Source organism: Triplophysa dalaica, chromosome 6 (assembly GCF_015846415.1).
Source record: "Triplophysa dalaica isolate WHDGS20190420 chromosome 6, ASM1584641v1, whole genome shotgun sequence".
In the NCBI taxonomy this organism is placed as follows: Eukaryota; Metazoa; Chordata; class Actinopteri; order Cypriniformes; family Nemacheilidae; genus Triplophysa; species Triplophysa dalaica.
In genome coordinates this window covers 3,990,165-4,049,155 of record NC_079547.1, presented here as the reverse complement: position 1 = coordinate 4,049,155, position 58,991 = coordinate 3,990,165, and the positions used below count along the sequence as shown (strand labels likewise).

General features: G+C 37.7%; 6 protein-coding genes across 12 annotated transcripts in view; 4 read left to right on the top strand and 2 right to left on the bottom strand.

Moving 5' to 3' along the window:
• st3gal3a (ST3 beta-galactoside alpha-2,3-sialyltransferase 3a) overlaps positions 1-3,747 on the top strand; it is a 22,613-nt gene extending 18,866 nt beyond the window's left edge. For 4 of the 5 annotated variants that reach the window (XM_056750460.1, XM_056750461.1, XM_056750463.1 and 1 more), the window contains 3 exons: positions 331-477; positions 1,042-1,188; positions 3,133-3,747. In XM_056750460.1, the coding sequence (XP_056606438.1) occupies positions 331-477; positions 1,042-1,188; positions 3,133-3,222 (384 nt within the window). In that variant the 3' untranslated portion in view covers positions 3,223-3,747. The remainder of the gene's footprint in view (positions 1-330; positions 478-1,041; positions 1,189-3,132) is intronic. The other variant, XR_008906964.1, reaches the window with a different exon arrangement.
• A 7,359-nt stretch (positions 3,748-11,106) lies between these two features.
• LOC130424836 (neurturin) lies at positions 11,107-27,638 on the top strand. Its single transcript, XM_056750794.1, has 4 exons — positions 11,107-11,377; positions 19,327-19,397; positions 19,882-20,059; positions 24,535-27,638. The coding sequence occupies exons 1-4, from the start codon at positions 11,347-11,349 to the stop codon at positions 24,957-24,959; spliced, it is 705 nt and encodes a 234-aa protein (XP_056606772.1). The 5' UTR covers positions 11,107-11,346; the 3' UTR covers positions 24,960-27,638.
• A 2,398-nt stretch (positions 27,639-30,036) lies between these two features.
• rad54l (RAD54 like) lies at positions 30,037-35,145 on the top strand. The gene is given in 19 exon segments (XM_056750961.1): positions 30,037-30,288; positions 30,369-30,449; positions 30,548-30,652; positions 30,842-30,902; positions 30,992-31,127; positions 31,231-31,300; positions 31,454-31,549; positions 31,551-31,743; positions 31,884-32,008; positions 32,322-32,472; positions 32,555-32,681; positions 32,824-32,898; positions 33,025-33,155; positions 33,480-33,590; positions 33,977-34,100; positions 34,215-34,293; positions 34,369-34,548; positions 34,639-34,802; positions 34,932-35,145. Coding segments are annotated over 19 exon segments (2,214 nt in total). The 5' UTR covers positions 30,037-30,285; the 3' UTR covers positions 35,134-35,145.
• Positions 35,146-35,256: 111 nt separating this feature from the next.
• On the bottom strand, positions 35,257-39,417 carry lrrc41 (leucine rich repeat containing 41). Its single transcript, XM_056750962.1, has 10 exons — positions 39,271-39,417; positions 39,035-39,121; positions 38,851-38,921; positions 37,924-38,638; positions 37,353-37,577; positions 37,062-37,211; positions 36,707-36,805; positions 36,504-36,632; positions 36,170-36,242; positions 35,257-35,949 (listed from the first exon to the last, which is right to left on the bottom strand). The coding sequence occupies exons 1-10, from the start codon at positions 39,359-39,361 to the stop codon at positions 35,730-35,732; spliced, it is 1,860 nt and encodes a 619-aa protein (XP_056606940.1). The 5' UTR covers positions 39,362-39,417; the 3' UTR covers positions 35,257-35,729.
• Positions 39,418-40,347: 930 nt separating this feature from the next.
• On the bottom strand, positions 40,348-41,971 carry LOC130424953 (cytochrome b-c1 complex subunit 6, mitochondrial). Its single transcript, XM_056750963.1, has 4 exons — positions 41,831-41,971; positions 41,480-41,515; positions 40,756-40,917; positions 40,348-40,593 (listed from the first exon to the last, which is right to left on the bottom strand). Exons 1-4 carry the CDS (start codon positions 41,873-41,875, stop codon positions 40,561-40,563), a joined length of 276 nt encoding a protein of 91 aa, XP_056606941.1. The 5' UTR covers positions 41,876-41,971; the 3' UTR covers positions 40,348-40,560.
• Positions 41,972-42,864: 893 nt separating this feature from the next.
• On the top strand, positions 42,865-56,508 carry LOC130425061 (vitamin D3 hydroxylase-associated protein). Of its 3 annotated transcripts, XM_056751108.1 has the most exons (15): positions 42,873-43,678; positions 44,059-44,172; positions 46,066-46,206; positions 46,282-46,415; positions 48,507-48,713; positions 48,831-48,871; positions 48,955-49,079; positions 49,175-49,300; positions 49,939-50,036; positions 51,859-51,958; positions 52,062-52,105; positions 52,462-52,501; positions 53,318-53,426; positions 54,812-54,961; positions 55,620-56,508. In XM_056751108.1, the coding sequence occupies exons 1-15, from the start codon at positions 43,466-43,468 to the stop codon at positions 55,748-55,750; spliced, it is 1,773 nt and encodes a 590-aa protein (XP_056607086.1). In that variant the 5' UTR covers positions 42,873-43,465; the 3' UTR covers positions 55,751-56,508. The 3 variants fall into 3 exon arrangements, 2 of the variants coding, with proteins under 2 accessions (XP_056607087.1, XP_056607086.1); XR_008907026.1 differs by lacking the exons at positions 52,462-52,501; positions 55,620-56,508 and having other exon boundaries at positions 42,865-43,678; positions 54,812-54,950; XM_056751109.1 differs by lacking the exons at positions 52,462-52,501; positions 54,812-54,961; positions 55,620-56,508 and having other exon boundaries at positions 42,865-43,678; positions 53,318-53,482.
• Positions 56,509-58,991: the final 2,483 nt, after the last annotated feature.

The window sequence follows — 58,991 nt, the reverse complement described above, 5'->3', positions numbered from 1 at the left end:
ACACCAAGAGCCCTGTGTTTAGGTATGCTGCTGGCTGTGTGCCAAATGACTGCATTGCTAGTGTCCCCCTTTTTATTCTGAATATCAAAGTGCGTGGCTTATTTACTCAGCTGAATGCGTTATTGAGCGCCTGTGATGTTTCTGTTTCATATACGCCTTTTTTTGTAGTTGTAATGATTTATTTACAGAGCAGGGAGAGTTTGTAAAGAAAAGCAATTTCTGTTCATGGTAGAGAGCGTCAGCAGTCACGCAGGTTTCATTTGTTTCATCTATTATTCAGTATGTGACTTCTTATGTACATTTTGCTGATGTCTACTCTCTACTTTTCAGCGTAGAATGGAGGGATTCTGGAAGTCTGTGGCACGTCGCGTTCCCAGAAAAGCCGAGGACATGCGCATCCTAAACCCGTATTTCATCCAAGAAGCAGCTTTCAAATTCATCGGCCTTCCGCACAACAAGGGCCTCATGGGACGAGGGGTGAGAAGCAACCAAACACGAAAATCACACCAGCATTTTAATTCAGACAGAAACCATTTGAGGGAATCGCATGGGTTATAGGTTAGGAGTGTTTGACCCCTGCTGCTATGGAAACAGAAGTTAAAGAGGGTGTGGATTCCAGCTGTGATGCGTTTCCTGGGTTATTATCAGTGTGCTGGTAAAGTGTCTGGGGCAGAATTAGCCAGAGGGGGACGCTCTGTGATGATAAGACTTTCACCATCAGACTCGTCTTTCCATCCACAGTGGATCAGACAGTGACTGTATGAGATATACACATCTCTCTCTGTATGTCTGATAAAGTCAGTCACACTCTGTATGTTATCTGTACTGGAGTGTTTGAGCAGGACACTCAACTAGTCTGAGAGTTCAGCGTGTCCTACACCAAAGATTTCACCCTTCATCTTTAATCAAGGTGAATCGTATGGTATCGATGCTACTGTGCAAACAGTACAGTAGTAAATGTGAGCTGCATCAACTCGGGGATGCCACACAAATCTTTTTTAGTTTTGCATATAAGTGATTAACTGATTATTTATCTTTTAGAATATTCCTACGTTGGGAACAGTTGCGATCACCATGGCCCTTCATAGCTGTGATGAGGTCGCGGTTGCGGGATTTGGGTATGACATGAATACACCCAGAGCTCCTCTACACTATTATGAGAAGCTCATGATGTCAGCAATCAAAGAGGTAACTGCATCACACTCACCTGAGCTCTGTTATTCATCTCCAGCTCTGTTTAAACCCTAGCCAATGTCAACAACCTGTTGTTGGATAAATTAGCTTGACATGATTCAGAATTAGAAATAGCTTTATTGCCAAGGAATCTTTTTTGGGGCCACTTGAAGCTTCCAGTGCAGACATCCAAATATAACAACAGACACATAATAATAAACATTCATGTATGGGCCATTCTACAGAATTGGTGCAAAGTCAGAGTTTGAAACATCTTGCAAAAAATCCCAGATTTTTTTTAATGCAAATTTTATAAAATGAAAGGTACATTTTTGGAGTTCAATTTCATATTGTCATTTCAGAAAGTTTTAGAATTTTCTTCCTCTCCCCAAATTTTGTCACTAACGAAACACAATAATATATAATTTAATAAGAATTATTATATTTTGTTTACATCAACATACAAATATATTTATAGATATTGCTATTTTTAAAAATTCAAGAAGATATAACCGTTACAATTTTAACCATATTTCAAATGTTATTAATGAGATTTGTTGTATTCTGAATGCAATCTTTCTGTGTAAAAGTCATAAAATTTATCATACTGATTTCAAAGTTAAGAATTAATTCGTTCATATGTACATTGAACCAAACACTATCAAAGCGTCTTAGTTGATCATTTAGTATATTTTATTTTTGATGAAACAACCCATGTTTTGGTGTCATGACGAACACATTTTCAGCAGTGTTGGTAATGTTTTAGTAGTGACCACAATATTTAATATGCACAGCTGAGTCAGACTATTAACATTTTATGTTAATTCAAATAACTAACTATGTTGCACATGTCGCAGCCAGCACATATAGCAGACACACATCTGACGAGTAAAAATCTAATAGAAAACCTACAGCTCGCATACTATATCACTACTAAAGCACACTAAAATACTAGCGATTTGCATAACTCTTCTGACTTTTGTTTATTTACCCAAATAAAAGATTTAGTGTTTCTTTTAGTCACTGTCGAATGTGATGATGTGAATGATACCCAGTGATACATTTTGGTCGTGACTGTTTTGGTAGTGGTAGGACCAATCTACTCACCATGTAGCTATATGATAGAGGAACACAAATTATTGTTGATAAAAAATGTAGGGGTGTGGCTAAAATCCTTGTCAGCCAATGGACTAAAAGTCTGTTTCGGTATTAACGTGAAAACGTGGGACACATTTTTTAACATAGTTTAATCATTAAAATAAATAAAAAAATATTTAATAAAAAAAAAATATTTGAATATAATTTACATAAGTTTAAATTTAGTGTTTGGGTTCGGGACAGACATCTCCCAGATGAAAGTTACCAAAAAATTATGATTTTAAATATATTAAAGCTAAAAATGATTGTGGGTTTCTATAGAAGAATCTTGAATCTCAATTATACATAATAAATCCTGTATGTTTGAGTGTACACATTTATATACTTGTACACCGATGCAGTGATGTTGATTGAAATAAAATTATGTTCACAGCCACTGTTTAGACTTTCTGCTGTCTCGATTTGAGAGCTCATCTATGTGGTTTAGGTTGGGTGTTCTCATCAGATCAGCAGCTGTGTGACATTATATGAAATGTAAGTCTCACAGTTTAGACGGACATGATTCATAGGAGAGTCACATCTTTCTCTCATTCTTTCATTAACTCTTTGGGTTTGAGGTAACATTTTTTTGTGTGTGTTTTGAAGTGTATATGATTGTCATTTTCTCTCATGTTCGTGGTTGAAAGATGTTTAATGCAGAAGACATGCTTTTGTTGTTGTACATGTTTGCTGTAGGTTTCTGCTTTTTTGCTCTGAAAATCAAGAGCAAATCTGTACTATCAGACGTCAGGACTGACAGCAGTTTGTTTTTTGGTTTGTTTCTGACCTGATCTCTTTTTCTACTCCCTTTCTCACACACAGTCATGGACACACAACATATCAAAAGAAAAGGAATTTCTTCGCAAGCTTGTTAAGGGCGGAGTCATTCAGGACCTAACCAATGGAATCTGACATTCTCACCCGGCAGACTCCGCAGAGATATTTGAGCCAATCACGTGATAACGCTAGAAGAAAGAGACCTCACTGTATATGCTTACAGTATACATGGCAACCTCAGACTGTCGTGCTTTTTTAAGACGCAGGAGAGAACAAGTCCGTCCTTGAGGAGAGCAGCGACGCAACGTCCTTTGAGAACTTCTGAACTGCTGCTTTCCCCTGTTTTTTACTCGACAGCAGAGACATGAACAGTGTTTGTATTTGTCCTCAGTATTTATTAGACAGGATTTTTATCCGTCATTAAGAAGCTTTATTTTTTAAGCCACGTGAACTTTGATGCTTTAATACTTTTGTCTTCGATCTCAGGCTATGCACAACAGCACCGAACCAATGATTGTCCCCCATGACTTTCTGCTGCTCTTTCTGAACAAATCTGTGCCGTAAACTGGTTCAACACACACTTTTTCCTGCACTTCGCATATGTATATCCCTGTCCGTGGGTTACCTGAGACAAGGTCTATTAAAGTATTATGTACATTCTTTAGTCTGAAGTTTTTCTAACTAGAATCGTAGATTGATGCGTTCTAGCAAAAAAACGTATTGATATGCTTTAATGGAGCTGTCATGGGTGCCATGTACTACCAAAGTTCGTTGATATCATTAGCATCAATTCACTAGGTTAAAACTGGTGCAAGTTTTAAAATATTCATTCAGGTAAACTATCAGCAATAAAGTCAGAAGAAAATTACAAGCAATCATCATTCTAATGTCAATGTCATTGGGGAACATCAGTGCTCCGATCAATGTTTCCTGTGTAAATGACATTTAAACTCCCACCTGATCAATGCACCATCTTCTCAAACAAACAGTCTGATGTTTATGTGTTGCGGAAGAAAACACTCTCTGGCTGCTCATCTCGTGAGTCACCGCCGCGCGGAGGGGGTTTTCTGAATCCTCGGGCTGAAAGGTTAATGGGAAGTTTAAGGAATTTTTCAAGGGTCTGCTTCAAAGGCTTGAGTGAGGCAGCTTTCCTGGAAATCCTTCCGTTTAGTTTCCAAAACCAGTACCGCTGCTGTCTGTCTCTTGACAACCGTACAGAGGACCTAATAACACAATCCACCATTTTTGTAAATGTCTTCCGCGGACATGATGTTCAGGACTCTGTCAGATTATATGATCATATTCGTGTTATTATAGTTACAAGATTCATATTTGGTAGCTTTGGGTCTACAGAATGTTCTGCTATTTCAGTCTTTTGAGATCTACAGGAACATTTAGACCCGTAAAATATGCTGAGACTTGAAATAAAATTTGTGAGAGATTTCGTAACATCTTCAGATGGATCCACGTTGTAAGGTGTTATGCTTGGTTCACATCAAACGTGAACAAAGCGCTCTTTGTTACTCGTGAGAAGATAATTTCAACCTTCGCGGCAGATGAGATTGACACGAGTTCGCATCTGTAACTCTGCATTGACTTTGTATGTAATTTACTCACACAAATTGCTTGGGGATAGTTCGCGTTTGGTGTGAACCCAGCATATGAGCTGTGGCTTAGTGGTTAAAGCACATTGTGCAGTGGAGCTTATGTGGGAACTTGCGTTCAAACATACTTAATTGGTTAACTTTTCTGTCCTCTTTCAGCTTTTTCAATTAACATTTTGCAATGCCTCTATCACTTCTTGAACGCCATTCAGGTGTAGATTTTATTGTTTAACCCAGACCCAAGCCTTCCATCTATAAAATATAGAATTCCATCATAAATCCATTCTGTGAAAATATTTATTTTTCGAAAACATGAAATGCAAAAATGTATTTAAAAAGTTTAAAATGTCATTTCCGCCACAGTAAATAATTTAACTTCTGTGATGTGTCATACAATCTGCCATATGACAAACGGGTTCAAATCTGCCCATACTGGAGGAACACATGAGGAAATGTTCACTTTGCCTGAATAATGTGGGAGTGAAGACTCCTCCTCTCGGGGTAAAAGCGGCAAAGTAATATAATCTGTTTTTTTAAGTTTTAAATCACATCCTGAAATGATTTGTCGTGGTCAGTATGAATCATGTTCTGTTGTCATATGTTGCTGTTGTCGGATGTATTTGTAATGAGTGATTTATAGCATAATATATGAAGACATTTTCGGTAACGCTTTCACAGAGGGAATGTCCTCAATGTTCAAAACAAGTTCCATCAATAGTGTTAGGGATACATTACTCAACCGGTCGACCCTGAGTTTATAAAAGCTAACAAATGTTATGTTTACAATAATATACTTCTTATTATTGAAAGTCAATGAGCAAAGACATTCTGGAACGTTTAAAAGGAGGACAAATGGCACTCATATTTATGATAAAGTGATTTATAAATGTTATAACCATTATTTTCATAAAGTGTATTAGCCTATCCAATTATAAATTAAGCATGGTAATTTTGTAATTATTTTTTATTTTGTATTAATTTAATATCAATTCCCTGATGCGTATTAAACCAACCAGCTGTTAAGTGTGAAATCCGGACTGTAAATCTTTAAAACACGAGGATTAAATTCGATGGCTTTCTTGGCCTCGCTTTCAACCCAATCTCGCCTCCCTCTGCGACGCTGCACTGAGCGCTAAAACATTTAATGAGCTCGGAGTGCGGTAAATAGCAAACAGATTTAGAAAGTAGTTTGAGATCACAGACAGTTGAGCTATGGACACAACAGGCAGGTGTCTCCTATTTAAAGATAATCCTTGACCTGGTCATACGCCACGCTTGAGTTAGAGCCAGTGTGTGCAGTGAGAGGAGAAGCGGCTTTTAGATCTCAACAAGTGAACAGACGAGTGGAATTTGCTCTGACAGGTGTTTTTCTCCATGTAGGTGGGCCTTCGTGACACTGTTGGGATGGAGGTCGTATCCTGGCAGTTTCAGCCGAGTGTTTTGAGCGGAGTTTGGTTACATGAGGTTTTTTACAAGTTGAGTCAGTCTTAAGACAAACCTGTGCTGTGTTTTCCATCAATCTAATGCCTGTGAAGGGTCACTTTTCATTGACTTTATTCCTTTTGAGTGTGATCTCTGATAGAAGACTGAGTGGCATATCTATCTGGCTGGGACATTCGCGGGCAATCTTTTTATTTCTCACAGAACTAAGAAAGTAAAACAGAGATGGAGCAACCTGAGGGTTGAACTGTTGCTTTATCCTTCCATACATTCAGTTTCCTGGATGTTATACATCCTAATAGTTTTTCATTGAATATTCTCTGTCTATCTACACCATGCCACTCCTTTCCAGACTAGAAGGGATCTGGTGTGGAAGATGTGAGAAGTTAAAGGTAAAGTTTGAGGCCCTTCTGGGAGGCCAAGCGTTCCGATACATTCAAGTGTTTACCTCGCTGTCAAGCATCCTGTCTATGTGTTGGTACATTCTCTGGCTGAACACGCTAAATATAAACTCCAGCTTTGTTTGCTATAATGTGTTAGTTTACATTCTGGTTTAAAGAGAACTGCATGTACTTCCCTCCATGCCTTGAATTTTTCACTTCCAAGAGTGCTTTACATTTGATTGGACGGTTTTGTATCTCGACGACAGTCGCGTTTCCTTCAGAACCTGAAGGCCTATTATAACTACATCGTTGCTTGTGGTTTTGGTAGCATGATGATCCGAAGACAATCGTTACAATTAATATTGTCTATTAGAGCACAATTTCCAATTTTTAGGATACAATTATCGTGGCCAGAATCATTTATAATAATTTCATATAAAAACAATGCCAGCAGTCAAATTTGTTTTTTGTTTTTTTTAGCCAATGAATCGCACTCGAAATACATAAGTTTATTGTCAATACCGGTACCCTGTGATACCCCTATAGTCCGAATTAGTATATGGATGCTGTTGTTTATAATAAAAGGCAATGCATTAGAATTATCATAAGTGCTTGTACTTTTTATTGACCTATGAAAGTCCAAGGCCACCTGAAATTTCTTCACCAGCTTGACCTGAACCCCAGGAGTTTGTTCATAAAGCCTAGAGAATAGATGCAGACCTGCCGTGACCACCCGCCCTGCTGTCAAGGTGGTACATCCACGGCTCAAGAGGTCAGCGTCTGATGAACGCAGTCTTGTGTAAATAGTTCTACTTATGTTGTTCCTCACAATAGTTGTAGAGTAGATCTCAGTGGGACATCTGGACACACACAAGGGTCTCACCAGGAGAGAAGGACTTAGGCTAAAGGTCGTGCTCTTGGGTCACGATCGTACGCCCTATCCCAAATGCCACCCTAATACCTCCGTAGAGTCTTACAGGAAGCAGTACAGTGTGAACACTTGAGTTCGCAAACGCTGGTGCTCGCGGGTGCATCGTAAAATAACAAATGCAACACCCGACAACCTCGCCGACTTCGAGATTGATGATGTTGTTCATCAAATCCAATTTCACACTGGCTCAAGCGCGGCATATCTCATATGTTATTTATTTCCCTCTCCCATTTATTAATGTTAATTAGTTTCTCATTGCCCTGATTACATATCAAGTCACAGGGGTGTAAAATTCTGGCTCTGAATGTTGGCACACTTCATCCGAGGCTAAACAAAATATACCGAATTCGAGCACTTTCTCGTGGAAAAACAGCAAGCCCTTTGTTTTAATTAGTTTGACGTTATCCAGACGTGATGTTTTTTTTTCTCCAGGAGAGCTTTGTGTAGCCGGTACTCGAAGCATGCGGTCTGGCTTCCTGAGTGAACTTCATCACATCTGTAAGAACGCAGGTCAGCCTCGACTCTCTGATCACACTACAGGGACCGGGTTTCACTCACACTGTGAGATGTTACAAGCTAAGGGCTTTGTTTTCGCAGCTGAACGACGTATCCCTGAATATATATCACTCTGACAGAAGCTGACTGGAGTCTAAATGAGCACTGAAATAAAATCATATTTACCATTAGTCCATTTTTAAAGGTCACGATCTGTTACATGGCCAAAGACGGCTTCCAAAACGATTTCGGAAGCTTTTTAGAGTTGCTGCGTTATACTTTACTATTCAAAATAAATAAATAAAATGAGATCAGACCACAATTAAAGATATAATACTGCTTACTGGGGTGTGTTTGGTGGGGTGGCAGGTTTACTGCTTGTTTATCTAAAGCTCTGTGCGTGTGTATTGTGTGCGAAGAATGCCTACTGTGTGAGACGCTCTTTGTTGGCTCCATCTTTAGATCCTGTCTGTCTGTCTGTCTGTGTTCAGGCTCCTCGCCGTCTCCACCGGCTTCGATACCATTGCCAAAGTCGGAAGTCCAGGACAAATTAGTCATTAGTGATTCTTCAGTCTGACTGTCAGTCATTAATGATTTTCTTCCGTTCATTTTGCTTTGCATCTATATGCCATTAGTTTTTTTTAGAACTGTTTACTCCACCATCTATTTTGGGATCTTGCAGGGCTTTGAAGAAAGAAACATCTGGCTGGGATACTCTTGTCCTGAGGTGATGTAGTATACAGTACATGTCTTTAAGGCAAAGTTTGTGCATCTGTACAAGCTGACTGTGTTAAAGCGGCCATGCAATGGCGTTTCATGCATTCTGACTTCTTTAAAATGTTAAACGTGCTGTCTTCTCATGCTTAACATGGTCAAGGAGGAGAGAGAGCATGCGTTCGTGAAGCTCGGGTGTTTGTTTGTTCTCTGCATTTGGGTGATGAATGTTATATAAACTGTGGATATAACGCTGGATTTGGACATCGTTTGAAACTGACATATTCAGACGTTCCAGCGCTATAATATGGCGGACATGAACCGCATGCGGTGAGTAAAACTGATGTCTGTGTTTTGTTGGCATTGGGTGCGCAAGTGCTTTGGTTCAGCCTACCCCTCCCCCTGCACAAGCAGTATTGTTTGAGAAATAATCGAACAGCTGTATCTATCTTTTATAAATGTGATCAAACTAATTACTCTTCGAAGATACAAAGTATGCAATACTACTCTATAGGTACTCAAGATTAATGAGAGTGGCAGAATCCGCTTGATATGGCCGCTTTAAGAATGATTCTGTCTTTAAAGGGACAGTTCACCCAAAAATAAATATTCTGTCATCAATTACTCACCAATAGTCAAAAGTGCATCAGAACTGTTTGCTTTCCTACATTCATCAAAATAAACAGAACAGAGACATTTATGAAGAATTGTTCCTACTACGATGGCCATTGCTATGCATTCTTACAAATATCTTTCTCAGTGTTCATCAGAACATAGAGATTCATACAGATTTGGAAGAATTTAAGAGTGAGTAATTCATGACAGAATCTTCAATTTTGGATGAACTGTTCCTTTAACAAACCTTTTTTTCTTTTGTTTCTCTTTTACATTTACATTTAGTCATTTGGCAGACGCTTTTATCCAAAGCGACTTACAGTGCACTTATTACAGGGACAATCCCCCTGGAGCAACGTGGAGTAAAGTGTTTTGCTTAAGGACACACTGGTGGTGGATGCTGGGATCGAACCAGCAACTTTTGATTTACCTGTTCAGTGGTTTAACCCACTAGACCACCATCTCGCAGAGATTGACCACCACTAGACCACCATCTTTTCCAGCACTGGAGCATACTTAAGATTTTACGTATGAATTATGAAGCTCATCATTTACTTATCATCATACTCATCATTCCAAATCTGTATGACTTCTTTCCTCTAAAGAACACAAAAGAAGATATTTTTCTAGAACCTTGGTAACCAAGCAACATATTTTGAAAATGTGAAAATCTAGTGATTATTACCACGCTTTCTTATCAAAGAATGTGTATTTTTATTACAGGGACACTTGCCCAGTTCTTGGCACAGATTGTGGTTGTTCTCCCTTTCTAGGTTGTGAACCTTTGGACGGTGGCTGAGATATTTTAGCCATGCCACCCTTTAAAAAAAATTCAATTCATCAGGTCAAGCACCACCATTATGTCTTAAAGTAGCATTGTCCAAAAACACATATTATTCTTCTTGTTTCAGGTGGCTAAAAACAGCCCAGTAAGTGAAATCCCACAAGAACATTTTGCCAACAAGAATGTGTTGTGTGTTTACCTGTCAGTTATTTCATTAGTCAGAAATCCAGTGCTGCTATCTTTAATGCTGATTTCTCAGGGGGAAATTAAATGTTGTTTTACTCATTCCTGGTTGTGCCAGAACATAAACCTTTCAGACACACTATGTTGCCTCTTGACCTTGGCATCAACACATTTCATTTTGTTGATTTAATCCATTGCTGATTCTCATTTTCTCTCGTGCGGTCTTTAAATAGAGAAACTTAAATAGAGAACACATACCGATAACATGTTTTCCTTTAATGCACTGTGTATGAAAGTGTCTGTCCAATGCATAAATGTAGTGTTTATTTGTCTACACTAATGAACTGATTTATATTTGCTGAATGATTTATTAAACATTGTAATCCATGTAATCATGTAATTAAGGCTAAATATGAATGATTTTGTTTGTCTTATAAATGTAGTTTACTACGCATTTTCATAATAACTTTTATATTTAATGAACTGATTTGTGAGGTTTTTTGTTGAACATGCCGCAGTCAACCAGGTGCGCGCGTTACCTGATCTCGTGCCTTTCACCGCATCCACATTGTCACGAGCGAGCGCGACGCAGTTATTCAGAGACGCAACGCGTCCAAACTACTGTACATATCAAACCTATTAAAATCAAGGACAAAACAGTCCAAACAGTAGATTGAATTTTAACGTCGGAGATCATAGTCTCGTCCAATAAAACCGCTTCATTTTAATCAACCAACACTCGCTTGCGTAGTGGATTATAAAGTGAAGTGAAGCGTCGCGTCGCTCTCGTGTATCATGTGATATGGGCTGGAATTTGACGCCTCGGGCTTTCAAAACTCTTGTGTGTTTGTGGGTCTTGATGTTGGCGAACAGGCTCCTGTGTCTCTAGAGGAAACGCGTCTGATCTCGCGTTGAGACGCGTCTGTGTCAGTTACGCTTCTGATCGCTCCGGACGCGCGTTTAATGCGATGAAACGTGGATGTTCAGAATTATGAATTATCATTACAGGATAGAGAAGAAAGGAAACGTTTTTAGGAATACTTTTTCATTATCTGTGGATTATTTTCACTTGTCAGTTTGACAAATTCCTAATTTATTCCACTCAAGTCCATGACAGGAGAGGTCGACCAGGACAGAAAAGGTGAGGTTAATCCTTATTTCTTTAGTAATATTTATTGCATTTATTTTCTTAGGGTAATCGAATATGTATGACTTAATAGTACATTTATGTCTGCAAAAGTTTGTGCATTCGAGCAATTTTATCATATGTATATATTTATGTGCGTGGAAGTGCCAAAGTTGCACTTAATGAAATCATATCAACAATGTTTTTTTCAAAATGTTATTTTACTGTATGTTTTAAAACATCATGTTCCTAAATATACAAGCACCAATAATTATTGATTTGTTTAATGTTGTTTAAAGGCTTTAATATTCACATGTATTTCAAATATAATGATTATTTTACAATTGTAGGAGTTGTACATCCAAAACATGCTAAACTACATGTTTCTTTTATTCGTATTTAAATAACCTCACATTACAAACGTGTCCTCAGAAGGCTTTTGATTTTGTATAAAACTTTAAACATGATCCCTAATGATCCCTAGAACTATAACTACTTATGCATTTATCCAAACATGGGCTGATTATGAAATTAAATATAGCCTATCACATGTCTTCTTTAAATTTATTGTAATACTGATGGTATCTAGAAAGAACTGTTTTCATTATGAAGTGAATGAGGTCTGGAAACAGTTACATATAACAGCAGCCTGGGACTGTTTTGTCCAGTTTGGAGACTTATGGTCATTTGTCAGGTCTCATATCTCTTCTTATTCTGTGCATTAACCGTAGTGCGTGAAGAACAATTTGTATAGAAGTAGAAAATTCACTGGTTTTAAGTGTGTCTTTAAGATGTGAAAGATGTTTACTCCGGTTTTGAGTATCTTTTGTAGAGATTTTATCATACATTTATAGATTCACATACAGGAACAATCCCATATATGTCTGTAGTTTTCCCACCTTGTGCTTTTGTAAGTTATTTAGCTATTTAATTTGATTTAATTTTATCATTATTATTATTATATATTTTATCATTAGATTGCATTTCAATGTCATGTTTCCAACACTTCCAGCCAGACTGCAGACTAATCCCTTATTTAAACCGGGGATCAATATTATCAATGGCATGGTTTAGTTTGACTATAATGGCGTGGATGGACTAGCGTGTGAAATTGTTTTCTCTCCAGTTATTTGTTATATCATATTAATGCTGAGTCCATGCTTTGTTCTGTGTAAGGTGAATATGGTGTATTATTTAATATAGTCATGTGATGTGGTGTACGGGTACATGTCATTAAAGGTTTGATAGAGTTTCGGGTGTCTAATCACAGACAGTTTGTGTTCTCACTGTAGTTTATGATTTGGCATGTTTTATTGTGAAGAGGCTTTAATGTTGTGCGTTTTACTGCTGTTATGATAGATTGAGTGTTCTGGCAAATGCTGGATCACACCTCCTTTAAGAGACACTAATGTAAGGTGCCCAAGCCTTTACAGTTTTACTCAACTGTTCAAACAAAACTTTTAATCACTTCTGAACGGCACGTATGTTTTTAGGTGCTGGCATTGGAGTTTCCACCAGCTAGCTGTCTTCTTTAATATTTTAAATGTGGATCTCACCTGTCAGGTGGATTTCAGATGGTTGAGAATGCAGAAGGCAGCACCAGAATTGTTTATCATAAAGTTAAGGAAAGAAAATTCTTATGCTCACACTTTGCACTGTATTATGAAAGTCAGGCCAACAATGCATTATAATTTTTTTTAATGATAAACACTACAGTGTGCTTTATGACGCTACATAATGGAAACACTGCCAAATATTGTAACAATGTTTAAAAAACATGATTGACTTTGTAACCTTAAAAAAATCAAGTCATGTTTTGGTAAAATTTCCCTTTTTTATTTCTCTAAATTTGTTCATTTACTTTGCTATTCTGATGCATCCAGACTTGCAGAACATTTATGGTATCCTCAACCCACTTTATAAAGCTTCGGTTTACAGATTCACCCAAAAATGAAAATTCTGTCATAATTTACTCACTTTCTTGTCATTTCAAACCTGTATAACTTTCTTCAGCATTAACACGAAGGAAGATACTTTGAAGAATGTTGTTGACAAATCAATGGCAGGATACCCATTCACTTCTATTGTATGGAACAAAACCAATGCAAGTCAGCGGGAACTGCAATTGTTCAGTTACCAAGATTCTTTAAAATATCTTCTTTAAAAATAAATAATAATTCTGATGAAGCACAAGTGTTGCGTTCATGAATCTGTGTGCAGTTCCTTGAGTAAGGGGCAGTCACACGGGACACAGCAGCTCTTTGGTGTTGGTAAGAATTATGAGCCGCAGTCACCGCGTGGCAGTCTAACCGCTGGATAATTTATTACACACTCCACTAATGAACAGCCTAGTTTTGCGATAATGAGAAACACCTTCTCCGGGGTCAGAGCGGGGCAGAGGGACACTAGAGCTCACGCAAACAATCTAATTCCTAGTGCTAAAGTTAAATACTTTAGTCTTTTATAACGGGACGTTTGACTAGACAATGTCTCTGGCCAAAAACACAAGACAAAGAGGCACATCGGAGCTTTTACATTTGGATGAGTCTAAAGATGTTGACCACCATCCTGTTGTGTAAAAGTTTTATGTGGCATTGATAATTCATCAGCTGGACGGATAAACACACAAGAAGCTTCAGTCAGAGACAAACAAACAGATCTGTTCTTTTGCAAGGCATTAAATAAGCAAAATAATAGAGGAATGATTTCGGAGCTTTGAGGAATCATGTTGTTTTGCTTAGCGAATGTAAATGCATGTGGGTCATGAGTTGCAAAGACAGAAATTTGGAATGTACATGAATGGCATCAGAGTAAACAAATACAAGTTTTCACAATAACACGTCTATTTCTTTCTGTCCTCACTTTTTTCAATTTACGTCTTTTCTATTCCTAATAACCAAGCGCACGCACCCGGCGCACCCACCCAACCAAGCGCACCCACCCCATGCTGTGAGTGTGAGGGGGGGACACGTCTTGCCCCCATTTTACCAACCAACAGACCACACGGACAAAGACACATGCGCTTAAGTGATTCATTTCAAACACAAACACCCACTGGATTTTATAAGCTGTTATTGATTCATCATATCAACGAGACTATTAATTTATCTTAATGGACCTGACAGATGTGTGTATCTATGTGTGCCGCAGAGAAACTAGATGAACGATGGATGCTTGTGTGTGTGTGTTTGAGGGGGGTTCACAGCTGGACATCTGGTTCTGCACTGTCACGCTACACAGAAGTCTCTCGGTGCTGAATCCAAACAGACGCCTCTTCATTTTGCAGAAACAGAGAAACTGTTTAAAGACTGTCAAAATGCTCCTCCAAAGCAGCTCATCATTCTTAGACCTGTAAGGAAATGTGTCCACCTCTGATCACCTCTCCGTTTCGCTCATTCTTAACAGTAGGTGGATATTATGCACAAAATAGTAAACATGTTTGGTTACGTAAACCAATTTGGTTAAATGCTGCGCAACACAAACCTAAAAATAAGAACAATTGTTCGATCACAAACTGACATCAGCGAACAAATGATGATCACTGGGCTGACTTCCCTTTTCAGAGATGCAATGATTTTTTTATTAAACAGCGGAAATCGAGGTGATTTTTTTGGTGGATGTATGAACTTAGTTCAAACACTAGCAGCGTAAAAACAGGTGTATTTCATCTCATTGAGTCTCAGTAACTCAAAATGAAGAAAGTCAAATGCTGAGTCTTCATTTGTATTCAAAGAGTCTACATTCTATCTAGGCATGTTTAGAGTTCTAGTTTTTGTTCTCACGTGTTAAAATTCAAGGTGAGTGCTTTAATGCTGTGGGATTTATACTACAGACACATTCATTTAAAAAATCTTATGGTTTGCGAGTGTGATACAGGAGTGGTGTCTGTATTTTACAGTCAGAAGCGATCGTATCAGTTTCACACTTTCATGTAAATGTATTCCCTAATCTGTGTCTTAAGGATGCTATTTTAGGCTTCTTATCATTTGATTTCCATGATTTGCTTTTTAAATATTCTTGAGTCACAAACATATTTGGCTTATAACACATTTTGACAAATTTGCAGACATTGCTCAACTTTAAAGTCCCGTGAACCGGAAGTTGCGATCGTTTTTATTTCTGTATTCTGACGCATTTAGGTTATAGAATTAGGTCAGAATTAGGTTATATATATATATATTTTTTTTTTCATTAGTCTGTCAAGTATACACAGAACATGCCTACTGGCTTGCGCCAAAAAGCTCCGAAATCATTCCTCTATTATTTTGCTTATTTAAAGGCTTGCGTTTTTTAATGCGAATTGATTGAATGTATAAAAACAGTTGTTGCATTTTGTAATGAAACTAGCTGTCGAAGGGGAGGATTTAACAGATGCTCCACCCAAGCTGTCTAATTTACAATATTTAAGATGGATTTCAGGGCGGAATTGCATTTTCCACAATTTAACTGAAGGTTATGAGGGTACATGAATTTTAGAAAGATAATGACCCACATTGTTAAGCTATCTACTATAAACGCAGCAATATTTCATGAAAAAATAAGAATTGTAATTTTTATTTCATTAGGACTTTAAATGATCTGACGCTTATTTACTTCTTTTGATCTCCTGTAGGTGTGTGTGTCATTTGCTGCTTGTCAGTTTTGGGTCTACTTGTACAAATCAACCCCCCTCTATTTGCTCACCAGCGATAATTTTGGATTAAAATATAATAGTGTTGTGTGGGAAAATCTTTAGGCTCTTATATTACACTTATAAATGTCATAAAGTTAATAAAACGTCAAAGCAAACCCAAGAACTTTCCTCAGAATTCACTTTAGGCTACTTTTCCGAGAAATTTTGCAGTGACACTTTGTCTCAGATTAGTCCCAGAGTTATCTTTAGTGGATACATGAGTTCCCAAATGTTCTATTGTTTCATCATTTAAACTACACTTTTCTTGTAGTTTTCCCAAAACACCGTGGGAGATTATTCATAGATTTATTTATAATATTTAAATATTGTATATTATTAATAGCATACAGTGCTGTAAGGTTGATATTTATGGCTGAAGATAAAACATCACTCTGTGTCAGTTTGTGGTTTTCATAGGGAATCAATCAATCTTAGTCATTAGATTAGTCAGTGAATTTTACAAGGCCCACAAGAATGCATATTTCAACTTTTTGTTTTGATTTTGACAGAGTTGCTAAGTGTTCTGGGCAGTTGCTAAGATTTTGTTAAAGGTTGCAAGGGTGTTTTAGGCATTTATTCAATGTTCCTTTAATGTTTGTTTTGAGGTGTTTGTCAGGGTGTTGCTATGCAGTTGATGAGGTGTTTTTGGTGTGTTTTAGTCCATTCTAATGTGATAGCAATTCAATTCAAATTATGGGTGTCACAACAGACTGTTTTTTGTCAATAACCGTGATGTTAAAAACATGAATAGCGCTGTTGCGTTAAAGGCCCAGAGTGTACGTTTTTGGAGGATCTATTGACAGATATGCAACATAATATAGGCCTTCATAACTGTCTTCAGATGTGTATAAAGACCTTACATAATAAAGTGTGATGTTTTTATTACCTTAGAATGAGCTATTTCTATCTACATACACCAAGGGTCCGCTTGCATGAAATTCACCATGTTGTTTCTACAGTAGCCCTAAAGGGACAAACTGCTCTACACAGCGATTTTTCGAAATAGGTTATCTGTTTGGTAAAAAAGCGAAAACCCAATGACATCTTTGTCCTGTGAGAGCTGCCGTAGTGCTTCGAAAATGAGGGTTGGAGTGATTTGCATCCTGCTATGTGCAGGGACGGATTAAGAGTTTGTTTATACACAAAAAAATGGAAAAGTGTTCCCAGAAACGATAAAGAACTTGCACTTTGCGACCTGTTTTCAAAAGTTAGCATTTTCAGTCCCCCAAAACGCAGTTTTTGCGCAAAGAACAGCCAAAACGCATAAAAACTTTAAGTTTTTAGTTGGAAAGTGTCTTGTGTAGACACGGCCTCTAAGAACTCATTGGACCCTGGGGCTATATGAAACATTTTATTGCCACGCCACAGTTTCTTCTACAGTGTTTATTATATTTTAATGCTATTTTAATTATTATATAAAAATTTATACTATTTGAATTTCATTTCATATTTATGTTTTATAATTCATTTTCTAATTATTTTACCGAATTTTATTTTATTGTAATTTAATTTTTTTAATTTCTATTTTATGTTATTACAAGTTTGCATAATAAACTTTCCATGGTATTATAAAAACATTAACATTAACTCCAGATATGAACTTCCAACAAACAGGTTTCCAAAATCAGCAAAAACATTTGCAATCATACTTCCTTAACAGTATTTTACAATGAACACTTTAGGGTCTTACTGTTAAAGTCTTCTTTCGAACTTTATCTAAACAGAAAACCCTAATGATATTGTTCAAATCCATGCTTCTAACCATCTCGCATTCCAGGGACATGTCTTTCTTGTCCCTATGAAAACCGCAAACGAGATTTAATAAAAGATTACTTTGAGAGGGAGCGCTCTCCTAATGCATTTGATAATGATCAGATGTGTGGTGTGATGTAAGAGCCGGCGCCAATAATTCACTTTGCACCGGACTATTTCTGTCATTTTCATCTAAAGGGGCAAAGCAAACATTCGTAAAACCCTTCATTTCTAACTGGTTGGTTATAAGAACAATAACCTACTGCTGCTGACTCACCTTCAACATGTAAAGCACATTGATCTGCGACGGTGGGTGATGCTAAATGTGTATTGCTCCTTCACCTGGGAATTTCCTCGGGCACAGATGTTTTATACAAAAGTGAACTGAAGTAGTTAGTTAGTTTTGGAATTTTAGCTGTAAGAATAGCCTCACATGTTTCATTTCAACTTTGTTTCTCCCTTTTTCGAACACCAGCGAGCCAAGTGGAATACTTCAAATTCTCGACATGCAAAGCATAACGCAAAGAGGCGTTTTCCAATGTGATGGCACAAATTGTAAAGTGATTTTGAGTGGACGGTGAATTATATCAGTCAGGAACATTTTCCAATAGTTTCTTGTTATTTTATAATCAACCACCTATATGAAGTGTCAATCAATGATGTTAGGACAGCTCCCATTTCCTCCACCCGAACAAGGGCCCCCTCCTTCCGCAGGCCCTGGGGCTTCAGCCCCACCTAGCCCTTATGTTAATCCGGCCCTGCTTCAGATCTGTTTAAAGACCTTACATAATCAAGTGTTATGTTTTTCTTACCTCAGAATGAGTTATTTCTATCTGCATACACTCCGGGTCCTCTTACATGGAATCCGCCATGTTGTTTCCACAGTATCCCTAAATGGACAAACTGCTCTACAGACGTGTTTTGTAAATAGGTTATCTCCTTTGGCAAAAAAGCGAAAATGCGCTGACATCTTTGTCCTGTGAGAGCTGCCGTAGTGCTTCGAAAGGGAGGGGTGGAGTGATTCGCCACCTTATTGCTAGATGCCGCTAAATTTCACACACTGGACCTTTAATTCTACAGGTATCGCAATATTGAAAACTATTCAGCATTCATTCAAACTTTTGTCCAAAGGGTGCTTAAAGACTCTCTCTGCCTTACACTTGCGTTTTGAGTGTGATTCATTGACCGTATAACAGACAGTTATTCAGTTCTGGTCCTTGATTCTGATTGGTTGAGCCGTGTTGTAAGCAGATATTAAATACCCTAATTGTAACGTCTGACCACATAACATAGCCTTAGTACCATTGTGCCACTGTTCTTGCGTCTGTGTAAAGCCCCGCGAAGCAGTGGGTAACAAGTGCATTTTATAACATCTATGGGGGTTTTAGGCACTCCGCTTTGCATCTTCCTATAGTATGCAATGGTGTTCAAGTGTAAATGCGTCTTGTTTCCCAATAAAACTATAATAGCAACCTTTAAACATAGTGAAATAATGCTTATTGAAAAGAATTTTAGCAACATGTTGCTTTTCCTTCTCTAGATGCCAAAGGCTGGAGAAATCCAGACAGTTCCATGGCAAGGCCTGCCCGATGTGACCTGAGCAACTGGAAGGTGAACATTCCTCATAGCATTTGCCATTCCATAAACACTGTCTGACACAACACCTCTATCCTACTTCGGTTTTGGCTCGTCTGTCCTGCGCCACCGAGTGTTTCAGACACAAGTTGGTTTGGACTTGTATATCAACATTCGATTTCAGGTCTGCTTCGTCGGATCTTTTCAGGCAGACACTCATTCATTAAAGTCAAGCTGAAATATTTAGGCGCCCTGCGGCGGTGTTGGGTGTTAGTTAAGTAATTAAAGAGTTTGAAGTGTAAGGGGTTGAGAGCCTTTACAGAAGGGTGGAGGTCTGCCGTAGTGCAGGTTTGTGGGAGGGAGAGCCGATCGAAACATCACGGATCAGTTTACTTTCTCAAAAGCTCTGTCAGCGCACAGATTAACACTCACTGAGGCGAAGACATGCCGCACCACTATGTCATTCAAATTGTATGTTGTTTCTTTAATCTTTGAGTAATTTAGATTTTTTTTCTTGTAGGTGATGCTGTTGATATTTGGATGTCTTCTGAGTCTGGCTGATGGACATTTTCTGCAGAAGGGGACAGAAGAACTTCAACCCGGCATGCTAAGAGCCTCTTCAACACCTTCAGATCATACCAGACACCAACATAACCCGGACCGGTGGCAGAGCGATGCACCCTGGGCCGGACTGCAGGGTCAGTACCTCATACATCACATACTGTATAAAAGGACCGGGGTTAGTTGTCGCAGATTTTCCTCCGTGACTTTTTTGAAAATCAATTTCTATCTTTGACTGCAAAATGTATCCTTTTGACAGTCTTGTTGGCTAGGAATACATAAGAATTTGAATTTAGACTTTGTAATGAAAAGCTCATAAGTGTTGGGAAGAATCCTTGTGATGACATTTGACAACTGTGTTTATTTTCAGTTATTGAGACACCTCTAGCTTTGCCGCTGTTATAAACCCTGTTATTAAATCTGGAGACTTTTCGTCTGTACCCACAGTAAACTTAACACATCAACAACACTTGGTGATAAATGTGGGCAATTTGTAAATTATATGTTGTCAGGAAGTGTGTAGCAAAGGCTGTGTAGCAAAGCATCTACAGGAAATAAATATATCAAGAAGTCTGTGGAATTCAGCAGAGTTGTCTGAGATGTTTTTTTATCTTAAGAAGAAATTTAGTAATACGATACCCAAAATTACAATGCTTAGATGTCGCTCTTTCGTTGCTCGGAAGATTTGATGGTGTTCTCAAGTGTCAACTTTGTCTCAAATGTTTCTCTTAAAAATTGGTTAAGAGATATTTAAAAAGAAACAAATGAGACAATTAAAATACATTGAGTATGGAGCTGTAAAAATGATTGTAAAATGATATAGGTTAAATAATTTGGATTCATGAGTTTGTAATAAAATCTTAAACAAGATTACATAATAAAGACTCGGCTCAGATCTGATCTCAAAAAAGTCCTTAAAATCTCAAACATAACATTTTTATGCAGATTTTTCATTATATTCTTTGACTTCCGGGGGAAATGTGACCCGCACATGATTTTGTGGGAATCATCCTAAAGTCTTTATTCATGTAGAAACTCGTTGTCTGTTGAAATGTGAGATGACGTTGAGATCCTGTGCTGTTATCTCACAGTGACAGCTGTCATCTTGTTTCCAGTATGTCAAGCTTCTCATGTTAATCTAATCCTCAAACCTAAATGAATGTGAACACATGTGGTCAACGTTCATAATGAAGAGGGCTCAATCCTAAAACTTACCTTGAGCTCTGAGTCCCCTCCCCACTTATAAAATGTACTTGAGATTTAAAGTGGAGTTGGGATGGAGGAGTGCGATTTCAGCCATGATTGAGCCATGATTTCATGATTACATTAACAAATAGTTTGTTTTGCTGACCAGATTTTTTAAATTGAAAATTAATTGAAAGTAGAAAATGCACAAATTATATTTGTGAGATTAATTTATACTTGTAGTTTTAGTTATAGTTTTAGAGTAGTAGTACTTGGAGTAATGCTTGAAGTTTGGCAACAGCAATGCTATTTTACAGCTAGCAGGTGTTTTAGGTCTTAAACTCCCAATGTGTCAAAATATGATCTGTTTTATCTGTGTCAATAAATTATCTATTTTAATTACTGGGGTTGGACAAAATAATGTGAACACCAGGGAAACCGATTATATATCTTTATTAATGTGTGGTGTTGGACCACAGTTTGCCTAAATACAGCTTCAAACCTTCTCGCATTTGAATATTTTCCAGTGGAATGTTGTACAATTCATCTATCAGAACATCTTTCATTTGCTTCAGAGAGATAAAAGCAGAAAAGCTGCTCTTCTCATAATTGTGGAAACTGTAACTCTTGAAACATCGAACAGTCAGGCTGTTAAAGGACTATTGTGTAATTTGTAGCGTCATTTAGTGGTGAAGTTAAGAATTGCAACCAACTGCTCACTCCATCCCTCCCTTTCGAAGCTCCACGTACGAAGGCTGAGAGACGATTAGGATGTTGTCACGTTTTTGTTTCTTTCGCTTATTACATAACATATTTACAAAACACATTCTGAAGAGCAGTTTGCTGTTTAGGAATACTGTAGAAACAACATGGCGACATGGCAACAACATTCCATGCAAGGGGACCCGCAGTGTATGTAGATAGAAATAGCTCATTGTAAGGCAGGGGTCTTCTAACAACTTTTCTAAGAGGGCAAGATTCCAAAAGTATAAATAGATGCAGGTCCAGTTTTTCCCTTTTGTAATCTCTTGTTATTTTGTAATTCCATAATTTATTGGATTTTGTTCCTTTTATACTGGTTTTGTTGCTACTATACTAAAGCATAGACACAAATATTGCATCCAGTATATACCTATTCATAAAATTTAATTAAAAGGGATATTGTCTTTTTAATTGTATTTTATATTCCCTAATACGCTGAATGAAATTGCTATTAATTTACTTGACCCCAGTACTTCCAAGATGTGCGTGGTGTTTTTTTTTTCAAGAAGATATTTATGAAGATATTGAATGAATAATAAACGTACAATAAAGTTATTAACTTATTAAGTCACTTATTAAGGCAGATCCTTTGAATTGCAAGTTCTGGAGGGAGATGAACAGCTGTTTTCGTAAATATAGCTGTTTAAATCATACATAATGAATTGAGTAATAAAACCAACCTCGTTTTTCCTTATCTGAGACAACAGTTCACGTGGTGTAGTACTCTTCCTGCCTGCGGCTGTGGATTGCCGATTATAACATTGCAAATAACATCAAGTTTCTTGGACAAACAGATTAAATCACTTATAAGACGTCAATCGAGCCACGGGAATTACTTTCGTATTGAATGTAGCAGCATTTTGCACTTGGCGTGGCGTCTCAGGACGTGCATTCTCACAGCAAACCGTTCTTAATGTCTCTCTAATTATTTGAAATGTTAAGGCGGGCCAGGTAGAGATGATTGGCGGGCCTCATTTGGCCCGCAGGCCGCCAGTTGTCTAGCCCTGTTCTAAGGTAATAAATCACAACGCTTCGTTATTTAAGGTATATAATAATGGATTTTTTGCATTTATAGATCCTCCAAAAATTACACACGGGTCCTTTAAGGTCCCATGAGCTACAAAGATTTGTCCCCTTTGGAAATCTGATTTCACCAATTTTTTATGCTAACTACTGCTGAACAACCATGTTTTGGCAGGCAACCAATATATCGTAACACAAGATGACCGCAACATTTGTTGTTCACAGTAGCTGATTAATATTAACACCTATAACAAAAGTCGTTCTTAACATTTCGTCCAACCCTTGTAGTAAATCTAACATAAGTACTAGTTCTATTAAATCTACTAAACTCAAAAGGAGAGACCTTTAAACAATGCACTTTTTAGTTTTAAAAAAAAAATACAGTACACACACAGCAAGATTGAATAACAGGGCAATATAGAGCGAGAGTGCAATAACAAAAAGCGCAGATGGGCGTGAAAATTTCACATTAAAGGTGCAATTTCAAAAACACAGGCGCAATATCTCATTCCTGTAATGTCATGCGCAATGATGACCTTATTAAATGGCGTTTCGTGATCCATTCAAATACTCTCCTTTCATTAAGTTTGCATCTTAAGAGAAAACTCCCACACATGCATATACAATAAGATCAGTTGCAAAAACGCCACGCCTGTTCAGCGCAAATTTTCACCGCATGTCTTTAGTAAATTCCGACAGTAGTTTTTTCACGGCAAAAGAGCTGTTTGCACTGCAGCAAGCTGTTGGAAGATCTTGCCCCAAGTCTGTAATACAACAGCATTTTTTGTGACAAGCATTTACTGCTTTTTGTATATTTTATGCCAATGTTTCATACCCAATGCATTTCCTGTTTTTATCCAGTTCATGCATGCCATCGAATAATCTCTGCATGCTTTTCCTTATCAATTTCTTTTCCTACTTCAAATAATCCAAATCTTCTCCGTGCAGGTTTTGACATAGCAAATTGCTCCCTTGGAAGCTAATTACTGCAGTCGTCGCCTGAAGAAAATTGAAATTCATGTTCTTAGTTAGTTTCTCCTTCAGACTTTAAACAAAACTCCATAAACATGATGTGGCATGTGTGGGGATGTTTTCACTACTGCTCCATACTGTAGTAGCAGTAGCTCTGTGAAGATCAGAAAGAATTTCACACTGTTTTCACTGTTACACAATCAGCTGTTGAGGTGTAAAGCAGGACCGCTAGTGTTATCAGCCTTTTAAATGGCAGTGTTGCATTACAGCGGGCGGATGTGCCTTCTTTAGTCTGTGACTATTTTAATGCACCAGAGCAACGTGCCAGCTCTGGACTTCTCTAGAGATGAGCATTTAAAGGTGTAGGCACTGGTGTACACCCCAGTCTGTGTACTGTGCATATAAATATTTTATTCCTATACATATAAACGTATACATATTTAGGAAATATTAACATAATTTAAATAATATATATATAAAAAAAAATTGGTTTATATTTTTTTATACATGCATGTATGTGTATGCTTTTTTAAATAAAAAATAAAAGAGTTCCTAAAAGAAATTTAATAACGATCGAAAACACATATATTAAAAAAAGAAATTCTCACTGAAATAAAAACTTGTTCTTGGTCCTTTTTGTGTTCATTCTCAATGTTTTCTGTGCCCTCAGATGCATCTGTGGTAGAAGAGGGTGAGGAACCTCGAGTCCGGTGGCAACGATCCTCCACAAGCGTCTCCAGTCCGAGAAAATCCCGCAAGGAGCGCAAGGAACGTCGTAACCGGGCGCGAGGCCGAAGCAGCCAGGAATGTCGTTTGGAGAGGAAGCAGATGCGTGTGCGTGATCTGGGACTTGGATACGACTCGGACGAGATCGTCCTGTTTAAGTACTGTATAGGAACCTGCATGAGCGCCCGCAGGAACTATGACCTGGCCCTGAAGGTGCTGATGGATAACGGCAGCGTTCCGAGCCGAAAGGTGAGCACCCAACCCTGCTGCAGACCGACGCGCTTTGAGACCGTCTCGTTCATGGATGCCCAGACCAGCTGGCAGACCATCAAGTGGCTTTCAGCGGCCAACTGCAGCTGTCTAGGATGAGATGCGGAAAATGGTCACAAGCTCCTGTATAGAGAGAGAAATTCCTTGGAGATTTCTTGGAATTCTTCCGCAGAGAAAAAGTGTTGCTGCGCTCCTGCTCAAACCAAAGAGCATTGACAGAAGAGTGCAACCACACTAGGTCTGATCTGATATCGTGGAAGCATCAGAAGGGATGTCCTGCGGGGTGTACGTCCCCTCGCTGTTGGTTGTTGGAGACAGTAGAGAAGTTGATTCCTCTGACCTTAAATTTCTGTGAGGGAGCTGATAAACGCTCCAAGACTGCAGTTTTGTGAAAAGTAACTTGAAGGCCTACACTTCACATTGTCTGCCTCTTTGCATTATGGGATTGAGGATTTGTAGATCAGTATGTTCTGAGGTTAACTTGGATATCATGAAGGTTCATTTTACCAAAGCGGAAGGTGATTCACTAATCAGTTTAGCGTGTGTGTTTGTTATTATACACACGCACACTTTCTCATAAGCCAAATGCACACTACACCTGCTGAAACTGCTGGTTAGTTCTAGTGGTTTGGTTTTGGTCCAGCTGGTGGACCAACATGGCTATAAAGTTCACCTGCAAAAAACACCAGTCGACCAGCATGGTGTCTCTGGTGAATCTGCTTGACCAAAGACACAATCATTCAAAACACAACATATGTGGGTGACCAACAACACCCTTAAAAATAAAGGTGCCTCTTGATGCCATAAAAACTATTTCAGACGAGGCTGAATGATTCCATAAAGAACTTTTAACATCCGACCATTGTTTCACAATATTCTTTGCTGTTGAAAAAGCCTATAACAACTGAGAAAAATGGTTCTCATAAGATCCTTTGAGTGAATGGCTCCTTGCGGAACCTAAAATGGTACTTCTATGGCATCGCTATGAAGAACGATTGTGGCATTGTTATTTTTAAGAGTAAACGTGAACTAGCAGTTCGGCAAGACAGAAACTTGTTGGTGAGAAACAGAAAGCCCCAAATCAAAGTATTAGTTTCTCTTTAAACAGCGGAAAAAGACCTAAAAAATAAGTATTAAAGCGTTATTGTTACTGTGGTCTTTCAATGCAGGTTGACCAGCTTCTGTGTTGTATTTGCCCCATTAGTGTAATATACAAACTAACACAAACACACACTCATCCACACAGCCAGCTGGACAGTTTTCTTAAGCACATTCACCAGCCTCTGTTCAGTTCAAGAAATACCTCTTTAACTTATGGTCCTCTGAAACTTTTTCTCTAAAAGCTTTAATATTGTTCTTTATCTCTCACTGCATGAGTGATTTCCTGTTTCTTTGTGCATTTTTTTCAAATTATGTAGTAGATCTGAATCAGTGTAGACCGCACATTTACAATGACAATGAAATGACAAGGAGAAAGACAGACAATCTGGTCAATGAGTTGTACAGTCTTAATTCAGATCACTTCTAATTTTCACACATTTTTTGTTTGTGTTAAGACATGTCTTTATTATCATACTCCATTGTATACAATAATGAATGATATAGTTTGGCTGTTTGTCAAATTGAACACTGTTTGCTGACTACATTGACTCTGGTTCATAATACTGTGATAACCGCTTTAGCAAATTTTTGTATTATTACAACAACATCATGTCATTTGATGTTTTTTGTTTTGATTTATTACATGTGAGGCAAACAATACCAAAGCATACATGACCTCAGGTAGGGACAGTGGGTGCGTTCTAGATGTGCCTGGAAATGAAATGTGGTGTTCTAAAGCATGAATTTCCGCTATAAATGTGGTATGTGTATAATCTACGCCTCTATAATCTACAGTCTTGCAGTGGGAAGGACAGACTGCTCCATTACAATTCTCAGAGTTAAGGTACTCTCTTATTATATGGTTTACCTTAATTTCACTCTTTAGACATTTTTCCAGAGATGTTGAGTTCGAGTGAATTCACGGGACCTGCTAAAAGAATGTCTCCGATGTCTTTCACCCCAAGTTCTGTTTAAAGAAATTACAATTAATTATTACATTCATGAATTGCTTTCCAAAAATTGATCAAAATCACTATAGGAATATTTCATATAAGCAAATGTCTGGATGCATTTCAATAATAAGAACTGGTGGATTTGGTTAATTTAAATGCTGATAAAAATAGGCTTTTTTTCAAATGCAAAATGTAATTTCTTGTTTTTCAATTTTTGATTTTGCGGTGAAAATGTTAGTTTAACCCTCAGTACCCAAAAATATGTTTTTGTAACTAAACATGACCAATCAGTCTTTGTTTTAAATGTAACAGGGATTTAAATAAGGTGAATTGAAAGCATTTTAAATCAGATTTTAATTTGTTATCATATTTGTTATTTTTTGTTAGATTTGTTGTGTTTCAGACCTGTCTTTTGCAATTATTTGAAGAATGTCTGTTTTTGGCACTGACAGATGAAGTAATGAGCTCTTTCTCAACATTTCAATATGTCAGATAGATGCAAAGCTTTTTATTGTCATGTCACATTCTATATAATGACCTCTCTTACTTTTACTTTTAAGTAAGTTTTTAATGATTATGGAGGATGTTTTGGTAAGTTTTGAGATTTGATCCTATCAGAGTCAAGGATTTTTTTAAGTGGTTATAATTTCGTTTCACTTCAACCTTTGAAAATGGTTTGTACGTTGACATCCCTTAACTCTTTGGATGCTGTGCATCCCCAGGTTTATTTAAGGGCAATTACTGCTATTATTTGATGTATGTATTTATTGTAGTTTTTGTATACATGTTATCATAGTTATATTTTTTATTATTTATAAAGTGTATATACATTGAAACATATTTCTCAGATTTTTATAAAAATGATGCATTTAAAATGAAATACAATTTATCTTTGTGTGTCATAGTCACATTTTATTTCGTAAGACTTTATTTTCCCATCACTGTCACCCACTGGCCAGCCTGGCAACCACCCAAAGCATCACAGCAATGCCCTAGCAACTGCCTAGAAACCCCTGGCAACACCTCAGCAATTGTTTAAACACGTCAAAAGATAGACAGCTGTGTTGGTGTAACACACAATCCGGCAAGTCTCTGTAAACTATCAAACAGGCACAGTTTTGTTCTTTTGTTCTCTGTTGAACATAAGAGAAGATATTTTGAAGAATATGGGAAACAAGACAGTTCTGTTGCTCTATTTACATCCATCTTTTTATATGGAAGTCAATGGTGGCCCAGAACCGTTTAGTCAAGTTTAAATTGCTATAAAGAGGTATTATGTATTAAAGTGCTTATTACAGACGGTTACTGTACAGGCAACCGGTTGTTATTGCAGAAATAAGCTAAGAAATAAGGCTTTTGCGATAACAGGCGGCTGTTTTTACATTACATTTACATTTAGTCATTTAGCAGACGCTTTTATCCAAAGCGACTTACAAAGAGTTAGGGAGCAACCAGCGATATGTCATACAGGAGCCATAATATATAAGGTGCCAATACAAAGTTACTGGTTTCAACTAAAGCTTAGACCACTACCTGTTTAGAGAAAGGGTTAGTTTTTTTTATTTCGTTTTTTTATCATGCATATTCATATATCATGCATATACATTATCATGCATATGACACGGATACCTGCCACATGAGAAAAAAAACTGGACATGAAATGTGAATTTGAAATATTTTACTAGCAAATTTTAACTGAATGTAGACCATCCGCGAGGAAAAGCCATTTAGTTTCGGAAAACGACGTTTAAACAGAAGAAGAAGCCCTGGGGAACACTATAATGTATTGGAGCATGGGAAGAACAACAATTCCCTACGTTCAGAGAAAACATTCTACCTTAGAGGAGACAAACCACTCCAGAACAGGGCCATGAAGCCCAGCTATGTTCTAGTCTGTGTAGAAGGATATCATAATCAACAGTGTCAAATTCTGCACTTAAATCAAGCGAGACTAAAATACACCCAGAACCTGCAGAGTGAGTTGGATATCATTTAAAACCTTTGACAACTAACAAATTTGTCAAAAATACTAAAAGAACTCAGGTATGAATAGATCTGAATCAACAACTTTTTACCAAACTTTGGAAATAAAAGACAGTTTAGAATTTGTTATGTAGTATTCAAGTCATGCTGATCTAAAAGAGGTTTTTTATGCAACGGCTGTACTGTAGCATGTTTGAATTTAGTAGGTACCACCCCGTTGACAAATTACCTATTGACAATGGCAGTCACAACTGGACATAGAGCTGAAAAAACATCTTTAAAAATATGTTAATGCAAAACATCAGAACGGCAAATAGAGAATATCATACTAGAAACAATAACACTGATTGAAAATTATTAAAGAGAATTTTTGTGCAATTAAATCAGACATATGTAATAATCTAACAGCATTCTGATACTGATTAAGACACTCCCTGTAAATTTCATAATACCTGAAGTTGATCTTTCCTCCACCTGCGTTTTGGACCCACCTGTGAGAGGGCCCATTTAACAAGGGCGGCGCTTTCTTCACCGCAATGGATATTTGTAACCTCAGAGGAGAAATTGAGTCTATTGAGACATCAGTAAAATATCTATCAGTAGAAGAATCAGAACAGCTAGATAGAGGTGGTGAGTGATATGGTTTAGAGTGGGTATACCAGTTAATAAAGAGTCAAAAACCCTTATCACCAGAGATAACATTGTGAAACAGTGTATATTTTTTATTCTCTGCGTTTCAAGCAAACTTTTCAGGCAAAATATAACAATAAAAAAATATGTTAAACATTTTTTTTACACATTTCTTTTTAGAGGCATCTGCCAACTAACTGCACGCTGCTCTCCACATACATAACTATACGGCGCCATCTGCTGGACAGACTGCGAAATGAATTTAATTAAATCCTTAAATCCTTCACGATGTTTCTTTTCACAGCACACCTATTCTAAATAGTAACAGCAATACTGTAAAATAATAATACAAATGTTTAGATTGATACAAATTTCAGTGCTGAAAAAATATTTATACATTTATTAATTCTGTTTATATTGTGAGTGAGACAGCGCCATTTTTTAAATACGTTATTCACCGTATGACCCTCTCCTCTCGCCGTAGCGCTGTGTGACTTGCGCGCGGGACTCTCAAAGGACTGTGCTTATGTTTAATAACAAGACTTTTTAGTTGTCGTTTAGATGGGTACAATCAAGATGTTTTCTTTTGTTTAGAACTAAATATTTGACTGAATCATTTCGATTAGGGTTCATATAGAGAATGACGCGGAGCGCTTTCAATGACGACAAAAGACATAAAGGAAGAATTTAAAGGAGAGTTTCAGGAATGGACAGCCAGTTAAATACTGATTAAAATTGGATGCACTTTCTGACCCAACATGGTAGGTTATATTATTAAACTTGGCATGAATGTATATGCACGTTTAAAGACAGAAATGTTTGGCCTTTCTTATTACTCCAGAGGAGAAGTTTAGCACCCAGTCAGGTGGCTAAAAGGAAACAAGAGCCAGATTCAGAAGATGAGGACTGGGAGCCTGATATTGTAAGATTCATATCCATGCTTATGCACAATTATACATTTAAAGCCTGTCATTGACTGTTATGATCACATGATGTAATTTGATCTATTAACTCCTACAGTCATCACAAAGAAAGAGAGTCTGTCAAGAAAACTACATCTCTCCTTACAGAAAACCCCTGACACAGTTGACCAACAGACCCGTGTGTGCTGATGACAATGAACATGTGAGTGGATTAGAAACAAAAGAGTTCAATACAAATTCAAGCAATTTCAGTACAATTTTTTGCATATTTCGCATAAATTTGTGATTTCCCCAACATTTCTATGACATTTTATTGAAAATAGTAACAATGAAGAACGAGAATGTGTTTGTATATATATGCTGGCTGATGTATCTGTCATTTCTCGTGCAGGAGGCTTTCATCCGCAAGATCTTATCGAAACCATTCAAGGTTCCAATCCAAAATTATACAGGTAGACAGAAGCATTATTAATAACAATAGTTATAGATTTTTTTAAAGGGCTGACCTGATTAATGCATGCCTTGTGTTTGTTCTGATCAGGCCCGTTGGGTCTGCGGGCTCTTGGACTGAGGCGTGCAGGTGTGAGGAAGGCCCTGCATGACCCATTTGAAGATGGAGCTCTGGTTCTGTATGAGCCACCTGTTCTCACTGCTCATGAGCTCCTTAAAACAGACAAGTTTGTGTCATTCTTTACATTATCATTCATGTCTGTCCATATTAAGAGTCACACGGTATTAGTCTGCAGCCACTTTATAATGACAACTTTGTGACTTTTCCAGGGACAATGTGCCAGTGCATGTGGTTGTAGATCCAGTGCTCAGTAAAGTGCTTCGACCACATCAAAGAGAGGTATGATGTTTTGATGCGTAAAGAAATCAGATGTGTCGTGATTGATTAGTGTGACCTTATCTTAAATGCACAATAAGTGACTTTGGTGAAAATGTGGATAATTCATCATTGTAACTTCCAGCATTCATACTGAGCCTGTGTTCTTTTTCACAGGGTGTGAAGTTTCTGTGGGACTGTGTGACTGGAAGACGTATTCCAGACTCATACGGCTGTATAATGGCAGATGAGATGGGGCTGGGCAAGACGCTGCCAGTGCATCGCTCTCATGTGGACATTACTGAGACAGAGCCCTGATTTCAAACCCGAGATCGACAAGGTCATCGTGGTGTCTCCATCCAGTCTGGTGCGCAACTGGTACAACGAAGTGGGCAAGTGGCTCGGAGGTCGCGTGCAGCCTGTTGCCATCGACGGCGGATCCAAAGAGGAAATAGACCGCAAACTTGGTATTAAAATGACTCAAACAGTCAGAGACTTGTGCATGTTTCCTACGTGCGTTTATTCAATTTTAATATTTAGTGCATTTCTTAAAACGGGGATATTCTTTACACATTGAATGACTTTGATGTTGAATCTGCTTTTTCAGTAAACTTCATTTCCCAGCAAGGCTTGAGAGCACCGACTCCAATCCTGATCATATCGTACGAAACATTCCGGCTCCATGCTGAGGTCCTGCACAGAGGCAAAGTTGGACTGGTTATTTGTGATGAGGTACCATATTCAAAAAAAGAATAACATGATTCCTACAGAAAACCTTTTGAATATAAAATGATATGAGAGAATATTTGTAACATTCATATTTATATTAAATGGGTGGACAAATCATGGAAATTAATACAAAAACTAAGATATAAAATATCAATGGTCAAAAATTGCTTTTTGTTTGTGCATTAAAATGTTTTAATATACAATAATGATAAATGACCTAAATGTAATAGACTCTGTTGTATGCTTGAAATATTTATAGATACAGTATATCCTTTCCTTTTTTAGCCGTATGACACTATCTGTGTTCTTTGTTTAGGGTCACAGGCTGAAGAACTCTGATAATCAGACGTATCAGGCTCTGAACTCAATGCGTGCTCAGAGGAGAGTGTTGATATCCGGAACCCCCATACAGAACGATTTACTGGAGTATTTTAGTCTGGTGCACTTTGTCAATTCTGGGATCTTAGGTAAGAAAACTTTGGCTATGTGTAAAAATTTACTTGTGTTTGAAATATTTACTGGAAACGCTCAAACTGTTGCGTCTCACAGGCACGGCTCAGGAGTTTAAGAAGCGCTTTGAGATTCCCATCCTGAAGGGTCGTGACGCGGACGCCAGTGATAAAGACAGAGCTGCCGGAGAGGAGAAACTCAAGGAGCTCATTGGCATTGTTAACAGGTGAGTGAGATGTTTGATTCATGACATGAAGTTTAAGCCACTTTGCAGTTATGGACAGGTGGACTATGGGTGATCATTGGGTGTTGCATATGTGGCTGATATAACTGTATACAAATGATCTTGATTGAAATGTGTTTTGTAGGTGTTTGATTCGAAGAACCTCAGATATTCTTTCCAAGTACCTGCCTGTGAAGATTGAACAAGTTGTCTTTTGCCGGTAAGAGAGAGTCACAATCTACGTTTTAAAGCAACAGTCTTATAAAAGTATTCGGATAGCTTTTGTTTTGTTTTAATGAGACTTTGTGGTCAGTACAAATATTAATGACAAATGTGTGTTTCTCAGTCTGACTGCTCTACAGAAGGAGTTGTACAAGCTATTCCTGAAACAAGCCAAACCCATAGAAAGTCTGCAGACGGGCAAGATCAGCGTTTCGTCCCTTTCCTCCATCACATCACTTAAAAAGCTATGTAACCGTAAGTGGTCATCTTACTCTTTGACAAATCAACTCTTGCACACATAAAGAGCTCCGGAGATCACGTGACCCATTCTCTTTACACCACCATACTGGCAGGCAAGGACAGCCGGGAGCGAATATGAAATGAATTTCGGCAGCAGAGTTCACTGAGCTCCTGAATCCCTGCCAAAATGGCGGAGTTTAGATTGCGTGACATCAACCTCCGGAGCTCTATAGATGACATTCATTTGTCTTTGTTGTGTATTTATCTTTATACAGTTGGTGATGCCTAAACATTTCAAGTGCTCTTATTTATTAAACAAATCTATTTATTCTCTGTCAGATCCTGCTTTGATATATGAGAAGTGTTTGGCAGGGGAGGAAGGTTTTGATGGAGCCATGGACCTTTTCCCTCAGAATTATTCAACCAAAGCCGTTGAGCCACAACTTTCAGGTTTACTTGATTTTTTGGCTCTATTGTATCGTTCACAAATATTTCACATTTATTTTTCATATTTATCTCACCATCATTAAAAAAAACTAGGCTACTTTGGTAAATCAAATTTAAAATGAAATAAAAACATGTCCAGAGATCATGAAGCAGAGTGGATAAATCTGAAAGACAAACCCAGTATTTTATACAATTACCAATATATAGTCTTAAATTATAATGTACTGTAATAATGATAATACTACAAATACATTGACAGAAAACTTCCTTAGTGTTATTTTTGCCCCCAATATTTTAAGATTCTTTGGTATTTGTAAGAATGTAAACAGTGTTACTTGCATTTATTTCTGAACTTGATTTCTAAGTTCAATATTATATTATTATTGCAGGGAAGATGCTGGTACTGGACTATATTCTGGCAATGACCAGGAGTACAACAAGTGATAAAGTGGTTCTGGTCTCTAACTACACGCAGACTTTAGATTTGTTTGAGAAACTGTGTCGGACCAGAAGGTGAGACATTTAGATCAAACAAGTAGATTGCTACTTATGGTAACATTAGAACCTGGAGCTTAAATTTGGTGAGAAGTCACAACAGGTTAATAACTGTTTTTATTTTGTAAATAGATACCTTTATGTCAGGCTGGATGGAACAATGTCCATCAAGAAGAGAGCCAAGATTGTGGAGAGATTCAACAGCCCCTCTGTGAGTGTTTTATTTGAATTTCATTTGTTTAATTGGGTGACATGAAGGTCTTACAGAGTTAAATGTTTCTCACAGAATCCAGAGTTTATATTCATGCTCAGCAGTAAGGCAGGAGGCTGTGGCCTTAATCTGATTGGCGCAAATCGTTTGGTGATGTTTGATCCCGACTGGAATCCAGCCAATGACGAGCAAGCAATGGCCAGGGTGTGGCGAGATGGACAGAAAAAAACATGCTACATCTACAGACTGCTGTCGGTGAGATCAAGAAGAGCACATGTAACGGATTTATGTCATTTTATAGCGTCTCATTGTTACCATTAAGTAATAATTGTCTTATTTATTTAGACAGGAACCATAGAGGAGAAGATCTTGCAGAGGCAGGCTCATAAGAAAGCTCTGAGTAGCTGTGTGGTAGATGAGGAACAGGACGTGGAACGTCATTTCTCTCTCGGAGAACTACGTGAACTCTTCTCGCTCAACGAGGACACAGTCAGCGACACACATGAAAGGTAATGTCACTGCGTGAAGCTGCGCAATAGTTTCATACTGAAAAGATGTTCACAGATTGTTTGAACTTCAAGTGAGCAGTGTTTCACGTTACAGTGGTCAACATTAATTCTTTTAAATGTTTTGGTCAGGTTTCGCTGCAGGCGCTGTGTAAACGGTAGACAGGTACGTCCTCCACCCGAAGACTCGGACTGCACCTGCGATCTGTCCAACTGGCATCACTGTGCTGATAAGAGAGGCCTGAGGGACCCAGTGCTGCAGGCATCATGGGACGCCGCCGTCTCTTTCGTCTTTCACCAGCGCTCACACGAGGACCAGAGAGGAGTTGTCTGACCGTCATGAATGAGACCTGCAGAGCCGATTACAAATGCTGACTGTCAAAACTGTCCAGGAACAAAAAAATGGATCTTCTGAATTGAGAATTGTAGCTCACTGAAGAATTTAGAGACACTGAGGTTAAGTTGTTGGTTTATTATTTATAAACATTATATACAAAATTAAATATTATTATCATTGCCATTAAAAGTGCAAAACACACACACAGTAGTAATGCTGGATTTGTGTAAACGGACCAAAGGTATTGCAAAATGTTACAGGTATGCTAATAGAAAATGTGTGTTCTTATATAAGCGTTAGAGACTAGATCAAAAATAATCTAACGGTGATGAAATAATGGGTTGATAATTACTGCCAAGCTGTTACAGACAAAGACAATTTATTCACATTACAGCAATTCATTCATTAATACTGTACATCCAGCTGGTATTAAGTGCAAAATATAGTCTGACAGGGTAGCTGAATAGTATCACACTAAAATTCACACATTTTCATACCTGAATATAAATGTCTATTTTTTCACGTCAACCATTTGAATGTTATTGTAAATAGTTGTCAGTGACTCATGTTCCAAACCTTGCAGCACAGACGCCTCACATCACACTGATGTGATCTTTCATAGTGGATCTAGAGTCCCAGTCGTCAGTTAATATATTACAGTATGGGAGAAGCTTTCTAACAGCTTGAACTTTGACCTCTGGGTCACGATCAAGTGGATTAAATCGCAGATCTAGCAGGGGTCGCTGAGTTGGTCTGTATGTTTCTATAAGTTGTGCGAATTGCAGGAGTTCAGCTGGTAGAATGAAGTTTGAGCTGTAGAAAAAAAACAGAACTATTTTAGTTGCATTACAATTACAACCATCAAGAATGAACACAACTACTGAAATGTTGTCCTTGATTTGACGGTAACCCTCATGATCTGACAACGATCAAACCAACACTTTTATAAATTATGATGTGGCAAGTTGTAATAATAGGTTCAAAAATGTGAGCGAATTTACAAAATTATAGTATGTATGATGTTATCTATTACCTGAGGTCCAAGTGTGTTATATTGCTGGGGCAGCTTCCTGAAAACAGCTCAGCCATTTCGATGGCACCCGTGGCTGGTGAAAAAATATGTTAAGAACACTTTAAAACTGTAATATCACCAAGCTGATAATCCAACAAACCTACAGAATCCTGCACTCGTGTTTGATGGAATCTACAGAATAGATTTAAAGATGGCAAAATAAAGTGTATTAGCTTTAGCAACTTTATAATGGAAGTTTATAAAGAACTCTAATGACAAGTGCTCAGATTCTGCAAGGACCTATGAGAATAGATTCTCTGGAGGTCTGTTGCTATTGTGTGTCGTGTTGTCTCACCCAAACGGTTGTGTGCCAATGTCAGGGTCTGAAGAGATGAGATTCTTTTCAGCGCATTTACAAATGGCACAAGGAAGTCTTTCTTTACTGTACATTTATCCAGCAATCTACAGTCTTTAAAGAACAGTCCTGCGATTGAAAAACATCATCAATCATCTGTTTATAGACTCTAAACTCTTTTCAGCAGCTTCTACCCGATTTACCTTCTAACATCGAATTTTCCAGTAGATGAAGAATCTCCTGATGACAGTTGGCTAAATTTATGTCCTCCAGATGTAATATTTTGAGGATTGGATTAGATTCTGCAGTTAACAGAGACATAATATTATTTAACACATGAAAAACACTTTTGATTGAATGATTTTTTTACACAATAAAGCAAAGTAAACATTTGAACAGTTCTCTGGGAAATCCAAGTCACTTATTATGATCTTGCTTAAACAGTTTTGTTGAATTGAGTACTTATGTTATGGAACAAACAGAAGACCAGGAAAGCTGTTTTATGGTTGATGGTGTTTGTAAATAGGAGTTATTAAGAAACTGCGTCTGTGGAAGCACCTGATAATGTTCGAAACAGTTGCTGTGCGTGACGAAATCCTGTGATTTGAAGATGGCTGAGTTTTGGAGCCCATTTCAGAACAGTCAGAAAACTCTCTACTGTCGTCGGCACGTCGGCAGATTTCACTACAAGTTTTTCAAGGCAGAGCTCTGTAAACAATAGAGAAATAAACTTTTTACAAAACATTAACTCTAAACTCCAAATTGATATTGATAAAAAACAATCCCCACAAACAAAAATCCAAACATAATTGCAGGTAAGTGGCTATTCATCTTGAGAAAACCCATCACCTTCGTTTTGTCTGAAATGTTGCTGCTTTGTCCATGTGTTGTTCAGAGGTGGCCAGATGTCCAAAGAGAGGTTCTGTAGAGACGGACACGCGCTCAGCACACTGATCACGGATGTGTGACAGCACACGTGACTCATACTGAGATCCCTGAGAGAGCAGCCGGGGTTCTGAAACAACCGTCTGAGAGATTCTACCAACACAGACATCTCCTCCTCTGTAAGGAGCCCTGAATAATTTAATAAATTAAAGAACTAGTTCTCCCCAAAATATATATTTTTTAATAATTTTCCCACCCTCATGTCTGACCTGTATGACTTTCTTGCTTCTGCTGAACGCAAAAGAAGATATTTTGATGACCAAACAACATTTTTAAAGGACAGAAGAAATAGTCATACAGGTTTTGAACAACACGAGGGTGAACAAATGACAGAATTTTTGTAATTCCAAGAATATTTCTTCTCTGTATTGAATTTTTTTATCATCAATGGTGCATATGTATTTAAGACTTTTATACCACAGTGTAAATGGCCAGACCTAATAAAACTCCCTTTTAACACTGGATGTGTACTTACAGTCAGTGTGCAGATGTAGCGCGTTAAGACGCGTCCATGAAGGCAGGACGTGTGACACTGTAGTAAGGATTTGACAACTGGATACTTCAAAATCAAGAGAGTTGATCTGTCCCTCAGGACAGTGGCCAGCGGTGCTATACGACGACAAGAACGTTCTGCACATAAGCTCTGGTTTGTCCTCCAGTTCCAAAGTTAAACTTCGACGAGAGCGTTTTGCTGCTGGTTCCCCTTCAACTGCACTGTACCCAATGTCCAAATCTGAAAGCTGGACGTTGGACGTCCCTGGTAACGATACTGAAAGCTGACCCTGAGGACCTTTGCACCTGGACGTGATCCAGCTCAGAAAAGATGGATGTGGACTTCTCCACAGAACCACCTCTCGAACAGACCCATGGTCCAAGAGCCGATGGAGAACAAACAACACGTTTTTCCGTCCGTGTTTGAGTAGAGAGTTAGCATCCAGTAATTTGAGGGATCTCACCCCCTTCTCCAGGGTGGTCAGGATGGTCCGCAGTTCTTCCGATGCGAGTCTGCAGATGTTTCTGCTGGATCCGTGGAGAGAGAGGACCTTGACGTGTCCTGCAGTCATGGAGAGAACGGATGAATCGCTGAGGTTGGAAAGATACGATCGTCCCTGTCTGACTTGGGTGAACATGACCATGTGAAAGAGTCTTTCCAAACACCTCTGTTTCCAGTCCTGACCAGGAAGACCAGACTGAAACACAGAACACAACACATTGAACAAGGAGAGATTATTTCTTAAGTGATCTTGTCGTGTACTTTGGGTTGGTTTGTATTTTGCAGACTTTGATGTAAATGAACCTTACTGGATAGATACTGTAGATATTCTTCCACCACGATCCACAGAATGAGTTTAATTGGGCATTGCACATTCAACTCTCTTAAGATGGACATATGTTATGTTACCTTTATTCTGCAGCGCCAGGTCTGATCCAAATCTCTCCATATTGTTGCCCACATAGATGATGTGGAGATACCTACAGTTGGAGATGCCTTATATGTTTATAAGGAAACATACTTATAAAATAAAAGCACAAGCCAAGACAGACACAACTTTTGTTAAGACTGTGGTCACTGTATGTGTCCTTACCTTTGGTAAGAGCAACAGGTTCAAGTCTGTCTAGATAATAAATGCTTAGATGCGGCAGCAGCTCTTTAAGGAGCAAGACGGGAAGATCTAGAAAAAATCATTTTGAGAGCATATTATTACAAATCTCAAACAGTAAACCTTTATTTCGCTTATTTTGTTAAATATGTTCAATTGTGATACTTCAAAACTCAAACATTAGCAGAAATTATAAAAATTGTGCCATACGCAGAACCCACCCGATATCTTTCTCTCCAATTCATCCATGTTTTGAGCAACTTTGACGATGCACATTTGCACCAACGTAGATACACCACCTGAAATTCCCATTTTGGAGACTTTTCTGAAATCTGTATGGTTTGTATTTCGATGCGCTCGGGTTGATACATTTGTTTCCGGTCTTGCGCGTTGGAAAACGATTTTGTTGACGCGTTGCGCGATACGTCAACGAGTCCGCCATATTGGAAAGGGCAAGAACGCCTTGTGAACGCTGACATGTGATCAGGAAACCAGCTGTTTTTTATATGGATATAAAGCACAATAACATTTACATTTCCCAATTTAATTTCAATGGTTGCCATCTACGTGACATGCAAAACGTTGTTTTAATTAACCGTATGAATAGTTTGACATTATTCATCGTTCTACTTTGATTTAGCGGACTCATCTTGAGGTACCCATGTTCTTTGACTGAGAAAAGACAAGTTTACAAAATTTCTGTGTACCAAATTATGAAAAAAGTTTGCCTAAACTTCATTGGAAAAACGTAACTAAACAAAAAATTTAAATGTTGCCCCAGAAGTGCACAGATATAAGGTTAAGCCACTTAAATGATAAAATAAACAAAAGTGTCTTGTATGGCAAAAAATAAAACAATTAACATAAAAACTAAAAACAAAATCTAATTAAAGTATTACTAAAACTAAAATAACTTACGACAATAATGCATCGCACTTCAAACATAGAGTGAAAAGTTTAAATTTCATAATTATTCCGGCCACCCGATCAAAGAGGACAATCTGTTCTTTTAAGTCAATTTAACACTTTCGTTTATGCTGAGAGCCATCCTAACTGCTTTTAATTCCTTTTTAGACGCTTAACTTCTGGCCATCGAGGTGACCCATGAAATGGCATGTAGCTGTGAAAATATTGCCCATAAGAACACCAACTTTCCTATAATTGATTCATTCGGAAATTATTCTACTTTGAGAAACAAGAACAAAAGCAATATTTTGATTCAATTCACATACGACTCGTATGACTAGTAACAAAATAGTACAATATTACTGTTATTTGACATGCACAATACAGCCAAATTCTTCAACACCTCTTCTTTATTGATCTCCACAACAGAGAACACATCATTGATCAGTTTAATACAAGAGAAGAAAACAGAACATTTACTAACATTTTATTCACAATATGGATGCAAGGACAACTTGAAGAGCCTGATGGTTACGGTGAATTGTTTTATTTTGTCCATAAATAAAAGCACTGTTTTTAGAAGCGAATATCCAACAGCATTTCAATTATTTCATTGATTGAAAAACTTTGTGGGCCACCTGCAGAAAACAAAAAGATAGAAGATTATGACAGTTATAATAATTGGACAAAATAGATCACATTCGCACCATTACATTGTGTTTGCAAAGTCACATGATTCCATCTTTCTGCAAATCTTCATGGATCATTTAAACCTCTTTAAATCCAGCAGCAGTACTCACACAGTGGTCACGAGCGTGCAGGAAATCAAACAGCTCCTCTGTGCAATCTTCCGTCGTCTCTGAACGTGAGCCCACCCGTGTCTCGCAGGCCTCCAGACGCTCACGAGCATGAACACAATGTTCTGTCTCCTCACACTTCTGCCGCATTGTCTCGAGTGGGTCCTGCAGGAAAGCCATATTAGAAACCACATATTGTGAACTTGTACACAATTTATTTTTTTGTCTTCTGAAAAACTGAACAAAAAGATGTGATTAAATATAAACTAAAAAAGTTTCTAACTATCAGCAACAAGGTTTCCACACAATGATACTTAACACATCAGCTTGTTGGAAGCTGGTGTTTATTTAAGTGGTGTGGACTTTCCTTAATAACCCCTACCACCAAATAGCAATAGCAACAACATTTAAACTAAAGGATAATGGTAATTAAAAGCACCTTGAAAATGTTCTGCCTCAACTTGTTTAAATAAGAAATGTTAATGCAATTAAGTATATGAAATTTTGTCTACAAATCTCTCACTTTCACAGCTGTGTACTTCAATTTGCATATTCTGCATACTACATTTATACCATTAATTTATAAGACCATTCGTTTAGCACAAAGTTGATAGTTAAAGTTGATCAACCTTTTGCCACAGTGCACATATTGAACCAACTTTTATTCGATTTGGGAAAGATGTGAGAACATCACGTTCCTTAAAAATGTAAAAAATATATAACATACCACCATATCTTCTTCCTCCTCCTCTTCCTCTTCCTCCTGAACACAGCAAAGTAAAAAACAGGATTAACATTAATATTTAGGATGATTCATAATATATTTTAAGGATGGATGTCTCTTCACATAAAAGACAAAAACAAACTCGCATTTCCCGTGACAATTTAAACAACTACAGCATAAATTAAGTACGTATATAATGCATAAAATGTATGTATAACATTTTATGGCTCAAAGACGAAGATACCGATAGGGAACGTTAACGTTAAGTTAACATAACGCTTCGACGTGAAGCGGCTACTTTATAATCCTAAATCACATTTAAATCTATCAGCAAAACTCAATATCCCAATATACCTCCTCTGGCTCTCCGTTCGTGATCATTTTGTCTTCGAAAACCATGATTTTAACGGAGTTTTCTAGATATGACCCTCTAAGCGCCGATGGAGGACAGTGTGACACTTTCCGGAAGTTGGAATTCGTAAAGATGTTCTTGCACAGCGAGAGACTTCCACTCGCATCGACTTCCGGGTAGTTTTTTCAACTACCAGAGCTCATTTAAAAGTCACGTCCATCGTCTAGTCTATGCATTCTTTTATAAATTACAGTATAACATAACTCTACAGAATAGCGAAGATATACAACCGCTAAGTTTTAGTTAGCGAAACTAACACGATATTGAGGCGTTTAAATAAAATGTATAACGTTTTGCTGCCCTCTGCTGACCGGGAGTGTGAACGGCTTTCGAATAATGATCTGAAATAACGACATTTTACGGCAACCTTATTTTATGACTGCACAGACGTTACTTAACAGTATGCTTAACGGACAATATAATGTGTGGACTACAATATTAAACGTGTTGTTCTTGTTATGTCTTATGTTACCCGGAGATTTTCTTCGTAGGCGGAGATTTCTCAACTTGGATCACATGCGCCTGACAAGCCAATCACATAGCCGACTACTTGAAACGTTTATTGTAAATCATAAGCCAGCAAACATTAAATAATGCAAAGTATTCAGTAAGCAGTAAAGTGATTAGTTATTATAACCCTGGTGACTCAAATGCGATAAAATGTAGTGTACATGAATTCTACACGTTAGATTTTCTTGACTTCTCATTCAACACACAATCGTATTTTTTAACGATAACGGCATCTACCCTCTGACATAAAACCACATTAGAATGCATAATGTCTATTTGTAACCTTTATGAGCCAAGCATGTAGATTCAAGCCCAACTCAACCCAACTCTTCCCTGCTCAGTCAGGAAGTGGTCTAAGAGTTGGAGCTCTAGGACAGTGGCTGTGTTCCTATTCGGGTGGCTGCGTTCTTTGAAGGCTGCAATTTAAGAGCGATTGCGTCACAGCAGCGCGACTGAAGGCGGTCCCTATTCAAAGGTTGCTTAAAAAAAAGCCCCATAATGCGACCGTATTTCCGCTAGTTTTTAAGGATAGAACGTATCCTGACGGCCGTGGCTATCCCAAGATTCATTGTGCGCATCTAACGGCTTGACATTTATAAACATTCATTCAAAACTTTAGTTAAATAAAAGTATTTTATTCTAAAAAACAGTCCATTTCAGTGTTGGGCTGTTTTATTGAACATAAACGTGTCAATTTTCTAAAATAAAGAATCGTTTTTCTGGCTCCGTATTTGATTAAAAAAGTCTCTGTTTAAGGAAACGTTTCTGCTGTGTCCTGCTGCTGTCACCACGCAACATGGGCAGCAGGTGACGCAATCCTCTGCGAGTCTAGTGCGTCTCATTTCAGACTTTTGGGACTGCATGCTTTGAAGAACAAGTCCTCGTTTTTAAATCCGCAACTTTAGAAGCTTGCAGGCGCAGAATTGGGACAGAGCTGTAGTTTCCGTTACTTGTGTTCTTGGTAGGCGACCTGCCAGAGTTCTGAAAGGCTAAGCAGCAATATCGAATGTGATCATTCCGAACGCGGAGGATTGTGATATTAAACTCGGTTGCAACCAGCATCAATTATGGGGATGTTTAATTTAAAGCAGATTAATCCAGATATAAACACTGACTGGAGATTAGCGGTTACAACCACAGTTTGCGTCGCAGGTGCGTTAATAATCTTCAAGAAAAGCATCAACAATCGGAAAACTCAGAAGAAAATACTGAAGGCACGGCAGAGACGAGAAAAATCATTTCACGATGCACAACAAGCTTTGCAGCGATTTAAAAAGACGGTAACAGTTATATTTTCAGTCATACAATCTTTGAAAATGTTTGGACAAAGCCTATTCGTGTCCTAGTTTTTCTGGTCGGTCTAGTTTTCTTTCTCTGTGAATTTGAGCTGCGTCAAATGCCTTGAAACGTAAAATAATAATTTACCAAAACACTGAATTATTTCAGATCTCACTTCATGTTGGTGTAGTAAATAAAATGTATGAATATGTAATTAGAAGATTACATGTATTTAAAATAAAAAATGAGATACCATTCCAATTGACTATTTATAGGTTTGTGTTTAGGTGAAATTACAAATTTTGTGTAACTCTTTGAAATACTGACAACATTTCTTTCAAATAAAAATGATACTTTTAAATGTATGTTTGTAATTTTTCAGAACCCTGACTTTAAGAGCAGTTCCATAGTCTCTCTGTCTTTGCCTGAGCTCACTGGAAAACTCAAGGATGGAGCACTGGAGCCAGATGCCGTGCTTTACGCCTTTATGGAAAAGGTTGTTACTTCTTTACAATTGTGTCTGTATGTTTGTAGATTCTTACATTTCAATTTATGTTAAATTGACTTTCTTATCTAGCCTGATAATAGAGCAGCGTTTTAATGTGTTGGGTGTGTCAGCTCGACTGAACAATGAAACCAAAGAATGAATCACTTACGCAATACACTCTTAATGACTGCTAGAGTCCTGCATGTGTTTCAAAGAACTACACATTTACAGGATATTGCAAAGTAAACACTTACATAGAAGTAGGTTAAAACTCGTATTTAAAATATACATTTTTAAGTATATAACCTGGAAAAAACATTGTTGGAAAGCAAATAAAATAGTCAAGATTCTGTGTCTAGTGTTTGTTTAACACTGGATGTTAACATAATTTGTATGTAAAGTCTGATTGCATGCATAGAAGCACACAAAATATTCTGAATATTCATATTTTTTCGTACCAACTCTAATCCATGCTGTCATTAAATAAATGGGGTGAATGTATTTTTTTAACTCAACATTTCCGTCATACTGGTACACTGATAATATAATTTCTAATGAAAAAGTTGTGTCTGGCTTTAAGTATATCTATCCATAATGCTTCTGTCATTGTTGCAGTCTATAGATCAGACCTAACACAGCATTTTTAACAGAATTTGTTGATCTGTTTGACAACATTTGGTTTAAAATTGAAAAGAGTTTCACCTCTAGAGGATTTTAACATTCATGTTGAACAGAAAGCCCGTGTTATGGTCAATGACTTTGTCGGATCGTCATAATTTGACACTGTTTGTTCATTTTACATCCGTAACCAAGACGTTTTTTCCCGTATTGATTGCTGTAATGCCCTTCTTATTGGAGTTTCCAAATTAACAAACTTCAACATTTGCCAAATTCAACTGCAAGAATTCTATCAAGCGCTAGGAGTGATTCTCATATAACTCCTGTTTTTTTACTTCGTTGCATTGGCTCTCAGTAAAATTCCGCATTGATAACATATAAGGCACTGCATGGTCTGGCTCCTCAGTATTTGGCCGAGGTTTTTAAACCTTATACACCTCGAACCTTGCATTCTTCCCAGATGGCTCTTCTAGTTTTTGCTAAAACACAGTTGCGTTCTAGGGGTGATAGAGCGTTTTCATCTTATGCCCCCAAATGTCGAATTCGCTCCCGGTTGGGGGGCACACAATCAGCATCATTAATACAAAAAAGTCAAAACTACCACATCTGTGCAAGGGCACCCTCGTGCAGGATGCTTTTTCCAAGTGAACAAGAATAACACAAATTAAACAATATTACAATAAAAACAACAGGATGGCAATTCTAACCTGTGCTGTGATATAATGCTCCTTCGCACAATGGCTTGCTAAAAGTAAAAGAAACACACATAGGCTACCTTTTAAAAAAGCTGAAGGCGTCGAGTGCGAGCATTAAACCTCCTTAAAACTGTCCTTCCATTCGGTTGTAAATTTTCCTTTTCAAAGCTGAACCAACTGAGCCTTCCGTTTGTGAAGCATCAAGCGTCTGTAACTTTGCTAATTTCTAGCGGCTTCCCTCCACACATATAGAAACATTATTACGCTGCGTAATGACACATCATCACAACAACCGGACAAGATTAATCTTTTTTTACAAAGTAAACACATACACTACCATTTTCATTTCACTTTGTTTAAAATTCTTTAAACTTTTTATTAATTATTTTCAGGATGTATTGTATACAGCATTCATTTAAAACTGTGTAATTTGGGGGGGGGCATGGCACGCGAGTGTCCCCCCTTGGGGCCGGCCCTGGCTAATGCTGTGATGTCATTATTCACTGCTGTGATGAAAAAAAATCATTTTTGTTTAACCTTTCTGATGCTGGAATGAAACCAACATGCTGATGTGTGTTGTGCTCCAAAGGCTCTTCAGGTGAATGACAAATTGAATTGCAACGCAGAGATGCTGATGGGTGCCGTGGAGCAGCTTAAAAGTATTGACACTCATAAGAAGGGGCTTCTGTATGGCGTTCCAATCAGCATCAAGGAAAATCTAGGATATAAGGTAATTCCAAAAGAACTGTGTACAGGTGTGATCAGTCTTCATGTTTGCAGTGTGTGTAACTGGTTGTGCGTGCAGGGTCATGACTCTACATGTGGAGTTCTGTGTAAGTTGGATCAGCCTGCTGTGATTGACAGTGTGGTTGTTGCTGTGCTGAAGAGACAGGGCGCCATTCCTTTCGTCAAGACAAATGTGCCGCAGGGTCTTCTGAGGTGAGTAAACCGATAAATACTGTAAATAAAATATGAAGGTATAAAATGTCTGTAATTGTCCTTGTAGTAATGTTTCAACAAAAAAATCATAGTGGTGTTTTAATATTCTTTCTTTTCATTTTCTCTAAGCAAAATATATTTTTTTTACTTTAGATTCTTGTCTGAAATATAACCTGAATGCCCCTGGTATTAAAAACAGAGAGAAACTTTTAAGTGTGGTTAGATAAGACCTGTGTTTTCACATATCCGCTGTTTCAAGAAGCACAAAGGTCATCCAGTAAGTTAATGACAAACTGTGAGTTATGACCCGGTTAAAATGCAACGAGTGATGTTAATGCAAACATTATGTTAGAGCTGCAGGATTTGATACAGTAAGCATGATTTTAAGATAAAACTCCTCATCCAGTGCTGGCAAACTAGTGTAAAGTGTGATTTTATCACCGGTCATAAAACACATGATGATTGACATCAAACACTTGCGCTCTGCAGTCATTCAAATTTTTATGAGAGTTGAAAGTTTCTCCTTCAGTCTTACAGAATTTGATAATTCTAATTGAGTAATATATTTAAGATTTCTTTCCAAAGCTGAGCTTCAGTTTACAAGCCAAGCACAACTACTCAACATGCATTTAAAGAAGAATAGGCCCTTTTCACAGTGACGTCACGTAACTTTCGCAAAGCAGTGTATCATAAATTCTGTCTTCCAACAAACAAGAAGGAGCAGAAAAACTCTGTTTCTAGCAGCTGGGCAAGTGACTTGTTAAACTCCATTCTGATGCGGTAGCGGAAGTAAGGATACACTGCTCCGCTGCAGAATGGAAGATGCGTGACTTCATGTGAAAAGGGCCTATTCCAAACAATTTCATCATGTTAGCTTTTGGGTTGAAAGTGCACATATTAAAAGCACATAACCATAAATTAGGTTAAGGGTTAGCTATACCGTGGAGGTATATTTTAACATAGGTTGAACTTTGCCTCCTTTGATTCCTTTGTACCATGCAGTTTCTTTAACATTCTCAGACTATGCTAAAATAACACGCATAATCAGATTTTGGCACAATTATGGACATTGAGTAAAGCTTCAACATGCAAAAACTTTAATATTTAACTCCTGTTGTTATTTTGGCGATAATTGTAATATCCATGACACTTTTTTTAAAAGTACATTCTTAATTCAGTTTTGAATGTTGTATGTAGTTATGCGGATCAACCCATGTTGACTTTATTACATGATACTAGCATGTCACACATAGATTACTTATTCTCAGGTTACTCTTACTTGTACATGGAACATCACTACTGGCACCTCTTTTCTGTGTGTTAAATTAATTATTATTTAGTGCACATAGCAATGGACCTTAAAATGCCTTAAAATGAGTCATATGACACGGCTAAAACGAATGTTATCGTTTGAATTTTGATGTATTGCAATGTGTATACACGATTTAAGGTTCATACCGCTTACAAAAGCAAGCTATATCACGCCATAGCGTGCAGTACAATGCAGTGGAAAGCGCCATTAGGTCCCTCATTAGTTCTGTATATTTAAACCCCAGTTGTCCTTTATCAGTTGTTGTGCCTGTTATGTTTCATGTTACTTCATTGTATGTCTCGTGTATTTTGGATCTTACGTTACTCTTATTCACTTTGTGGAGTGACTTTTTTACTACATTTGGATTATCTCCCTCTTTTCCTGCCTGCTGAAAAAAACAGCAAATAAAAAAGTTAATATACACTTTTAACCAATGCAAGAATAACATAAACATGTACGTGTATTTAGGAAAAGCTCCAAAATGATTTATGTATATCTATGCCCTAAATTTTTCACACAATTTTCATGTGCCTTCATGTCAGTTTTCACATTGTTGTTGGTCATTCCTGAGGTTTCATTTTGTTGAATTTCAACAGACACTGGACTGGAAGGGTCTCTTTTTTTGTTATTTGGGCTATATTTATTAAATGTTTGTTTAACTTTTTTTTCTTTACAGCTGCTTTGATAAGATGCGAATTGTAAACTGCACTATAAAAACAAACTTGAATTGAAATAAAATGGTTACCTTCCCAAACTGCCTGTTTCAATCCACTTTATAGCTATGACTGCAGTAACCCCATTTATGGACAAACTAAGAACCCCTGCAACGTTCAGAAGACCTGTGGAGGTTCTTCCGGAGGAGAAGGGGCTCTGATTGGTGGAGGCGGGTCCATCCTGGGTCTGGGGACTGACATTGCAGGGAGCATTCGGATCCCGGCATCCTTTTGTGGGATTTGTGGACTTAAGCCCACATCAAACAGGATAAGGTTATTTTCTTTAATCATTGTTAGATAAACAGTATATAAAAAAATGTTTTAGATTCTTAATTTATATATAAATTTTCCTGCTTTTATTTCCTGGCTATTTCCTTAAAATCTATGCAGTTTGCGTGGAGCCAGTTCTTGTGCCAGAGGTCAGAAGTCAGGTACAGGACTTTACCCAGTCATCATAAACCTCATGAATTAGCGTCAATGTGTTATTGCATCACGGTTTTGTGTTGATGTGTAGTGTTGTCGTCGGTCGGCCCATTGGCGAGGGATGTTGAGAGCTTGGCACTCTTCATGCAGGCGCTGCTCTGTGAGGACATGTTCACCTTGGACCCCACTGTCCCTCCGATACCTTTCAACCACAAGGTCCCGTACAACATTTAGCACATCACAAGCCAGTCTTGTAGATCTGTGTCTGTAATCTGTAATGTGAATGTGATTTCTTTCCGCTAATTAAACAGGTGTATGAGAGCTCAGAGCCCCTGAGGATTGGTTATTTTGAAACAGACGATTACTTTCAGCCGTCTCCAAGTATGGTCAGGGCCTTCAGGGAAACCAAGGAACTCCTTGAGAAAGCAGGGCACACGGTACACACAGCTAAACATGTTTAATTCTCTGATGCATTATTAAAGATGCAGTCTATAACCAAAGACTAAAATAAAGATGGACGACCTACCTACATATCCTTCCGTAGTAAAGAATTTAAGGCAAGATGTCCCAGAAATGATTACTGACAGTGATTCATTTTTACAGTTTAATAATAAAGTCTTCATCAGTCATGATCATTTGCACTCTTTCAATCTTCAAATATAACCCGCCGCAAACATATTATCGCCATTACAATGACCTAACCTTTACTGTTCCTCTAATATTTTATTTATATTCTGTAAGTGGTGGACATCAGAGGGGTAATAAAAATTGCAACACATTGAACAGTACATTCATGCATTTTAAAGGGATAGTTCACCCAAAAAAATGTCCAATGTCCAAACTATCCAATTCTTTTTTTATCGAACACAAAACAAGACATTTTAAAGAATGTGGGAAACCAAACAGTTCTGAGGCACCATTGACATTTATTTACATTAATGCATTTGACGGATGCTTTTATCTAAATGCATTGACTACCATAATTGCGACTATGGTTTTCAGTAGTGCCGCAGAACTGTTTTGTTACAAACATCCTTCATTTCAAACATGTTGTGATGTGTCCTCATCCCTTCAGCTGGTCCCGTTCAAATTTCCACGGATCTTCAACGCCATGTATGATATGATTGTGAAAGGAATTCTAGCTGACGAAGGTGCGACCCTCCTGAAACACTTGTGAGTCTTTTATTATCTCCTCAAACATCTTGTGTTTGTGATTTCAATAGATGTGAAATGTGTTATGGGGCAATGCGGAGTAAAAGAGTGACAGAATACCAGTTAAGTTAGGGACATCCAGCCTTGTTATCGTGAAGCTGAATGTTTCAACTGACCAATCAGAATCAAGAATTCTAGAGATCTGTGTATTTTATAGGCCGCTTCATCGGACGCGTGCGCCGAGACTGCAGTTAAGTTCTGGTCTGTGTTTGGCTAGTGTCTAATAATATAACTTATATTTAATTTAATTTATGTTAATATTAATTTGTATTATTATTTTATTGTAATTTACCTTATAACACAGGGTTGCAAAATTGTCAATTCTGCCACATGTATAGTACATATACATAGGGCACACTTTTCTTGAAACACTTCTCTTTTTCACTTTTGAAATCGTCATCTGATTGGTTGAACTTCACAGAATTACTGTACCGAATTAGACTTACTTTAGGCGTTCTTTAATGGTCCGCCTGGAAACAACACGAAGCCGTCTGATCAAAGAAGTAAACTGCCGTGTTTACAACTGTCGCTATAAGATAGACTAAACGCTTAAATTCTCAAAAGTATGCGAGGTTCACAGCATAGACCTAGAATCATTTTGTTGCTGTTAACTTTTGACACGTTCATGAATGTACACCGGTCTGTTACTGCGTGGACATATCTACACCTCTATACATGGTGCGGCACAAAATGAAACGTGATTAGTTGCTTTTCCGGTCAGTCATATGGCCTCTTGAGCGGGCCCTGGCCAAAGAAAGTGGTTATAAGTTCCAGACCTTCAATATTGACTACCAATACTGACCTTTCTAACCAAAAATCGACATTGAATCAATGTAAGTTTGCCATCTAGGTTGTTTGTGAATGTGCACCGGATCACTAGTTAAGAGCAGTCGTAAGGCAGCTGCACGCATGCGCAGTAACATTTGTTTTAGGGCTGTCAACGTTAATGCGTTAACGCATGCGATGCGTTTTTCAGATTAACTCGTTCAAAATATTTAACGCCATTAACGCAACACCCGTTTTTTCTGTCATCCTCAAACACATTGCCTGCCGTAGCTGTCTCCATTGTGTAAAAGCTGAACCGATGTTAGAGTTTATCCTCTTTCATGATCCAGACGTTTTTTCGTCACTGGTTTTACAAAAACTGACCTTAGTTTTGTAGAATTACTTGTTGTCGGTTCCGCAGGAAACCGCCATTCTGCCTACATTGACACAGCAGAAGTGACGCACTGATGATGTATAATATCTGCGTGAACAGGGTGCGCAGTGGTAATTGCAATGCAAAATACGTAGGCTGAAAATGTTCACAGCGTTCAGCCAGAACGTTTTGATTGAGGTAACAATTTTTGGTCATATGCCTTTCTCAGACGTTTATTTAACCAAAATACTTCTTGATTGCTATTAGGATGTAAAGAAATTTGCAAACAGCATGACATAAAAAAATCTGGAGAGGATCATCTATCCTGCCTTTAACTTCTCTTTCATGCTTGAATGAACAAAAACACAGTTTATGCCAGAATGTATTTTTTTTCTAGTATTTTCGCAAGCACAGGCTTTCCCGAGCTAAATAAACTTTTTAATGAATGCAAAGGGTAGTGAATATAAACATGTAAAAAAAATATCACTATACATGTGCGATTAATCGCACGGAAAGGTGCGATTAATCACAATAATAAAAAAGAATCTATTGACAGCCCTAGTTTGTTTATGTTGTCACTTCGAAACCCTCTATACTGATTGAGGTTTCTTTATGAAGACTCATGATGTGTGTTTGTGATTTCAGGGAAGGAGGGCATATTGACCCAACACTTCGAGCTCAGATAAAACCATACAGGCTCCCAAAGTTTGTCAAGAAGTTTCTTTCCGTTATTCTCAAGCCTATTGTGAGTTTTAATCATTTCATTCCTGTCATTTCATTTTAGCTGTCTATTTGTATAAATATTTAGTCTTATCTGTTTAATCTGTCATTTTGTTTGTTTTTTCCAGTTTCCACGGATGTCTGCAGTCTTGAATTCAATCTGTGGAGTGAGGTGAGTTACAGGGGAGCTGAAGTCATTACAAAAAAATGATTGTTCCGTGAATCCTTAATGCTTTAGACAAATTCTGACCAACCCATATCATGCCAGATTGGCAGGGTGACTTGTTTGTATGAGTTTGTACAATGTATTTTGTGTGTGTTAGTACAATCTGCTTTTTCCCCATTGGTGCTTCGCTGTAGGTCTTGGGGTGGGGCTTCATTCTTGCTTTTTTACAATAATTCTTGTTTCATTACTGTGTAATTCACAATATACAACATTTTATGAATCCACCATCCCATCAAATTAAGTAAATCTTCAAATCTTCATACAGATTTGCCTACCTAAAGCGTTTTTCTTTCTTTTCAAAGGTCAATATCAGAATTATGGGAACAACATGCAAACATTGAGGTAGTCTAGTTTCATGTTATTGTCTTGTTATGAGTTACTGGTATTAGAAACTTTTCCTCTGATGACGTATCTTTACTCAGTCAACAGCTGTTGCTAAATTTCCATTTGTTTTATAGACACCTGGCCCAAAGTTAACTTGTGGTCTGTGTTTGGAGTCTATTACCTTAAGATTTACATTTACTCATTTAGCAGACGCTTTTATCCAAAGCGACTACCAGAGAGTTCAGGGAGCAATAAGCGATAGGTCATACAGGAGCCATAATACAATAGGTGCTAATACAAAGTTACTAGTTTAAACAAAAGCCAGACCACTACCTGTTAAGAGAATGAGAGAAGGTTAGTTTAAAACAACAATGTTTTGACTCATTTGTCTGTCAATTATTCACAGAAGAGATGGGTTTTAAGTAGTTTTTTTAATGTTGCGGGAGATCTGGTTGACCGGACTGTGTTAGGAAGAATGTTCCACCAGGAAGGAGTTGTGAAGGAGAATGAGAGGGAAGGCGATTTTATGAAAAGGCAATACAAGATGCCGCTCGTTTCCAAAACGCAATGTTCTATATAGGGTGTAGGAATTTAGGAAGGTGTGCGTCTTGAGATCGAGTGTCTTGCAGGTGCGATCCAAGCTTTTAGATTTAACTCTGTTTAACAGGTTTATCCACAAACCTGAAAGGTGTTGTTCAAATACGTTCATCTCAAATTTACACAAGAAGCGCTGCGTCAGACCAGAAATCCAGGCTTTGTGTACTGTGTGTGTATAAATTACCAAATGAGCTACAGAAACATTTCTGTTAAAAATACATTCTTTGTAATTTGCAGGATTACATTCATGAGGTGGTAGCAGATTGGAGAAGACTAAATCTGGATGTTCTGCTGTGCCCTATGCTTGGACCAGCCTACAATTTCTTCTTCTGTGGAAAACTCACCAGTTCTGTTTTACCTTCATTTTATAGGCCATCCACATGGAGACATGAATAGCTGTATACATAAAAATGTTGTGTCGTATTGCCGTTTTGTCCAAACGGATCTGCATTTTGGGAGCCTGAAACCGTTTTTTTTAAACCGTGATAAATCTATAAACGCCAGGCTTGCGTTTTCGTGTGTGCAGCAGATCCAATTATTTTTTTATTTTTAATGATGTCATCACCGCAGCACGTAAAGTTTATGCGCATGCTCCAAATCTTCTACGTTTTGAGTGTATCTCTGTGACAGAATTACAGCACCACATACTGATTTAAAGTGTATACTACATCGTTTTGAGTCGGCCGTGAAAAGGAAATAAAGATCGGACGAAAGCTCTGGCTTCATGTGGATGTTGCCTTAAACTACTGTTAGTTTACCACACAGACTCCTCCTATCCAGGTGTGATTTTAGGTTAATGAGACAATATTATCTTATCTTGCTCAAACAGATTTACTCAGACAGAGACAATGAATAAGAGGAATGACTTCAGTAAAGGACTGACGGCCTTCATGTGGGCCACATTTGGCTGATAGGGCAAAAGGCAGAATTCTCCAAGAATTTTACCACATTTACACCACACCATATTTTTTTATTTAAAATATTCAATAAACAAAATCAAACTAAATGTAACACAAGTTCCGATTCTCAAAATAGATTTTTTTGTTAAATATTACTTAAAAGCCACTTTAACCCTCTAGCAAGACAACCACTCAACTACACAAATGCGTTTTAGCTTTTGTCATGTTACATGTACTCGAATATCTAGAGGGTTTTCTGTATTCATTTGTAATCAGTTTTTTAATAATATGTAACATTCAAGGAGTCTATATCTTGCATTTTTTAATTCACTAGTTACATCAGTTACATGATTTTTCTAATATTTCCTAATAATAATATTTCAACGTTAAACCATTATCGCTGAAGAAACTCCACTTTTTTACGAATGCGATAGCTTTCTCAATGAAACAATTTACAAAACCTTAATAGCTTGCAGTACGGACACAAAATGCTACATTTTGCACATTGCTATCTGTGTCAACTTAACAACATTAGCCCCTAATAACTGCCATTTGGCAGAAAACCGATGAGCTATTTCTCAAAATATCTTCTGTTGCGTTATGCAGAATAAAGTCTTGTATACAATTTGTAAATGACATGAGGATGAAATATGATGATAGAATTTATTGATTGGGAAATACTGTAATGCAAAGTTTCAAGAGTTTGAAAGAGTTTCAGCGTTTCGCATTCTGTCCAGCCTTGTGCAGTATTGGGTTCATGAAATCATTTGTTGATGTTTTGAAGTTAAAAATCTCTCTAATGAACCTCTCTGTTTCTACTCCTCTGCTGAAGGTGTTCTGAGTAATACCGGCCTTTTCAACCTGCTAAATTTCCCAGCGGGGGCTGTGACAGTCTCTACAGTGACAGAAGAGGACGAAGCGCAGCTTAAACAGTACAAGGGTTGCTTCGGTGATATGTGGGACAAACTCTTTGTAAAGGCAAGTTTTCACAGAGATTGGATAACCATTGGTGTTGAGTAAAATCTATGTATTTTAATGATGTGCATTGTGCTGTAATAATTCAACATGCTGAAAGAAACATTACACTCATTGTTGTGTCTGGAGGTATCCACCAGGAGGCAGCGTATTCATAATTACAAAATGGGACCAGGAAGGCTGACATATTTAAGGCCTACACAAGTACATTTTTGTACTTGTGTATAAGTATCATGATATTATGTTTATTGTGTCCACTGGTTCTATATTAGTCTTAATTATTTTGGATTTAATTTGAACTCATTGTTTACCCTTGAGATTTAGTCAAAACATGCAAACTCACATGAGTGAGTAATAGAAACATGTAACTATTCGATGTGAAACAATGAACAGTTTAATATAGTAAATGATATAGTAGTCTATCCTTTTAATTTGGACATAGCATAGGTTTTGACTATACTTGTGGTGGATAGTGTTTTGAGAATATTCCTAAACATAGTAAAACTATAATAGTACTATTATAATACTATAAAACTTGCTAGTTAAAACGTTTGTTTGCTAGTTTTGTTTAGCTTGGAGTGGTTTTTGGTGATAGGGATTATTATAGTCTGATTTAAAATAAATCATCTATGAGATGTTCTCATTGATGTGTGTGTTTCAGGCAGTGGAAGGTGGTGTGGGTCTTCCCGTGGCAGTGCAGTGCGTGTCTTTGCCGTGGCAGGATGAAGTGTGTCTACGTTTCATGAGAGAAGTAGAGCAGCTCACGGCCAATAACAAACACGCCAGACGACATTAGAGACTGAACATCAGTACATTGTCTACTTCAGTGGTTATCAAACTTTTTATTGTTAGGCCCGCTTTGTGTAGAGTGCATTGCTTTGCACCACACCCTCCCCCTAATATACAATGCTGGAACATCAACTATTTTGGTTGGTGGTTATAAAAATGGCATACAATTGCAACAAAAACCAACTTAGGCCCCTAGTTTGAGAACCATTGGTCGACCTGATTTAAACACCATTATCTCTGTTTAATAATGAAGGATTTGGGATGATCTGATCACTGTGATTTGACCACCATGAAATGTAAAAAACGTACAATTAACATGCAATAACTTTTGGATCTAATGCTGTATGTATTAATGTCAGTCATGTGTTTTATAGAAAAAAATATGCAAACATTTCTTTAACAGATTACAAAACTAAAATTGTTTTTAATACAAAGATGATGATGTTTAATACAAATGGGTGATTGTGTGCTGAATAATCAAGTAAAAGCAGCCAATCAGAGCCCAGCACAGACCTCAAGAAGCTTCTTAATAAAATGAATAAAAAAAACATTTTTGTACATTCTAGGTAAAGAATGCTAAAATAACTATTCTTCTAATGTTTTTATAATTATATAATTAGAATAATTATAAAATGTGAAAATATTAATAAGTGATTCATTCAGCCAAACTTGTGAATGGCAGTGTAATTGTTTGCATACATTGATGTACACCACTGTTTACAATCTGAAATAAATTGAATCTATCACAGCTTAGTTGGAAAACCATTTTCCTGTTTTGAGTGTCGCTGGACCTAAGCAGTCCTCATCAGATGAGTTTATTTTCTGTACCTGAAATAATGACTTCAGAAAGCTGTAGCTGGAGTTAATGACACATGACGCCATCAGCAGCAGCCAAATGTAAATATTAGTTTGGGATTTATGTATGTTCATTTACATTAGTCATCTAGGATGGAGGCCCATTAGGGACATTTAGATTTTGTCTCATTTCATTATTCTCATTCTTGTTCCATTGTTGAAATGATCCGGAACTCTAATCCAAGCCTGATTGTGGAAATGTAATCAAAAAATACATCACTTGTATTGTGGAGACAATAACTGACGTGGGGAAGGTGAAAAATTGGGAAAACACTCTCTTAAAGGACCCATTTTCCCTAAAAATGTATTAAACGTTCCAAATAAGATTTTTTTTTATGTTGAAGGTGAACATTGCCTTTGGGGCAATACCCCAATTAATACAATTTTTTATGTTTTGCCTTATGTATTTACATGTTGCTTATACTCAAATCACATTGGTTGGGGGGTGGGACGAAAACCACAAGGCACTTCCTAAATACACCTCAATACAATGCTGAAGTTCATATTTTTGTTCTCCGAGTATCCAAGTCTGTACCAGAAGATATTCCCATTGTACCTCAATATTTATATTTGTTGATTAAACAAACAAACTATCTGAAAAAGCATATACTTACTCATTACTTTAGCAGATATTCTGTATCGTAGCAACCAAATCATCTTTCAGAAGAGCATTTCAACCGCTTAATAATGCTTTGGTGGGCACAAGACCTTATACTGAAGGACCTGAGTTATATCTAAGGATCAGAATATGCCAAGAGGTCAGAATATGCGCAACCAACCATATCAACTATGAGTTTTGCAAGGGCACGAGTCACGCTTCAGTAAATGTAAAAATGTTGTCTTCAGACATGCAGTTACACGCAATACAGACATCAGTGACATCTTCTATGCAAAACTCTGTCTGGGGAGGCTTGTACAGCCGGATTATGGAATGACGATTATTTTGAAGATTTCTGCGAATCAACAGTCCAGTGATTCAGGTTTTGACGGCTTTCAACTTTTTACCCCACAATCGTGAAGCGTAAGGCCCCTGGACAAGATTCTTCTTTCTCCTGAACCATTTCCACCCTTTATTCTTTTCTCTTTTGGCTGTAGACCCCCTACGTCACCACCCCACCACGCATCTGCAACGTTTGAGTTTTCCTTTCTTTCCCGCCGCGGTGAGCTCGCCCCGAGGCCCTTATAGCCAAATTGGTTTACATTGGGTAGATAAATGCTGTGCAAATGCGCTTAAACACATACAGTAAAATTGCAGACAGCGCGTATCGGGATTACCCGCCAAATCGAAGGCGGAAAAGAGAGCCGCTCTTTGCGAGTCTGTCTCATCCACTTTCAGGAAGAGCAGAGGAGGATTTAGCATATCCTCGACTGTCAGTAAATCCTGGAATTATACAACTCCACGGCAACAAAAGTCCAGAGGTATTGTGGAAGTATTGTTTCGCAGGGGCTGGCAGAGTGAGTTGTCGGGTGGGTCAGATTGAAGGTTAAGAAGACCGTGTGCTACTTTGCAGAGTTTTCACGTGCGAATCGTGTTGAGTGGAATTATGGGAAATCGGGTTGAAACCTCTGACGTGCATGAGGAGTTTTTGCCGAGCTTGTTTTTCGGTTGTCTTAGCTCGAAGAGAGAACCCCTATAGAGAATGTTCTGCAGAAGTTGTTGCATTTGGACATTCTAATTTGTGTACTAATATATTGATTAAAAACTAAAATGAATGAACAACCCGATATCAAAGATAATTGATTTAATGTTGAACACTTTAAATATCATTGTTATTTCATGACAAGTCTTTCATGAGTAATCATAAGTGCTCTGATATTTCTTGACTTCTTCACTTTATGCACATCCAGCAAGGTTAGAACAAATATCACACCATATCATTCAAACAGGTCTTCTTTTCACACTCCTTTATGGTTTCTCTAAAGGCCTTAGCCGTGTCGCAAAGGAGTGCTGTCAATGGAACCTGAGCCCATTGATGAACTGACAGCCACAGCCAGAATATGATCCTAATCCTCTTGCCGGCATTCTTTAACCACTGCCATATATTCAAGCATCTGTCAAATTGGAAAATCCCTATAACGGTGTTCAATCCTGATAAACATCAAAGAGCTCCATAGGACCTCAAGAGCTTAACAACACACACACAAACTGTGCTGCTCATGTTTTCACTCTTATCTGCACAAACAAAGTGTTAAGTAGATCCGTCACAGGCAGCAGAAATGTGAGATCTCGTGTTAGTCATTAACATTCATTTTATTATAAATAATTAATTACATTTAGATCATAAGAAGTCCCAAATAAGGGGACCCACCCTGTATGTAGATAAAAATACCTCATTCAAATGAAATAAAAACACAATGCCTTATTATGAAAGGTCTTTATACACCTCTGAATA

Coding starts and splice junctions, on each gene's coding strand:
- LOC130424836 (XM_056750794.1), top strand. CDS start 11,347: ATGACAGGAGAGGTCGACCAGGACAGAAAAG. Junction 19,398..19,881: donor GTGACCTGAGCAACTGGAAG/GTGAACATTCCT, acceptor TTTTTCTTGTAG/GTGATGCTGTTGATATTTGG. Junction 20,060..24,534: donor ACCCTGGGCCGGACTGCAGG/GTCAGTACCTCA, acceptor CTGTGCCCTCAG/ATGCATCTGTGGTAGAAGAG.
- lrrc41 (XM_056750962.1), bottom strand. CDS start 39,361: ATGGGAATTTCAGGTGGTGTATCTACGTTGGTGCAAATGTGCATCGTC. Junction 37,212..37,352: donor ACATTTCAGACAAAACGAAG/GTGATGGGTTTT, acceptor TATTGTTTACAG/AGCTCTGCCTTGAAAAACTT. Junction 35,950..36,169: donor ATAACACACTTGGACCTCAG/GTAATAGATAAC, acceptor TTTTTTCTACAG/CTCAAACTTCATTCTACCAG.
- LOC130424953 (XM_056750963.1), bottom strand. CDS start 41,875: ATGGTTTTCGAAGACAAAATGATCACGAACGGAGAGCCAGAGGAG. Junction 40,918..41,479: donor AGGAGGAAGAAGATATGGTG/GTATGTTATATA, acceptor GCTTTCCTGCAG/GACCCACTCGAGACAATGCG. Junction 40,594..40,755: donor TGCACGCTCGTGACCACTGT/GTGAGTACTGCT, acceptor TGTTTTCTGCAG/GTGGCCCACAAAGTTTTTCA.
- LOC130425061 (XM_056751108.1), top strand. CDS start 43,466: ATGGGGATGTTTAATTTAAAGCAGATTAATCCAGATATAAACACTGAC. Junction 52,106..52,461: donor AATTCAATCTGTGGAGTGAG/GTGAGTTACAGG, acceptor TTCTTTTCAAAG/GTCAATATCAGAATTATGGG. Junction 53,427..54,811: donor CTTCTGTGGAAAACTCACCA/GTTCTGTTTTAC, acceptor CCTCTGCTGAAG/GTGTTCTGAGTAATACCGGC.